Genomic DNA, 59,820 nt, shown 5'->3' on the forward strand with positions numbered 1-59,820 from the left:
AGTGGGTAGAAGCTGAACCTCTGGCCAAGATCACCGAGCAGAGCGTCCAGAACTTTTTCTGGAAATCAGTGGTGTACAGATTCGGGATACCTCGGGTCCTCATAACAGACAATGGCAAGCAGTTCGACTCAAGGAACTTCAGAAAGTTTTGTTCAGATCTGAAGATTGAGCAAAGGTTCACTTCCGTGGCACATCCTCAGACAAATGGACAGACCGAGGTGACGAACAGGACTCTGCTGCAGGGGATAAAGAAAAGACTGGATGATAAGGCCGGACGCTGGGCTGACGAGCTGTACCATGTGCTCTGGGCGTATTGGACTACCCCACGCACTGCAACGGGTGCGTCGCCTTTCAATCACTCCTTCGGAACAGAGGCTGTGATTCCGGTTGACATCGGCATTCCCTCCCCAAGAATTGTTGACTTCAATGAACAGCTCAATGGGGACGGGCTCCGTGTCAACCTCGACTTGCTTGAGGAAGTCCGTGAGGAGTTACAGATCAGAGCCGCAGCGTATAAGCAGAAGGTGTCTAGATACCATGATACGAAGATCCGACCAAGGGAGTTCCGCACTGGCGACCTAGTTTTGAGGAAAGCGGCCGTCTCCCAGCCAAGAAGAGTGGGCAAACTCTCTCCGACTTGGGAAGGGCCGTACCGAGTCAAAGAGGTCATCCGTCCAGGAAGCTACCGGCTAGAGACACTTGACGAGCAGCTGCTGCCGCACGCCTGGAATTCCAGAAATCTCCGAATATATTATCAATAGTCTTTTCTCTTGCCTTTGAAGGCCTGTAAAGAATCTCTGTAATTAAATTTCAAAGAGAAATAAAGTGGAGTTGTCACTAAACAGTGTCCCTCAGTTTTGAGTCACTAATATATGCCAGCTCCTCCACCTCAAAAACTCTAAGTGTTTGCAGACTTAGCTCTCAGCCTAAGTGTTTGCAGACTTAGAGAGCGTCAGTGGTGCACTCCGGCGCGTCCAATTTGGTGTGGAGATCAGTTCCAACCATGGACCCGCCCTAGTGGAAAACCACCTCAAAGACTCTAAGTGTTTGTAGACTTAGCTCTCAGCCTAAGTGTTTGTAGACTTAGAGAGAGGCAGTGGTGCACTCCGGCGCGTCCAATTTGGTGTGGAGATCAGTTCCCACCATGGACCCGCCCTAGTGGAAAACCACCTCAAAGACTCTAAGTGTTTGCAGACTTAGCTCTCAGCCTAAGTGTTTGCAGACTTAGAGAGCGGCAGTGGTGCACTCTGGCGCGTCCAATTTGGTGTGGAGATCAGTTCCCACCATGGACCCACCCTAGTGGAAAACCACCTCAAAGACCTGCCCGGCCTGGCCGTCCACAGCCTAAGCCGTACAGGATATGGCGCAATCGCTAAACGCCAAAAGACCTGCCCGGCCTGGCCGTCCAGCGCCTTAGCCGGACAGGATATGGCGCAATCGCTAGACGCCAAAAGACCTGCCCGGCCTGGCCGTCCAGCGCCTAAGCCGGACAGGATATGGCGCAATCGCTAGACGCCAAAAGACCTGCCCGGCCCGGCCGTCCACAGCCTAAGCCGGACAGGATATGGCGCAATCGCTAGACGCCAAAAGACCTGCCCGGCCTGGACGTCCACAGCCTAAGCCGGACAGGATATGGCGCAATCGCTAGACGCCAAAAGACCTGCCCGGCCTGGACGTCCACAGCCTAAGCCGGACAGGATATGGCGCAATCGCTAGACGCCAAAAGACCTGCTCGGCCTGGCCGTCCACAGCCTAAGCCGGACAGGATATGGCGCAATCGCTAGACGCCAAAAGACCTGCCCGGCCTGGACGTCCACAGCCTAAGCCGGACAGGATATGGCGCAATTGCTAGACGCCAAAAGACCTGTCCGACCTGGACATCCACATCCTAAGCCGGACAGGATATGGCGCAATCGCTAGACGCCAAAAGATCTGCCCGGCCTGGCCGTCCACAGCCTTAGCCGGACAGGATATGGCGCAATCGCTAGACGCCAAAAGACCTGCCCGGCCTGGCCGTCCACAGCCTAAGCCGGACATGATATGGGTGGTGCACTCTGGCGAGTCCAATTTGGTGTGGAGATCAGTTCCAACCGTGGACCCGCCCTAGTGGAAAACCACCTCAAAAACTCTAAGTGTTTGCACACTTAGCTCTCAGCCTAAGTGTTTGCAGACTTAGAGGGCAGAAGTGGTTCACTCCGGCTCGTCCTAATTGGCTTACAGACCAGTTCGGCCAATGACATCCGGACAACCACTACGGCTCGGCAGAAAGACAAGGAAGCAGCACAGGAGTCATAAGTACAAAAAGCAAGGCAGCCGTACAGACAGGTGGACAAAATTGAATTTGTATTCATATTACAAAAGTGCCCTTTTCGCCGAGCTGGCTTACAAAGAATGAGCCTCATGGGCCATTACAAAAAGTACACAACCAAAAAGAAAGATAGGAGCAAGAGGGCTGCCACTCAGGCCTCCTCGTCGACCACCTCGTCGGTGACTGCCTCTGAAGTAGGGACTGCAACCTGGCCGGCCTCAGTGGTTGGGGCGGTGACCTTGGAAGCCAGAATGACTTCCTGTTCCACCTCGATGGGTTGGGAGGAGTCCGGTTCGTCTTCTTCCTCCTCGTCCTCCTCCTCCTCCTCCTCCTCCGGAGGTGCATACGGGACGGCCAGTCCGTCCAGGGAAATGTCGGGGTGAGTCTTCCTCACCTGATCGGAGCAGAGAAGGAACCCCGCCTTATAGGCCTGGAGGCCCAGGTTCAAGAACTGTGTGTCCTTCCTCTTCTCAGTTTCCTTCACGGCCTCCCCCACTGCCGCTTTCACGGCCGCCTTGATAGCCGCCTTCTCCCTCTGACCGGCTCTCTCGTTCGCAACTAGGAGATCCTGCACGGCCTGGTTTTTGACCCTCTGCAGCTCCTCCTTCAAGCTGTTGAATTCGGCCTCTTTGATCTGGACGGCTTCGGTAAGCCTGTCCTTCTCCTTCTGGAGCTGGCTCTTCTCGGACTCTATCTGTGTGAGCGTCTCAGAGAAGAGATAACGCTTCTTGGCCATGTCCCTTGAGTATACCTGGAGTTGATAGAGGGCGGAGGTGATTGCCGCTTCGCAGGTCTCCGGCGCCTCATTCTCGACGTCCCGCCGGTCGCGTGGGAGGACGCCCTGGTACACCACTTCCGTGGCCACCCGGCTATCCCCCAGGCCGGTGTCCGTTTTCTGCACCGCCCAGTTCCGGCGGAAGACGTTGTCGCCTCTCGCCGCCATGGCGGCAGGGATGCCCAGAACCGGCCTGCCGTGTTGGGGCTTTGTCACCCCTGCAGACCCGGAGCTCTGTCAGGCGAGATTTGCCCGGCCCGACTTGACGGAAAGCTTATGCGTCGCCCGGCTGCTTTTAAGAGGCTCGGCCAGTGCGACCATTGCCGGAGTTGACTCCGGCACCTTTCTTTTCTTGCCCTTGGGTTGGGGCTGCTCCTGCGTTGGGGACGCTTGAGAGGTCTGCCTGATCTTGTTCAGCATGGACATCTGCTTCACCATTTCTGAACGTGAGAACAGAACACAGTTAGAACTATATAAAAAAAAGGGACAGTTCAAAAAAATAAAAGCTAGCCTAAAGAGTCTACGTATGTGCCGGCGTCGCACGACTGATCCCGAGCTTTACCAGGTCGGCCTCCTCGAAAAACTCCGAGCAGTTTATTTGACCACGCTTCAGCTCTTCTTTGATCAGAGCGAAGGTCATGTGGTCGTAACCCTCAAGGGCTGGCTTCTGACTAAGGTTCTGGGTGTCCGGCGTTCTCCATTCCAACGAGAACGGCCAGTGGGAGCCCGGCTCGGTGTCCCTAGCGTAGAAAAACCTGTTCTTCCATGTGTGAATGGAAGTAGGTATGCCAGTGATCATTTTCACTTCGGGCCGTTGGCTGATGTAGATCCAGCCGCCGTCCTTGTGCCTCTTCAGGTGCGCACACATCCTGAAGACGGGCATGGTGGGGTTCCTACGGAGACGAACTCCCAAAAGGTAAAGGAAGCCGACCAGCGTCCTCCAAGAGTTCGGCACGACCTGTGTAACCGCCAGCCCGTAGTACCTCAGCACATCGACAAAAAACGGATGCAAGGAAAGCCTGAGCCCGGCCCGCAAGGCTTCTTCGTATAGGCAGAGATCTGCACTATCGTTGCTGGCCCGGTCCCCTTCAACGGCCGCCCTCAAAGTGTACCGATCAGGGATACAGTATTTGTCCCTGACGGCCTGAAGTTTGCCCGGCCCCAGACGGTTCACCTCGCGCAGGGCCCCGATGTTGTACTGCGGATTGGCCTCCATCCGTGCCTCCGCTATCACCTCGACGGGCGCGTGCAGCGAGCGAGGAACTACCGCCTCAGCGTCTTCTTCGTCGCCGGTGGTTTCTACCCGGTGCGGTCCGTCCCCACGGACCGGGATTGTGTCTAAGTCCACAATCACTTCCTCCCCGCTCTCCTCGTCTACAATTATTATCTCTTCGTCCTCAACACCAGCCTCCATAGGAGAGGCCGGCCTCGTCCTCTCCGACGCCCCGGACCCCGTACTACTGGTCGAACCGGGCTCCTCTGAGCCAAAGTCCGACTCCGAACTAGTGCTAGACATTAAAAGCGGAGAAAAGAAAAGCTAAAAGAAATTACTGAACTGAAGTGTTGACCGAAGATCTCCGGGCTCACTGATCCGAAGCGGGCAGAAATCTAAATAGCCGAGCAGAAGAGGAGGAGAGTAAAATGTGAAAAGTGAAAAATGAGGAGTAAAACTCCGGTATATATAGGCTGGGAAGAGCGGGAAAAATCCCGCCCTTTTCCCACCAGCCGGAGTGCGCCACGTCACCTACCGCATTAAATGCGCCGTCCGCATTAAATGCGAGGCACAAGTACCAAAGTGATTAGACCTGCCCGGCCTGGCCGTCCAGCGCCTTAGCCGGACAGGATATAGCGCAATCGCTAGACGCCAAAAGACCTGCCCGGCCTGGCCGTCCAGCGCCTAAGCCGGACAGGATATAGCGCAATCGCTAGATGCCAAAAGACCTGCCCGGCCTGGCCGTCCAGCGCCTTAGCCGGACAGGATATAGCGCAATCGCTAGACGCCAAAAGACCTGCCCGCCCTGGCCGTCCAGCGCCTAAGCCGGACAGGATATAGCGCAATCGCTAGACGCCAAAAGACCTGCCCGGCCTGGCCGTCCAGCGCCTTAGCCGGACAGGATATAGCGCAATCGCTAGATGCCAAAAGACCTGCATGGCCTGGTCGTCCAGCGCCTAAGCCGGACAGGATATAGCGCAATCGCTAGACGCCAAAAGACCTGCCCGGCCTGGCCATCCAGCGCCTAAGCCGGACAGGATATAGCGCAATCGCTAGACGCCAAAAGACCTGCCCGGCCTGGCCGTCCAGCGCCTATGCCGGACAGGATATAGCGTAATCACTAGACGCCAAAAGACCTGCCCGGCCTGGCCGTCCAGCGCCTAAGCCGGACAGGATATAGCGCAATCGCTAGACGCCAAAAGACCTGCCCGGCCTGGCCGTCCAGCGCCTTAGCCGGACAGGATATAGCGCAATCGCTAGACGCCAAAAGACCTGCCCGGCCTGGCCGTCCAGCGCCTAAGCCGGACAGGATACAGCGCAATCGCTAGACGCCAAAAGACCTGCCCGGCCTGGCCGTCCAGCGCCTAAGCCGGACAGGATATAGCGCAATCGCTAGGCGCCAAAAGACCTGCCCGGCCTGGCCGTCCAGCCCCTTAGCCGGACAGAATATGGCGCAATCGCTAGGCGACAAAAGACCTGCCCGGCCTGGCCGTCCAGCGCCTTAGCCGGACAGAATATGGCGCAATCGCTAGGCGACAAAAGACCTGCCCGGCCTGGCCGTCCACAGCCTAAGCCGGACAGGATATGACGCAATCCCTAGGCGACAAAGGATCTGCCCAGCCTAGCCGTGGCGCCCAGGAGATCTGCCCGGCCATGACACCTAGGAGGTTTGGCCGGCCAGACTTCTGGTCCAAATTTTGGCCGGACTGGATAGCCCAGAGGCTCCTGTCCGGCCATGTTCCTTCAGGCCAAGCTTCAAGGCCGGACCAGGCCACCCGGAGGCCCCTGTCCGGCCGCGGTCTCTTCTGGCCCAGTCTGAGGCCGGCCCCAGCTGCCCAGAGGCCTTAAGGCCGGCCGGATGCTGTTTTAACCCTCTTTTTGCTTCTCCTAGCCGCTGTCACGACTCGGTGAACCAGGGGGCAACTGATGGGGTCCAAAATCTGCAACCAATCGGCTGTTGACATGTGGCCCTCACAGGGACCACTGCAAAGCCAACACCTGTCCCTGCTAGGTATGACGCCTGGACCAATCGGGGACTTCCACCTGCCCCTCCTAGGTCTGAAACCTGGTCCATACAGGGGCTACCACCTGTCCTGGACAGGTGGCTCAGAATCACTATAAATAGCTCTCATTTGTGCTAAGGTGAGGGATCTGAGATCAAAACCCTAAGCTTTTTGCTCTGACATTGCTCTGCACTCCTGCTCATACTGACTTGAGTGTCGAAGCGCCCGTCCGGAGCACCACTCCGGGTTGGTCTTCTGACCCTTTGTATCCTTGTCTGTGCCCTTGTGCAGCGCAGGACTCCATTAGTCCTTCAGCCGTGGCTTGCCAGATCAGCCCTTCCGGCCCTACCATAACCTGTTACCAATTTTAGACCTAACAGAGTGAATTGGATCTTTGGTTTTCTTCCTCCATAATATGTTGTTTTTTATTTTTCTTTGTATACTTACGACCAGCTCGGTCGTGGGGCTCGCTCCACTTATTAATTTAGATCTTACCATTTCAAAATATTAAAAACAAAATTTACACAGAAAAACAAGTCCGACGACTGCTTCTATTCTTTGCTGGAAAAGATCTACTTGGATAAAAAATTAGATTAGATAGCGTAGTTGTTAAACCGTGTATTGATTTGGTAGTAACAAGACCATTTCCATGAAATCACATGACCCCTAAGCCATGCATCTCTCTATCTATCTCTCTCTCTCTCTCTGCTATAAATATGCACCCTTTCTAAGCTTCTTCCACACCGTCAAAACACTTGCACCCAATACTCTTCTTTAGATTGATAAAATGGAGAAGGCTACTCCCCTCCTTGTACTTGTACTCCTTTCCTTGGCATCTTCTCTTACCTTTGCCGCTGATCCCAGTCCTCTACAGGACTTTTGTGTTGCTGACAATATATCTCCAGGTACAAATGCTTTTTTTTTATTTCTCAATTTAACTTCCATTAGTATCATGATAATCACGTGTTTGTGCAAACTCAATTCCATTTTTGGTAGGTATTGTGGGGTTTGGCTAGATGACTTGAGAAATATTGTTATTGCATTTACTCTGCGTGTGGACACCGGCCCTACGTGCATGGGTTATGTTTTTTTTTATTGGCTGATCTTTTTTTGATGTTTTTCCTTCTCAGTGTTAGTCAATGGCGTGGTTTGCAAGGACCCAATGCTCGCTCAAGCAAGCGATTTCTTCTTCCCAGGGCTTGACATGCCACGCAACACAAATAACCGAGTTGGGTCCAATGTGACCGCAGTGAACGTGGTCCAAATACCAGGACTCAACACTCTTGGCATCTCCATGGCTCGCATAGACTTTGCACCCTATGGACTAAACCCTCCCCACACACACCCAAGGGGCACTGAGATGATTGTAGTTCAAGAGGGCACCCTCCTCGTTGGTTTCGTCACCTCTAACCTTGCAAATGGCGAAAATCGGCTCATATCAAAGGTCCTCAATAAGGGTGATGTGTTTGTGTTTCCAATAGGTCTCATTCACTTCCAATTCAATGTTGGACAGACCAATGCGGTGGCCATTGCCGCTCTGGCAAGTCAGAACCCAGGTGTGATCACCATAGCTAATGCTGTCTTCGGATCAAACCTGCCCATCTCCGATGATGTTCTCGCCAAGGCCTTCCAACTTGACAAGAAAGTGGTTGATTTTCTTCAGGCACAGTTCGGGCCCAAAAACTAGATAACTACCGACAAGGATCCCATGCATTAACTACAATAGTGTATTTGAATAAGCAAACTTGATGTTTGCATTTCTTAAAATCGTAATAATAATACAGTTTGAGTATGTCAATGGGACAATCAAGCGACTGATTGAATATACAGTCTTGTTTTTCATGAATTCTCTCTCTCTCTCTCTCTCTCTCTCTCTCTCTCTCTCTCTCAAACTAAAACATCGATATCCATCAATACTATTAAAAGATGTATACACGCTCAAGTGCAAATTACTAGTCCTTTGACCAAATAAAACGAGGGTACGCTCCCACTCCAGATCTTTGCACAAGTCCAATTTCAATATCTGAAAATTTTAAACTACGAGTGAGCTAACGCTCAGATAGTAAACAAGCATTACTCTAGCTGGGTCTAGCATGGTAGGGAAACAGAAGGCTGCAACAGAAAGTCAAAGTGAAGCCGAAACTTAGAGTGAGGGATACACTACACATTCTGATGGTTCAACACAAGTAATTTTGAGCCACACAAAATATGCTTAACACAAGGTAAATAATCAGGGATTCATATTACCACAGATGGATAAGAGCCAAAATAGAACATACAAAATTTGCATGTAGAAACCGAAACTGAAATGAGAAGCATGGCCACAATTATAAAAGCCGAAATAGGAGGCAAGGAGCAATGTGAAGTAAAATAGGCATAGAATGAGTAATCAGAGAATCATTTTCCCAAGATACGAACCAAACAAGATCAAATCACATACCTAGACTAAAAATGAAGCTGGAACTGAAATATGCAACAAGAAGCATGGTCGCGTATTTCAAAAGTTCACAGTGGAGAACTCGGTCCTGAGTTCAGATAAACTCCACCCGGGAATTAGTCCACTTGGATCAAAGATGAAGATATACACACCCTCTTGGGATGTGGATCCCAAGCTGCACTACGTACCTCGGAAGAGGATCAAGCCAACGTAGTTCGAAACGAACTCTCCTAATTGCTACCTCTAAAACATTCAACACTTTAGATTTTTGATATTTTTTAATGTTTTTGATGTTTTTAAAGTTTTTCCAATGTTTTTGAGTTTCAAATTTCTAATGTTTTTGGGTTTTAAAGCTTTTCAAATGTTTTTGGATTTCGAATTTCTGATGTTTTTAGATTTTTAATTTCTGATTTCACCCTTTTGGTCAAAGACCTAAGGGAACACACGAAGCAAAACCCTAGGGCTAAACCCTAGGGCAAACAGGGGAAACCCCTAAACCAGGCAAGCTAACTATCAAAGATGACAAAAGGATCTGAGACCCAGAAGGTAAAGCTCCAATGAGACTGGGCAAGTCTCCAACAAACAAGAGTAACGACAACACTAAGGAGAAGCTCCTAAAAACAACTATAGAAAAAAAAGGGGAAATGAATCAAAGACTCTCTAATACTGCTATCTAAAGGACGAGTGAGTCAAAGACTCTCTGAAAGAAAAGGAATATGAGTCAAAGACTCTAACAATACCAACTAAAAGGATAAATGAGTCAAGGACTCTCTAAAAGAAAAGGAAACACGAGTCAAAGACTCCAATAACACCAACTAAAGGATAAATGAGTCAAAGACTCTCTAAAAGAAAAGGAAACACGAGTCAAAGACTTCACTAACACCAACTAAAGAATAGACGAGCCAAAGACTCTCTAAAAGAGAAAGAAACATGAGTCAAAGACTCCACTAATACCAACTAAAGGATAGATGAGTCAAAGACTGTCTAAAAGAAAAGGAAACACGAGTCAAAGACTCCACTAACATCAACTAAAGGATAAATGAGTCAGAGACTCCCTAAAAGAAAAGGAACATGAGTCAAAGACTCCACTAACACCAACTAAAGGATAAATGAGTCAGAGACTCCCTAAAAGAAAAGGAACAAGAATTTGCACATTTGGCAGAGGTAAAACACCCAGCCGGGCCGGACAGCTACTTAGCCCTAGGGTGCAACAAATATGCGCCCAGTACCCCATAAGGGTAGGAGTATGAAGCCAAGCCGAGTAGGGTGTTCTCCCAAAAACCAAACGACGCACAAAGAGGAGAACTAGCGAGAGAATGAGACCGGGCGGGTCTCCCAAACACACACAAAGATGGGCTCCAAGTAACCTTATCATTGCCCTTGCAAGGGGTAAGCAAGGCTAAGACAACTAATTGACCAAATTGGTCTCTAATTAACAGAGGAACAAATTGAGGTGCAACCTCAGAGAGGATTCTACAAATGAGGCCAAGCAGGCCTTCTAAAGGCTAATTACTTACAAAGCCAAGACAGATGACTCCCTAATAACATCAATAAAGATCAAATGAGTCAAAGACTCCCCCGATAACATCACCACACAAACAAATGATTCAAAGGCTCTCTAAATGAGGCAAGGCATGCCTCCTATGGGTACACCATTTATCAAAATCAAAGCAACCTCCTTGAGGTTAAGCTAAAAATGAGGCTAGCCTCCAAAGGAGGATTTCCTAATGAGACAGAATATGCCTCCTAGTACAGGCTCTAGTATCTAAAGAAGTCTAGAAGACTGCGTTAGTCCACCAAGAGAGCAGAAAAGAGCTACTAGGCAATCTCAAATTTCTATTCAATTCTTATATAAACAAATCAAGTACTAAGCAAAGAAAGACTTATAACTAAAGAGTACACAACCTGTAATAATAGCAATCATAGCATGATAAATAACATTAATTAGCCCAGACCAGCCGCTAGGTAGCCTAATGAAGTAAAAATAATATCAAACACTTCAAAGCCAACCACAAACCCCAATACGGGGACTCCGATGAAATCAGATGATGCCAAAGTAATCATCTGATTTCCTACACGTATAATATTTCTACAAACCGCCTTGAAATCAGACGATATTCGTGTCAAGGACATCGAATAGTGTAAATCATCTGATTTCCCTCTTCAATTAAACAATTTATTTAAAATAAAATTAATTAGCCCAGACCAGCCGCTGGGTAGCCTAATGAAATAAAAAAATGATATTAAACACTTCAAAGCCAACCACAAAGCACAAAGAGGCAAAAATCAATTTGTAAACCTACAGCATCAATGAATCGAATTAAAAATACCTTGTATTAAAACCTCTCTGTAACAGAATTATGATCTCCTTTTCAGAAATTCTCATATAGAAAGATAGTATCAAAGTAAAAATTTATGCATATATAGATCGAAAATTTCCAAACATGAGGCAAACAGGCAAACAGATATAGATCCAGATGAATTACTCATACAACGAAACTTACCTAATCAAATGGAATTTGAGCTGAACTACCTTTTCTTTTGAAAGTTGGATTGAAACCTGTGGGTTAAGCTGAGGGCAACCAAAGATTGAGGAGCCCATCCTTTCTCTATGAATAAGTGATTGAGAACGACCTGTTGGGGTTTCGAAGAAACCTCTGCGTTCTCCATTCCAAAAACCATGAGATGCAGCTGAGGTGGAACAGCCAACGGCTCCCTTGCAAAGTCCTCTTCTACTGGGAAAGGTTGACCGTAGCTTGAATCTGGAGAGGGAGGGAGCTCAAATTCGGCAACACTTTCGAGGTTTTCTGGCACATAGTCATGAACATCTAGGAGATTTGTAACACAGCCCATCTCATCAGCTATAAAAGGAAAATCCAGAATGTATCTCCATTCACCATCCACAACGAACTTATACTGGTAGATGCCAGATGGGAGGACCAACAGAATGGAATGATCCTTGCCTAATCTTTGCAAAATTTTCCTTGAGGACCAATTGTCCCATGATCCCTTCACTACAACATCATTACCTCCATAGTTCATTATGATCATTGTAAGGATTCTTTGCTCTGGGGAATGATCCAGAGGATCATGGGTGTCATTCATCCATGGTTGGTTGTAAACTGGGGGAACATCTGCAGCCCTCTGCAAGGGCGCTACAGGAACCTGAGGAGTAAACATATAAGAGGAGATTGAATCCTTCCAAGACTTTCAGGTGGCGCATTCCCCATCAAATCCAATGACAAAACGCGGGCCTTCCGATTCGAGCTCTCTGGAAAATCATTTCTAAAACCTAGATAACGATCGGATCTTCTAGAAGGCTCTTCTCCTCCATTAATACCATCTTCTCTTCCATTCACATTCCCTATATTTTTTTTATTTTTTTATTTTTAAAATCAGAAGATCTGAAGACCAAGGCTTAGAAAATAACACAGAGAGAAGGGTTTTCAGAAAATGCCACCGATCTTTGGGTTATTTATGGAGATTGACACGCCGGAAAGTGGTTCTCCGACAAGCAGTTTTCAGAAAACTGGGTTTTGAAGATACAGAGATCGGAAAAGGGAGCTCTCCCTTTCTCTGCAATCTCTCTCCCTCTGTTATGAAAATGAAAAACCCCCTAGATCTCTCTCTATTTCAGATCTAAAACAAAATCAGATCTGGAAAAATACCTGAAAGGAAATCAAGGTTTCCATGGAGTGGAGCGGCTCTTTATGCCAGATTCCGGCATAAATTGCCGGAGAAAGTGAAGGCCGGCGAGCTCTCTCTCTCTCTCTCTGCTGGAAACAAAATAATGAGGGGAAATCGTCGGATCTGGTTTGGGTTAGGAAATAGAGAAGAACATGGGGAAGGGATTCGGCCAGAGATGGTCGACGATCACGGTGGTGATCGGAGATGGGAATATGACCAGAGCCTTGGGGAAGATGATCGGAAATCTACCGAAGCTCCAAGGTCTGGCCGGAGATACTAATCGGAGAAGAAAATCCCCCAAAACCCCTTTCTCCCTCTCTGTTTGACGAAAATGAATCTCTCCTTCCCGATCTTTTTATTTACCCTTCTTTTGAGCAAAGAGGAGGGGAAGGCGAGCCGGATTCCGGCCGGGTCTTGTCGGAGAAGAAGATGGGAGAAGAATCCGATCTAGGGTTTAGGTTTTCTTTTTCGCACTCTCTCTCCTTCTCTTTTCTACGAAAAAATGAGATCTCTCCCCTCGATTTTCATTTGATTTTTTTTTATATTAAAAACCAGGTTGCTGATATTAGCACTACCCGTTTGATGGGCGCACAAATGTTGATGGGCGCGCGAATCAAGCGCGGCCCGGACGGGATTATGCACTCCCCTTTTTATATGAAAATGATATATTTGTCTCCTTTTTCCCGTGGACAACCCCCTTTTCAGATGAATTCACTCCTCTTTTTAGTCTGCATTGCGCTCACTCTCTTGACCTGTTCACTGAGCAAACGCGCTCGAATCTCGACGAAATTTTACGGAGGTCTATGAGAGACCCTAAACTACCCCAGGGTTTAATTTGGGACCCCAGCTCACTGATTTGACGAGGCTTTGTACAAGCAACTCGAACCCGGGTCCGGTCAAAATGGGGTGTCTACAGCAGCCACCTCGTGAATGAAGACAAACTCTCACATCGCGGATGGTCTGTTGATGGATGCTAGCAAATCCCTACGTACACTCACACACGATATAGTTACTTAACTTTTAAAGAGGCAATTCCTTAATATTCTATTTGTAGATACGATTAATTTAAATTAACCTATTTACACATTATGCCCCTTCATATTTGATGGTTTAAGCATTCATATATTTGGCCCGATTGCGGATGGACTATTGTTTCAAAAATCTACATTGTGAGACAATCTCAGAATCTAAATTTATGGCATATAAATGGATGAAAATGAATGATTGTAATTTAAAAAAAAAAAAAAAAGATTAGCGGCATTCACTTATCTATTTTAGGAATATTTTAAAAGATCAAGAATGGTAGGGATTATTATTTAAAAACAAGAATAAGTCGCACCCTTAGCGAATTCATCAGAATGATAGGGATTCCTCTTCAAAATTTGGGGAGTTTTCTTAAAAAATTGGACCATTTACAAATCCTAATTATAAGATATATAAGACCATATGTAAATACATAAGACATGAGAGATATAACAGCTTATATTGCGAAATTTTATTAGTTTTTTTATAAACACATAAGATATAAGAGATTTACTCTTGGCATTTACACTTATCTGTTCAGATTGTATAATTATCTTCGTCATATGCAAAAGAAAATTTAGGGCAGAATGTGAAATTCTCATCAGTTTTATTTGTACCATGAGCTTTATCTTAAATGCGAATGATTTTTTAAATTAAAAGAAATTTTGTGTAGTTGTTTGATTTTTTAACTTTTAATAATTTATGGACAAAGGAAGATCTATTATGGGTTATGCTAATGGGAATGGTCCTATTAGTTGGATGGCAAAGTTGCAACCAACGGTTGCCTTATCCACTATCGAGGCCGAGTACATGGAGACAGCGGAAGCTTGCTAGAAAGTAGTTTGGCTTCAAGGTTTGATGGGTGAGATTGGCATCGAGTCAAAACCCATGGATTATTTTTTGTGATAACATGTGCATCATTTGTTTGGCCATGAATTCGGTTAATCACAAAAGGACCAAACATATATCGGTACAATATCACTACATTCAGGAAGTCTGATGGAAGGATCTATTTGTTGAAAGTGTGAACCAAGGAGAATGTAGTGGATATGATCGTAACGATGGTTCAAGGAGAAAAGTTAGATCGAAGTTTATCTTCTCTCGGTCTCAAGAAGGAAGACTTGGTATGCCGGTGATTATGCATCAATGTGGAGATTGTTAAAACGGTGACGCATGAGCACCAGTTTTTTCATTTTTTGTTTTTTTTGGAGCGGGTCTCACTTGGTCTTTTAAGTGGGATGTTTTCCATGCCTCTCTCATATGGTTTTGTAAAGGCAAGAGATAAAAAGGTCTTTAAAAAGGAGGAGAAGAGTGAGAGGTTTGAGAGGAGAAAAGGTTACTACAAGAAATGAGGGGTTTTCTCTTTGGGCTCTAGGAGGGCTTCTCTGGTGAGGCAAAAACATGTTTCTTCTTCCTGGTTACTTAGGGTGTGTTCCTCTTCTTTCATTCTTCATTTCCATTAGTTTTTCCTTGCAACCCTAGCATAATGTTGGAGGTTTTTTTAAGGGGATTTCTCCTCATACTTAGTGTATAGATTTGGGGGTTTTTTGTGATTGTATACAAGGTTGGAGAGAAGGGTTTTTCGGTGGTTGTTACAAGTGTGGAGGTAACGTTGTACTATTTGGTTTGAAATAATGGACCTGTGTTACCTTGTCGTTGGATGTAGCCCATTATGGTGAACTGCATATATTGTTTTCTTCTTGTGATTGCTTGTGATTTATTTCTTTTGCTCCTCTTAAAAACTGGGCTGCTGTTGGATCAAATATCAAGGGGGTACCGCCCACATGGGACTTGACCGTCGGGCACCGTATTAAAACTCTTGTTTTATAATATTGTAAAGTAGTAACGGTTTGCTAGAAGAACTCTTAATTTGACAATATATTTTCTGAATTATAGTTTATAATGTAAAAGATATTAACAAGGGAAAAGTGTTTCTACTAGGTCAAAAGTAGATAACGTTGTCTACTACGTCGCATGAAACACAGTGGGCCCACATTGCTTGGATAATCCAGAGCATTCATTTGTTAGGCCCTGAGATAGATAGGGTGTGCCCTAAAAATCAACTTCAAACTATCATCCTAACCCTTCAATTTGTAGAGGTTAAAAATGGGAGGTTCATAGCCGTCCATATTTAACCTCCACAAATAGAAGGTTGGGATGATCTTATGGTGCTGGTTTTTTTTTTTTTTTTTTTTGGCACACCCTAACTATTGCGATCAGGACCCAAACAATGTGGGCCCCACTGTAATTTTGGCCGACGGAGTAGATAACGTATCTACTCGGCCGTGTAGAAACACTTTTCCCTATTAACAATTAGATTGGTATGGAAATTCCATCACAATATTATCCGAAAACATGAAATTGTCAAAACGATTTCCCGAAGGAAATGATATATTAAGACGTTTTTTGATAAATTTGCCATCAGCGGATCAGGATCATCCTATCATAGTTTTAACGTAGATGATGGATGGATTTTTTATGTGAGTGGGGGTCCACCATATCAACAGCTTGAACGACAGAAAATCGACACCAATTATTTCTCAAATCGCATATTTGAAAAACATCCAAATGGTCAAAGGAGTTTAAAATATATTTATTTACCATTTAACCAAGTTTTGGCAACTAATCTTTAATAGCGGAGTAACGAAAATAAAAAAATTTATAGATGCTGTAAGTTTTTTATAATTACAAGTGAAATTTTATTTTCTACCCCATTCCTCAGCATATCCATCCTTTTGTTTGTGCTTTCTTGGAAATGACTATTTTCAGGGAAAGGCAAACAAAAGGTGGAAATATAGCCATTCTTAAGAAAAGATAAACAAGAGGAGGTGGAAATGCTGAAAAGGGGTCGGGAAAAATCAATTTCCTAATTAGAGTGGTATTGGCCAACCTTAAAAAAAGGTCTGCAAATTAGCAATCAAACGGGTAGGTATAAATAGGGTACGCATTGTTCGAGACCACGTGGGAGATCACCCAGTTTGATTTCAGCATGTCCTTCGCTCGGCTAATAGGGTAGCGGACCGTTTCGCGAGAGATGGAGTAAATTGGATCTTTGATTTTCTTCCTCCATAATATGTTGTTTCTTATTTTTCTTTGTATATTTTCTTTGTCTGTACTCATGACCAGTTCGGTGGTGGGGCAAGCCCCACTTATTAATTTAGATCTAAGCATTTAAAAAAAGGGCAGGCATTTTTCAACTCAGATAAGTTACATTATAATTTAGGTAAGAAAAGATTGTTTCAACTTTCACAGAAAAAAGAGTCTGACGACTGCTTCTATTCTTTGCGGGCAAAGATCTACTTGGATGAAAAAAATAGATTAGATAGCGTAGTTGTTAAACCATATATTGATTAAGTTGTAACAAGACCATTTCCATGAAATCACATGACCCTTAAGCCATGCATCTATTTCTCTCTCCCTCTCTGCCTATAAATATGCACCCATTCTAAGCTTCTTCCACACCATCAAAACACTCGCACCCAATACTCCTCTTTAGATTGATAAAATGGAGAAGGCTACTCCCCTCCTTGTACTTGTACTCCTTTCCTTGGCATCTTCTCTTACCTTTGCCGCTGATCCCAGTCCTCTACAGGACTTTTGTGTTGCTGACAATATGTCTCCAGGTACAAATGCTTTTTTTTTATTTCTCAATTTAACTTCCATTAGTATCATGATAATCACGTGTTTGTGCAAACTCAATTCCATTTTTTGGTAGGTAATGTGGGGTTTGGCTAGATGACTTGAGAAATATTGTTATTGCATTTACTCTGCGTGTGGACACCGGCCCTACGTGCATGGGTTATGTTTTTTTTTATTGGCTGATCTTTTTTTGATGTTTTTCCTTCTCAGTGTTGGTCAATGGCGTGGTTTGCAAGGACCCAATGCTCGCTCAAGCAAGCGATTTCTTCTTCCCAGGGCTTGACATGCCACGCAACACAAATAACCGAGTTGGGTCCAATGTGACCGCAGTGAACGTGGTCCAAATACCAGGACTCAACACTCTTGGCATCTCCATGGCTCGCATAGACTTTGCACCCTATGGACTAAACCCTCCCCACACACACCCAAGGGGCACTGAGATGATTGTAGTTCAAGAGGGCACCCTCCTCGTTGGTTTCGTCACCTCTAACCTTGCAAATGGCGAAAATCGGCTCATATCAAAGGTCCTCAATAAGGGTGATGTGTTTGTGTTTCCAATAGGTCTCATTCACTTCCAATTCAATGTTGGACAGACCAATGCGGTGGCCATTGCCGCTCTGGCAAGTCAGAACCCAGGTGTGATCACCATAGCTAATGCCGTCTTCGGATCAAACCTGCCCATCTCCGATGATGTTCTCGCCAAGGCCTTCCAACTTGACAAGAAAGTAGTTGATTTTCTTCAGGGACAGTTCGGGCCCAAAAACTAGATAACTACCGACAAGGATCCCATGCATTAACTACCGTAGTGTCTATTTGAATAAGCAAACTTGATGTTTGCATTTCTTAAAATAGTAATAATAATACAGTCTGAGTATGTCACTGGGGAAATCAAGGGATTGATTTACTATGCAATCTTGTTTTTCATGAATTCGTCTCTCTCTCTCTCTCTCTCTCTCTCTCTCTCTCTCTCACACACACACACACACACACACACACACACACCGATCATGAAGTCTGCAACAGGATGATCCTAACCCACTGATGGGAAACAGAAAGTCAAAGTGAAGCCCAAACTTAAAGCGAGGGATACACTACACATTCTGATGGTTATCTTTTATAGTTCATCGCAAAGAAATTCACATAGGGTTCATCACAAGTGATTTGGAACCACACAAAGTATACTTAAGACAAGGTAAATAATCAAGGATTCATATTACCACAAATCGATAAGAGCCAAAATAGAACATACAAAATTTACATGTAGAAACGGAAACTGAAATCTGAAGCATGGCCACAATAATAAGAACCGAAATAGGAGGCAAGGAGCAATGTGAAGTAAAATAGGCATAGAATGAGTAATCAGAGAATCATTTTGCCAAGATACGAACCAGACAGGATCAAATCACATCCCGAGACTAAAAATGTAGCTGAAACTGAAACATGCAACGAGAAGCATGGTCGCGTATTTCAAAAGTTCACAGTGGAGATTTACAAGCATGATCAAACACAAGTAACTAAGATCAAAATATACGAATGAACAAAGTCGGGATATTCAAAAGGATTCATATATCACGTGACATAAATAATGTCTTCATCATAGTAGACCAAAACTGAAAATTAGCACCTTTAAACAAAGGAACGTTTTGCTGAAAACTTGAAGAATTGGTATTGCCTGCCATATTGCCAACTTACCGAACCCGTGCCGGTCTTCTTTCGAAATTGTCCCCAGCCTTTCTGCTCTGATACCACTTTGTAGAATTTAAAGAACAAGTAATACAGAAACACAGAAGAGAACAGAACACAAAAGAACTTTATTATATTGCTGAATGTATTTAACACACACGAAATAGCCTTTCAATAAGACTTTGACTTTGTATCTCGCGGCCAATCCATAAAGCATGTTTCCTATCTACTTTTTACCGATACAACACTACTCCAATCCGGTGTCTCTCTCTCTCCAACGTGCATGAACTGTTGGTGGGCCCAATAATTAATTTGTTTTAATTTGTGAGGAAGGTAGGTCCCTCCATAGGATGATCCAAACCATCCATTCGATGGCCCACAACGTAAATAGGTTGCACCGTGAAATATTATTTCCAAAGAATGATCCTAGCCCTCTGATCTAAAGAGAAACCTCTATAGATTTGAGGGTTGCGATCATCCTTTGAAAATGATATTTTGAAAATGATATTCTGGAGTGAAACCTATTTAAGTTGTGGGCCATCAAATAGATGGTTTGGATCATCCTATGGTTCAGGTGTTACAGTAACATTAAGGCCCAATTGTAGGTAGGGGTGGTTATTCGGTTTTAACCGAACCGAATAGACCGAAATTTGGTAACCGAAATAATTTCAGTTACCAAATTTCGGTAACCGAAACCGAACCGAAATTCGCCAAAACCGAACCGAATAAAATTCGGTTATTCAGTTATAACCGAATAACCGAATTGTGGGAGAAATAGAGGGGAAAAATTAAAATCTCGGTTTGGATCGGAGGGCTAGGATCATCCGATCAAAATGATTTTTTGAGCACAACCTAATTAAGTTGGGATCAATCAAATGGACGGTTTTAATCATCCTACGGAGTGCACATATAGCACTTTTTTTTGGAAAAAAAATGGTTTTCATCCATAATTTTGGTTATTCGGTTAACCGATTTTTTTTTTTAGAAAACCGAAACTGAAACCGAATTTCCAAAAAAAAAAACCAAAACCAAACCGAACCGACCAATTCGGTTCGGGTATTCGGTTTTAACAGAATAATGCTCACCCCTAATTGTAGGCCCCACTTATATTTTTCAAAATGAACTGTACGGTCCACACAATAGGATGATCCAAGCCATTCATTTGATGGGCCGCAACGTAAATAGGTTGTTCCCCCAAAATCATTTCCACAGGATGATCTCAAACCTCCGATCTATAATATTTTGGGGTGCAACCTATTTATGTTGTGGGCCATCAAATGGATGGTTTGGATCATAGTGGGCTGTCAAGAGGGAAACTAGCCTCCAAGGGGGCGGTCAAGGGCGAAAATATCAGCGCCCTAAAAATAAATTAACATGCAAAAGGAGTTTTGTATGCTTTCTAGATGACTATACGATAGACTTGAATTAGGTGGGCCCCACAAGTTTTTAATTACTTCATCTAACAATCTCGCAAGGGGGTTTTCCACATCACAAGTTCACAACTACCTCGTCATCTAGTTTAGTGAAATGACGTATACTCAGCTCAACAAATCAATAATTAGTGCGAACAGAAACTTTGAAAATGTATAAAACTGGACGTGGCATGGAACTGCATTGTTCTCTGTCGTTGGGGGATAGACATCCTTGGATAAGCAATTCTTTGGATTGGCCTCCTTTCATATATAATTTCAAGACGAAAATGCTAAAATGAATGGTGCCCTTGCAAAAAACCATCTGCATGGGCGCTCCTATTGGGACTTCTGAGCAAGGTGGATTTCTTTTTCCATTAATTTAATATCTGTCCGTGCCATTTTCATATTTTTCTGTGCTCTTTCAAATGATTTTCGTTGGGATGGACCAATGTGGGGCGACCTTTAGCTGGTTTTTGCAAGGCAGCCATTCCCATTATCATTTCTCTAATTTATATATGGAATAAACCCCTTGGATTAGCTACATATAGAGTATGCCTTTCCCGCTCAATAAGTGGAGCCCTTTTTCAGATAAATAGGGCATTAATTAAAGGGACAAATACAGGATACACCTCCTCAACTAGGGCGAAATTCCACTTCTAACCCCGTGGTATCGAAGGTACCAAAGGCAACCCCTTAACTTTCTGACATTTTTAAGTAGATCCCCTATTTTTCACCCTATAGTTCAGAATCCATCAAAGACACCCCTAACAATTTATTCGTTCCTGTACACCCCGTCATATAACAAGCATTATTGAAAACTAAGGGGGTGTCTTTGGTTCCTTTGATACCACGGGGTTAGAAGTGGAATTTGACCATATTTGAGGGGGTGTATCTGTAATTTTCCCTTAATTAAATTATCCAACCTAATGAAAGTCAAGTTGGGAAAAAAGATGTATTAGGTAGTAGTAGATATACTATTGGAGCCATATTGGTACAAATATATAGATAAGGGCGTCTTAGTTGCCCCCAAAATTTATGATATTAAGTTATTGAAAAAATCGTTTTTAAATTCTTTAAGACGTTTTTTGAAAAATTTGCCATCAGTGGGTTAGGATCATCCTACCATAGTTTTAGCGTAGATGATGGATGGCCTTTCGGTGTGAGTGGGGGTCCACCAGATCAACAGCTTCAACGATAGAAAATCGACGCCATTTTTTTTTCTCAAATTGCATATTTGAAAAACAACCAAATGGTAAAAGGAGTTTAAAATATATTTATTATTTTATTTACAATCTAACTAAGATTTCGCAAAGAATCTTTAATAACGAAGTAACTAAAATAAAAATTTTTAGAGATGCCATAAGTTTTTTTTAATAATTACAAGTGATATTTTAATTTCTACCTCATTCCTCAGCATATCCATCCTTTTGTTTGTGCTTTCTTGGAAATGACTATTTTCAGAGAAAGGCAAACAAAAGGTGGAAATGTAGCCATTCTTAAGAAAAGATTAACAAAAGGAGAAGGAAATGCTGAAGAGGGGTCGGGAAAAATCAATTTCCTAATTAGAGTGGTATTGGCCAACCTTAAAAAAAGGTCTGCAAATTAGCAATCAAATGGGTAAGTATTTTGGGAATATATACATGGTATAAATAGGGTAGGCATTGTTTGAGGCCGTGTGGGAGATCACCCAGTTTGATTTCAGCATGTCCATCCCTCGGCTAATAGTGTAGCGGACGGTTTTGCGAGAGATGGAGTGAATTGGATCTTTGGTTTTCTTCCTCCATAATATGTTGTTTTTTATTTTTCTTTGTATACTTACGACCAGCTCGGTCGTGGGGCTCGCTCCACTTATTAATTTAGATCTTACCATTTCAAAATATTAAAAACAAAATTTACACAGAAAAACAAGTCCGACGGCTGCTTCTATTCTTTGCTGGAAAAGATCTACTTGGATAAAAAATTAGATTAGATAGCGTAGTTGTTAAACCGTGTATTGATTTGGTAGTAACAAGACCATTTCCATGAAATCACATGACCCCTAAGCCATGCATCTCTCTATCTATCTCTCTCTCTCTCTCTCTGCTATAAATATGCACCCTTTCTAAGCTTCTTCCACACCGTCAAAACACTTGCACCCAATACTCTTCTTTAGATTGATAAAATGGAGAAGGCTACTCCCCTCCTTGTACTTGTACTCCTTTCCTTGGCATCTTCTCTTACCTTTGCCGCTGATCCCAGTCCTCTACAGGACTTTTGTGTTGCTGACAATATCTCTCCAGGTACAAATTTCTCAATTTAACTTCCATTAGTATCATGATAATCACGTGTTTGTGCAAACTCAATTCCATTTTTGGTAGGCTAGATGACTTGAGAAATATTGTTATTGCATTTACTCTGCGTGTGGACATCGGCCCTACGTGCATGGGTTATGTTTTTTTTTATTGGCTGATCTTTTTTTGATGTTTTTCCTTCTCAGTGTTAGTCAATGGCGTGGTTTGCAAGGACCCAATGCTCGCTCAAGCAAGCGATTTCTTCTTCCCAGGGCTTGACATGCCACGCAACACAAATAACCGAGTTGGGTCCAATGTGACCGCAGTGAACGTGGTCCAAATACCAGGACTCAACACTCTTGGCATCTCCATGGCTCGCATAGACTTTGCACCCTATGGACTAAACCCTCCCCACACACACCCAAGGGGCACTGAGATGATTGTAGTTCAAGAGGGCACCCTCCTCGTTGGTTTCGTCACCTCTAACCTTGCAAATGGCGAAAATCGGCTCATATCAAAGGTCCTCAATAAGGGTGATGTGTTTGTGTTTCCAATAGGTCTCATTCACTTCCAATTCAATGTTGGACAGACCAATGCGGTGGCCATTGCCGCTCTGGCAAGTCAGAACCCAGGTGTGATCACCATAGCTAATGCCGTCTTCGGATCAAACCTGCCCATCTCCGATGATGTTCTCGCCAAGGCCTTCCAACTTGACAAGAAAGTGGTTGATTTTCTTCAGGCACAGTTCGGGCCCAAAAACTAGATAACTACCGACAAGGATCCCATGCATTAACTACAATAGTGTATTTGAATAAGCAAACTTGATGTTTGCATTTCTTAAAATCGTAATAATAATACAGTTTGAGTATGTCAATGGGACAATCAAGCGATTGATTGAATATACAGTCTTGTTTTTCATGAATTCTCTCTCTCTCTCTCTCTCTCTCTCTCTCTCTCTCTCTCACACACACACACACACACACACACACACCGATCATGAAGTCTGCAACAGGATGATCCTAACCCACTGATGGGAAACAGAAAGTCAAAGTGAAGCCCAAACTTAAAGCGAGCGATACACTACACATTCCGATGGTTATCTTTTATAGTTCATCGCAAAGAAATTCACATAGGGTTCATCACAAGTGATTTGGAACCACACAAAGTATACTTAAGACAAGGTAAATAATCAAGGATTCATATTACCACAAATCGATAAGAGCCAAAATAGAACATACAAAATTTACATGTAGAAACCGAAACTGAAATCTGAAGCATGGCCACAATAATAAGAACCGAAATAGGAGGCAAGGAGCAATGTGAAGTAAAATAGGCATAGAATGAGTAATCAGAGAATCATTTTCCCAAGATACGAACCAAACAAGATCAAATCACATACCTAGACTAAAAATGAAGCTGGAACTGAAATATGCAACAAGAAGCATGGTCGCGTATTTCAAAAGTTCACAGTGGAGAACTCGGTCCTGAGTTCACATAAACTCCACCCGGGAATTAGTCCACCTGGATCAAAGATGAAGATATACACACCCTCGTCCCAAGGAATATAACCTCCCACCTTAATTCTCTTATTGAGTTGTATCTTACCATGTGATGTGCGTGGGCTAGTAGAATACCTATAATCTCCAATTCAATGTCTGCTGAATATGACATATGTGTAGTAGTCCGCTGTCTAAACCAAATATGACATGTGTAGCAGTCCACTATGTAAACGTATCATATAGAGAATTGTATAATAGTTGCGGGCAAAACCATATCACTAGCGACAATGGCAGTCATAGTTCCTTTGCGGTGATGGCAAAGCAATATCACTTCCATATAACTTTCCATGCTCTTCTTCTTTGTACTTCTCATATGCTTCTTGTATGTAATCTGGCCTTGTATTCTCTTTGTCATCTTCCATATCATCATCTGCGTATCTAACAGTGGACGCGCACACGCAGGGCATGCGTGCGAAAGTGAACGAGATATTTAAAAGTTTTGAACTCTTACAAGAGACATTTGTTAAAATGGGTGATAAGACCGTTGCATCACGTTAAATCTTCTCAAATAGCTAATTGCTTACCCTTCTCAAAGAAGTAAATCTCATTTACAAATACAGTTGAGGCTCTCGTAATTAATGCTCTATAAATTAATAATCTCTTATATCCTATTTCTAGACCAGGAACCGACATTGTTCCTACGTTGGTAATTTATATTCTCTTATTTCTAATACTTAATAAAGAAAAATAGAAAATACTAAGTGACATAAGATATAAGAGAACCTTTCTAGAAAATGTTGTTCAAAGTACATGTATTCAACTGTATGTTGGTACAAAATAGGAGAAGGAAGAGAAAAGACATAAGTGAAAGAGCATTAACAGTACAATCATATCTCTCAAGTGTAAGAGCATTAAATGCTCGGGCAGTTACAAGTCATCTCTCTTTTAATTGACAACCATTAGCCACATCTCCTTCTCTTTGAAATGACAAGTGTAAGGGCCGTCTCTCTCTCTCTCTCTCTCTCTCTCTCTCTCTCTCTCTCTCAGCATTAAAATCATTAAATGCTAAAAACGAAATAAATGTAAAGTGTAATGATAAAGGGCGGTGAAACTTTGAGAAATTCGGGTGATAGAATTATTTTTTTAATACTTTATAGGTTCTAATAGTTTATATAAAAATAAGCCATGGAAAATATTAATTATAAGGGCCGTGACTACAAGGTTCTAATGCTTCACACGCACATGCACACACACGCACACGCACGCACGCACTAGCACACTGGCGCACACGCACATAGGGATTTGCTAGCATTCATCGCAGAAGCCATTTTACGGCTGCGCTGTTGTATGCGAGGGCAGCCACCTCGTGAATGAAGACAAACTCTCACATCGCGGATGGTCTGTTGATGGATGCTAGCAAATCCCTACGTACACTCACACACGATATAGTTACTTAACTTTTAAAGAGGCAATTCCTTAATATTCTATTTGTAGATACGATTAATTTAAATTAACCTATTTACACATTATGCCCCTTCATATTTGATGGTTTAAGCATTCATATATTTGGCCCGATTGCGGATGGACCATTGTTTCAAAAATCTACATTGTGAGACAATCTCAGAATCTAAATTTATGGCATATAAATGGATGAAAATGAATGATTGTAATTTAAAAAAAAAAAAAAAAGATTAGCGGCATTCACTTATCTATTTTAGGAATGTTTTAAAAGATCAAGAATGGTAGGGATTATTATTTAAAAACAAGAATAAGTCGCACCCTTAGCGAATTCATCAGAATGATAGGGATTCCTCTTCAAAATTTGGGGAGTTTTCTTAAAAAATTGGACCATTTACAAATCCTAATTATAAGATATATAAGACCATATGTAAATACATAAGACATGAGAGATATAATAGCTTATATTGCGAAATTTTATTAGTTTTTTTATAAACACATAAGATATAAGAGATTTACTCTTGGCATTTACACTTATCTGTTCAGATTGTATAATTATCTTCGTCATATGCAAAAGAAAATTTAGGGCAGAATGTGAAATTCTCATCAGTTTTATTTGTACCATGAGCTTTATCTTAAATGCGAATGATTTTTTAAATTAAAAGAAATTTTGTGTAGTTGTTTGATTTTTTAACTTTTAATAGTTTATGGACAAAGGATGATCTATTATGGGTTATGCTAATGGGAATGGTCCTATTAGTTGGATGGCAAAGTTGCAACCAACGGTTGCCTTATCCACTATCGAGGCCGAGTACATGGAGACAGCAGAAGCTTGCTAGAAAGTAGTTTGGCTTCAAGGTTTGATGGGTGAGATTGGCATCGAGTCAAAACCCATGGATTATTTTTTTGTGATAACATGTGCATCATTTGTTTGGCCATGAATTCGGTTAATCACAAAAGGACCAAACATATATCGGTACAATATCACTACATTCAGGAAGTCTGATGGAAGGATCTATTTGTTGAAAGTGTGAACCAAGGAGAATGTAGTGGATATAATCGTAACGATGGTTCAAGGAGAAAAGTTAGATCGAAGTTTATCTTCTCTCGGTCTCAAGAAGGAAGACTTGGTATGCCGGTGATTATGCATCAATGTGGAGATTGTTAAAACGGTGACGCATGAGCACCAGTTTTTTCATTTTTTGTTTTTTTTGGAGCGGGTCTCACTTGGTCTTTTAAGTGGGATGTTTTCCATGCCTCTCTCATATGGTTTTGTAAAGGCAAGAGATAAAAAAGGTCTTTAAAAAGGAGGAGAAGAGTGAGAGGTTTGAGAGGAGAAAAGGTTACTACAAGAAATGAGGGGTTTTCTCTTTGGGCTCTAGGAGGGCTTCTCTGGTGAGGCAAAAACATGTTTCTTCTTCCTGGTTACTTAGGGTGTGTTCCTCTTCTTTCATTCTTCATTCCATTAGTTTTTCCTTGCAACCCTAGCATAATGTTGGAGGTTTTTTTAAGGGGATTTCTCCTCATACTTAGTGTATAGATTTGGGGGTTTTTTGTGATTGTATACAAGGTTGGAGAGAAGGGTTTTTCGGTGGTTTTTACAAGTGTGGAGGTAACGTTGTACTATTTGGTTTGAAATAATGGACCTGTGTTACCTTGTCGTTGGATGTAGCCCATTATGGTGAACTGCATATATTGTTTTCTTCTTGTGATTGCTTGTGATTTATTTCTTTTGCTCATCTTAAAAACTGGGCTGCTGTTGGATCAAATATCAAGGGGGTACCGCCCACATGGGACTTGACCGTCGGGCACCGTATTAAAACTCTTGTTTTATAATATTGTAAAGTAGTAACGGTTTGCTAGAAGAACTCTTAATTTGACAATATATTTTCTGAATTATAGTTTATAATGTAAAAGATATTAACAAGGGAAAAGTGTTTCTACTCGGTCAAAAGTAGATAACGTTGTCTACTACGTCGCATGAAGCACAGTGGGCCCACATTGCTTGGATAATCCAGAGCATTCATTTGTTAGGCCCTGAGATAGATAGGGTGTGCCCTAAAAATCAACTTCAAACTATCATCCTAACCCTTCAATTTGTAGAGGTTAAAAATGGGATGTTCATAGCCGTCCATATTTAACCTCCACAAATAGAAGGGTTGGGATGATCTTATGGTGCTGGGTTTTTTTTTTTTTTTTTGGCACACCCTAACTGTTGCGATCAGGACCCAAACAATGTGGGCCCCACTGTAATTTTGGCCGACGGAGTAGATAACGTATCTACTCGGCCGTGTAGAAACACTTTTCCCTATTAACAATTAGATTGGTATGGAAATTCCATCACAATATTATCCGAAAACATGAAATTGTCAAAACGATTTCCCGAAGGAAATGATATATTAAGACGTCTTTTGATAAATTTGCCATCAGCGGATCAGGATCATCCTATCATAGTTTTAACGTAGATGATGGATGGATTTTTTATGTGAGTGGGGGTCCACCATATCAACAGCTTGAACGACAGAAAATCGACACCAATTATTTCTCAAATCGCATATTTGAAAAACATCCAAATGGTCAAAGGAGTTTAAAATATATTTATTTACCATTTAACCAAGTTTTGGCAACTAATCTTTAATAGCGGAGTAACGAAAATAAAAAAATTTATAAATGCTGTAAGTTTTTTTATAATTACAAGTGAAATTTTATTTTCTACCCCATTCCTCAGCATATCCATCCTTTTGTTTGTGCTTTCTTGGAAATAACTATTTTCAGGGAAAGGCAAACAAAAGGTGGAAATATAGCCATTTTTAAGAAAAGATAAACAAGAGGAGGTGGAAATGCTGAAAAGGGGTCGGGAAAAATCAATTTCCTAATTAGAGTCGTATTGTCCAACCTTAAAAAAAGGTCTGCAAATTAGCAATCAAACGGGTAGGTATAAAGAGGGTAGGCATTGTTCGAGACCATGTGGGAGATCACCCAGTTTGATTTCAGCATGTCCTTCGCTCGGCTAATAGGGTAGCGGACCGTTTCGCGAGAGATGGAGTAAATTGGATCTTTGATTTTCTTCCTCCATAATATGTTGTTTCTTATTTTTCTTTGTATATTTTCTTTGTCTGTACTCATGACCAGTTCGGTGGTGGGGCAAGCCCCACTTATTAATTTAGATCTAAGCATTTAAAAAAAGGGCAGGCATTTTTCAACTCAGATAAGTTACATTATAATTTAGGTAAGAAAAGATTGTTTCAACTTTCACAGAAAAAAGAGTCTGACGACTGCTTCTATTCTTTGCGGGCAAAGATCTACTTGGATGAAAAAAATAGATTAGATAGCGTAGTTGTTAAACCATATATTGATTAAGTTGTAACAAGACCATTTCCATGAAATCACATGACCCTTAAGCCATGCATCTATTTCTCTCTCCCTCTCTGCCTATAAATATGCACCCATTCTAAGCTTCTTCCACACCATCAAAACACTCGCACCCAATACTCCTCTTTAGATTGATAAAATGGAGAAGGCTACTCCCCTCCTTGTACTTGTACTCCTTTCCTTGGCATCTTCTCTTACCTTTGCCGCTGATCCCAGTCCTCTACAGGACTTTTGTGTTGCTGACAATATGTCTCCAGGTACAAATGCTTTTTTTTTATTTCTCAATTTAACTTCCATTAGTATCATGATAATCACGTGTTTGTGCAAACTCAATTCCATTTTTGGTAGGTATTGTGGGGTTTGGCTAGATGACTTGAGAAATATTGTTATTGCATTTACTCTGCGTGTGGACACCGGCCCTACGTGCATGGGTTATGTTTTTTTTTATTGGCTGATCTTTTTTTGATGTTTTTCCTTCTCAGTGTTAGTCAATGGCGTGGTTTGCAAGGACCCAATGCTCGCTCAAGCAAGCGATTTCTTCTTCCCAGGGCTTGACATGCCACGCAACACAAATAACCGAGTTGGGTCCAATGTGACCGCAGTGAACGTGGTCCAAATACCAGGACTCAACACTCTTGGCATCTCCATGGCTCGCATAGACTTTGCACCCTATGGACTAAACCCTCCCCACACACACCCAAGGGGCACTGAGATGATTGTAGTTCAAGAGGGCACCCTCCTCGTTGGTTTCGTCACCTCTAACCTTGCAAATGGCGAAAATCGGCTCATATCAAAGGTCCTAAATAAGGGTGATGTGTTTGTGTTTCCAATAGGTCTCATTCACTTCCAATTCAATGTTGGACAGACCAATGCGGTGGCCATTGCCGCTCTGGCAAGTCAGAACCCAGGTGTGATCACCATAGCTAATGCCGTCTTCGGATCAAACCTGCCCATCTCCGATGATGTTCTCGCCAAGGCCTTCCAACTTGACAAGAAAGTGGTTGATTTTCTTCAGGCACAGTTCGGGCCCAAAAACTAGATAACTACCGACAAGGATCCCATGCATTAACTACAATAGTGTATTTGAATAAGCAAACTTGATGTTTGCATTTCTTAAAATCGTAATAATAATACAGTTTGAGTATGTCAATGGGACAATCAAGCGATTGATTGAATATACAGTCTTGTTTTTCATGAATTCTCTCTCTCTCTCTCTCTCTCTCTCTCTCTCTCTCACACACACACACACACACACCGATCATGAAGTCTGCAACAGGATGATCCTAACCCACTGATGGGAAACAGAAAGTCAAAGTGAAGCCCAAACTTAAAGCGAGCGATACACTACACATTCCGATGGTTATCTTTTATAGTTCATCGCAAAGAAATTCACATAGGGTTCATCACAAGTGATTTGGAACCACACAAAGTATACTTAAGACAAGGTAAATAATCAAGGATTCATATTACCACAAATCGATAAGAGCCAAAATAGAACATACAAAATTTACATGTAGAAACCGAAACTGAAATCTGAAGCATGGCCACAATAATAAGAACCGAAATAGGAGGCAAGGAGCAATGTGAAGTAAAATAGGCATAGAATGAGTAATCAGAGAATCATTTTGCCAAGATACGAACCAGACAGGATCAAATCACATCCCGAGACTAAAAATGTAGCTGAAACTGAAACATGCAACGAGAAGCATGGTCGCGTATTTCAAAAGTTCACAGTGGAGATTTACAAGCATGATCAAACACAAGTAACTAAGATCAAAATATACGAATGAACAAAGTCGGGATATTCAAAAGGATTCATATATCACGTGACATAAACAATGTCTTCATCATAGTAGACCAAAACTGAAAATTAGCACCTTTAAACAACGGAACGTTTTGCTGAAAACTTGAAGAATTGGTATTGCCTGCCATATTGCCAACTTACCGAACCCATGCCGGTCTTCTTTCGAAATTGTCCCCAGCCTTTCTGCTCTGATACCACTTTGTAGAATTTAAAGAACAAGTAATACAGAAACACAGAAGAGAACAGAACACAAAAGAACTTCATTATATTGCTGAATGTATTTAACACACACGAAATAGCCTTTCAATAAGACTTTGACATTGTATCTCGCGGCCAATCCATAAAGCATGTTTCCTATCTACTTTTTACCGATACAACACTACTCCAATCCGGTGTCTCTCTCTCTCAAACGTGCATGAACTGTTGGTGGGCCCAATAATTAATTAGTTTTAATTTGTGAGGAAGGTAGGTCCCTCCATAGAATGATCCAAACCATCCATTCGATGGCCCACAACGTAAATAGGTTGCACCGCGAAATATTATTTCCAAAGAATGATCCTAGCCCTCTGATCTAAAGAGAAACCTCAATAGATTTGAGGGTTGCGATCATCCTTTGAAAATGATATTTTGAAAATGATATTCTGGAGTGAAACCTATTTAAGTTGTGGGCCATCGAATAGATGGTTTGGATCATCCTATGGTTCAGGTGTTATAGTAACATTAAGGCCCAATTGTAGGTAGGGGTGGTTATTCGGTTTTAACCGAACCGAATAGACCGAAATTTGGTAACCGAAATAATTTCAGTTACCAAATTTCGGTAACCGAAACCGAACCGAAATTCGCCAAAACCGAACCGAATAAAAATTCGGTTATTCAGTTATAACCGAATAACCGAATTGTGGGAGAAATAGAGGGGAAAAATTAAAATCTCGGTTTGGATCGGAGGGCTAGGATCATCCGATCAAAATGATTTTTTGAGCACAACCTAATTAAGTTGGGATCAATCAAATGGACGGTTTTAATCATCCTTCGGAGTGCACATATAGCACTTTTTTTTGGAAAAAAAATGGTTTTCATCCATAATTTTGGTTATTCGGTTAACCGATTTTTTTTTCTAGAAAACCGAAACTGAAACCGAATTTCCAAAAAAAAAAACCAAAACCGAACCGAACCGACCAATTCGGTTCGGGTATTCGGTTTTAACAGAATAATGCTCACCCCTAATTGTAGACCCCACTTATATTTTTCAAAATGAACTGTACGGTCCACACAATAGGATGATCCAATCCATTCATTTGATGGGCCGCAACGTAAATAGGTTGTTCCGCCAAAATCATTTCCACAGGATGATCTCAAACCTCCGATCTATAATATTTTGGGGTGCAACCTATTTATGTTGTGGGCCATCAAATGGATGGTTTGGATCATAGTGGGCTGTCAAGAGGGAAACTAGCCTCCAAGGGGGCGGTCAAGGGCGAAAATATCAGCGCCCTAAAAATAAATTAACATGCAAAAGGAGTTTTGTATGCTTTCTAGATGACTATACGATAGACTTGAATTAGGTGGGCCCCACAAGTTTTTAATTACTTCATCTAACAATCTCGCAAGGGGGTTTTCCACATCACAAGTTCACAACTACCTCGTCATCTAGTTTAGTGAAATGACGTATACTCAGCTCAACAAATCAATAATTAGTGCGAACAGAAACTTTGAAAATGTATAAAACTGGACGTGGCATGGAACTGCATTGTTCTCTGTCGTTGGAGGATACACATCCTTGGATAAGCAATTCTTTGGATTGGCCTCCTTTCATATATAATTTCAAGACGAAAATGCTAAAATGAATGGTGCCCTTGCAAAAAACCATCTGCATGGGCGCTCCTATTGGGACTTCTGATCAAGGTGGATTTCTTTTTCCATTAATTTAATATCTGTCCGTGCCATTTTCATATTTTCCTGTGCTCTTTCAAATGATTTTTGTTGGGATGGACCAATGTGGAGCGACCTTTAGCTGGTTTTTGCAAGGCAGCCATTCCCATTATCATTTCTCTAATTTATATATGGAATAAACCCCTTGGATTAGCTACATATCGAGTATGCCTTTCCCGCTCAATAAGTGGTGCCCTTTTTCAGATAAATATGGCATTAATTAAAGGGAAAAATACAGGATACACCCCCTCAACTAGGGCGAAATTCCACTTCTAACCCCGTGGTATCGAAGGTACCAAAGGCAACCCCTCAACTTTCTGACATTTTTAAGTAGATCCCCTACTTTTCACCCTATAGTTCAAAATCCATCAAAGACACCCCCTAACAATTTATTCGTTCCTATACACCCCGTCATATAACAAGCATTATTGAAAACTAAGGGGGTGTCTTTGGTACCTTTGATACCACGGGGTTAGAAGTGGAATTTTACCATATTTGAGTGGGTGTATCTGTAATTTTCCCTTAATTAAATTATCCAACCTAATGAAAGTCAAGTTGGGAAAAAAGATGTATTAGGTAGTAGTAGATATACTATTGGAGCCATATTGGTACAAATATATAGATAAGGGCGTCTTAGTTGCCCCCAAAATTTATGATATTAAGTTATTGAAAAAATCGTTTTTAAATTCTTTAAGACGTTTTTTGAAAATTTTGCCATCAGTGGGTTAGGATCATCCTACCATAGTTTTAGCGTAGATGATGGATGGCCTTTCGGTGTGAGTTGGGGTCCACCAGATCAACAGCTTCAACGATAGAAAATCGACGCCATTTTTTTTTCTCAAATTGCATATTTGAAAAACAACCAAATGGTAAAAGGAGTTTAAAATATATTTATTATTTTATTTACAATCTAACTAAGATTTCGCAAAGAATCTTTAATAACGAAGTAACTAAAATAAAAATTTTTAGAGATGCCATAAGTTTTTTTTAATAATTACAAGTGAAATTTTAATTTCTACCTCATTCCTCAGCATATCCATCCTTTTGTTTGTGCTTTCTTGGAAATGACTATTTTCAGAGAAAGGCAAACAAAAGGTGGAAATGTAGCCATTCTTAAGAAAAGATTAACAAAAGGAGAAGGAAATGCTGAAGAGGGGTCGGGAAAAATCAATTTCCTAATTAGAGTGGTATTGGCCAACCTTAAAAAAAGGTCTGCAAATTAGCAATCAAATGGGTAAGTATTTTGGGAATATATACATGGTATAAATAGGGTAGGCATTGTTTGAGGCCGTGTGGGAGATCACCCAGTTTGATTTCAGCATGTCCATCCCTCGGCTAATAGTGTAGCGGACGGTTTTGCGAGAGATGGAGTGAATTGGATCTTTGGTTTTCTTCCTGCATAATATGTCGTTTTTTATTTTTCTTTGTATACTTACGACCAGCTCGTGGGGCTCGCTCCACTTATTAATTTAGATCTTACCATTTCAAAATATTAAAAACAAAATTTACACAGAAAAACAAGTCCGATGATTGCTTCTATTCTTTGCTGGAAAAGATCTACTTGGATAAAAAATTAGATTAGATAGCGTAGTTGTTAAACCGTGTATTGATTTGGTAGTAACAAGACCATTTCCATGAAATCACATGACCCCTAAGCCATGCATCTCTCTATCTATCTCTCTCTCTCTCTCTGCTATAAATATGCACCCTTTCTAAGCTTCTTCCACACCGTCAAAACACTTGCACCCAATACTCTTCTTTAGATTGATAAAATGGAGAAGGCTACTCCCCTCCTTGTACTTGTACTCCTTTCCTTGGCATCTTCTCTTACCTTTGCCGCTGATCCCAGTCCTCTACAGGACTTTTGTGTTGCTGACAATATGTCTCCAGGTACAAATGCTTTTTTTTTATTTCTCAATTTAACTTCCATTAGTATCATGATAATCACATGTTTGTGCAAACTCAATTCCATTTTTGGTAGGTATTGTGGGGTTTGGCTAGATGACTTGAGAAATATTGTTATTGCATTTACTCTGCGTGTGGACACCGGCCCTACGTGCATGGGTTATGTTTTTTTTTATTGGCTGATCTTTTTTGATGTTTTTCCTTCTCAGTGTTAGTCAATGGCGTGGTTTGCAAGGACCCAATGCTCGCTCAAGCAAGCGATTTCTTCTTCCCAGGGCTTGACATGCCACGCAACACAAATAACCGAGTTGGGTCCAATGTGACCGCAGTGAACGTGGTCCAAATACCAGGACTCAACACTCTTGGCATCTCCATGGCTCGCATAGACTTTGCACCCTATGGACTAAACCCTCCCCACACACACCCAAGGGGCACTGAGATGATTGTAGTTCAAGAGGGCACCCTCCTCGTTGGTTTCGTCACCTCTAACCTTGCAAATGGCGAAAATCGGCTCATATCAAAGGTCCTCAATAAGGGTGATGTGTTTGTGTTTCCAATAGGTCTCATTCACTTCCAATTCAATGTTGGACAGACCAATGCGGTGGCCATTGCCGCTCTGGCAAGTCAGAACCCAGGTGTGATCACCATAGCTAATGCCGTCTTCGGATCAAACCTGCCCATCTCCGATGATGTTCTCGCCAAGGCCTTCCAACTTGACAAGAAAGTAGTTGATTTTCTTCAGGCACAGTTCCGGCCCAAAAACTAGATAACTACCGACAAGGATCCCATGCATTAACTACAATAGTGTATTTGAATAAGCAAACTTGGTGTTTGCATTTCTTAAAATCGTAATAATAATACAGTTTGAGAATGCCAATGGGACAATCAAGCGATTGATTGAATATACAGTCTTGTTTTTCATGAATTCTCTCTCTCTCTCTCTCTCTCTCTCTCTCTCTCTCTCTCTCAAACTAAAACATCGATATCCATCAATACTATTAAAAGATGCATACACGCTCAAGTGCAAATTACTAGTCCTTTGACCAAATAAAACGAGGGTACGCTCCCACTCCAGATCTTTGCACAAGTCCAATTTCAATATCTGAAAATTTTAAACTACGAGTGAGCTAACGCTCAGATAGTAAACAAGCATTACTCTAGCTGGGTCTAGCATGGTAGGGAAACAGAAGGCTGCAACAGAAAGTCAAAGTGAAGCCGAAACTTAGAGTGAGGGATACACTACACATTCTGATGGTTCAACACAAGTAATTTTGAGCCACACAAAATATGCTTAACACAAGGTAAATAATCAGGGATTCATATTACCACAAATGGATAAGAGCCAAAATAGAACATACAAAATTTGCATGTAGAAACCGAAACTGAAATGAGAAGCATGGCCACAATTATAAAAGCCGAAATAGGAGGCAAGGAGCAATGTGAAGTAAAATAGGCATAGATTGAGTAATCAGAGAATCATTTTCCCAAGATACGAACCAAACAAGATCAAATCACATACCTAGACTAAAAATGAAGCTGGAACTGAAATATGCAACAAGAAGCATGGTCGCGTATTTCAAAAGTTCACAGTGGAGATTTTACAAGCAGCATGATCAAACACAAGTAACTGAGATCAAAATATACCAATAGACATAGTCAGGATATTCAAAAGGATTCACTTATCACAAGACATAAACAAGGTCTTCATCATAATATTTTGAAGAAGATCAAAAGTTTGAACCTTCTTCCAAAAATGATTTTAGTAAAGAACTTGAATATTTGAAGAAAGAAAATGAAACCCTCAAGGAAGAAAATGAGGGATTAATGCTTGAATTTTCTTATCAAATTGTTGAATTAAAAAGTGATCATGAAAATTAATAAATACTCAAACAGGGAAAATCAAGAAGAAATTAATGATTTTTTAAACCAAATTCAAGATCTTAAAAGAGAAAATGAAAAGTTGAGAATATGTCTAAATAGGTTTATTAATGGGGATAGAATTGTAGACATTATTCTTAAAAGATCTAGATGCACAACTTACTATAGAACATATTTTGCATCTAGAAGGCATGCTAACCCATCCATAAGATGTCACTATTGTGGATCTTATGGACATTATAAATTTCAATGTGAGCATAGAAATCGATATTCTAAATGGGTTAGAAGGAATGGACCCAATAAAACTTGGGTTCTAAAAGCTCCAACATGAATCATTGTTTGAGTTTTTACTCAGATTTAGGGGCTGGAGCTAAAAATTGAAAAATCTTTACAATTTGAAAATGAATGTTGAAAATCATTTTGAGATGATGAGTTAAGCCGAAGGTTGAACTTAAAATGAAAATTCTAGAGTCCTTGGCAATTTCTTTTTGAAAACCCCCTCTTATATTGAATTTCTAAATAAAAAAAGAGGGAGTTGTAGTTTTAAATTCTATTTGACTAAGGCGAACCTAAAACTTATGTATTAATATTTCAAAACCCCTTGATATTTTGATATGCTCTCATCTCTTCTTTATGTGGATGACAAAGGAGGAAAGAAATTTGGTGTTATGTTTTAAAGTTCTAAGTTGGCATATCATTTACTTCAAAACATATTTTATTGGAAAATCCCTTGTATGATGTCATCAAAAAAGGGGGGAGATGTAAGCCTAATTGTTCAACCCTTGGCTATCTTCTATTTTATGATGATTCAAAACACAAATGATTATATGTACTAATTGTGTTTGTTATTTAAGTTGAAGGTTCGTCAAGGTTCAAAGTCAAAGCAAGAGGAGATCCACGAAGTTGAAAGGGACTAGAAGACACAATTTGAAGAAGATCAAAAGTCAAGTCTTGTGTCAAATAGAATGTAAAATCCAATCCCACACTTAGGATCCAAACAAGGCATCAAAAGAGGGTTAAAATACCCCAAGTAAGCTAATGGAATGAAGAAAATCAAGCGGACCAAGTTCCCAAGGCAAAACAATAGGAAAATATGAAATGGCCAAAATTCAGGGGGGGACGGTCGATCGAGACATGGTCGGTCGACCGGTGCCATTCTGATATAAAAAAAAGGAAAAAAATACATTTACACCCCCTCTTGTTTCTGACAACTCTAACCCTGACTTTCAAAACGTGACAAGTACACCCCCTGAGGTTTCAATTTGTGACAAGTACACCCCCTCCTTCAACTGTCCGTCGGTTTAACCTGATAGAAAGACTAAAACTAACCATGGTTAATATTTTGACGCCAGAAATACCCTCATTTGCAGAGGGATTAGGGTTACGCCATTTTCCACTGCTGCCGTCGCCACCTTCGGCCACCGCCGACACCTCCGGCCACCGCCGTCACCTCCACCACAAACAATGAAACCCCACCCATGGCTACATCAAAGCCACATTTCAAGAAAAAAAATAAAACAAAAAAAGCCCTAAAATATTAGGGTTTATGTGCAATTCATGATAATGGTGCGAATGAAGATAAATAAAACTCCTAAATCGAGGGTTTATGTTGATAAATAAACAAGGGTTTGAATCAAACCCTAATTTCAGTTTTTAAGTAACCCTAATTTCAGTTTTGAAGTCTGAAAACCTTAATTTTCAGTTGGGGAAGACGAGGGCATTTTGGTCATTTCTACCTCGCCATCTACTCCGTCATGTTAAAACAACTTCAGGGGGTGTACTTGTCACGTTTTGAAAGTCAGGGTTAGAATTGAATGTGTTAGAAACTAAAGGGGGTGTGTCTGTATTTTTCCCTTAAAAAACATGAGAGAGCCTCTGGCGGTCCACCGTGAGTGACTTTGCAAGTATTTTAAATAGCCTAATGGCTAGTTTAAACTATCCATTACAGAGCCGTTGGGGGTGTCCCAAATGGCTAGTTTTTGGGTTTTTGGCTATAAAAGGGTTCTCAAACCACTTAGACAAAATCAACAAGCTCTAATATACACTTAAAGCATCTCTTGAGTGAAAAGTCACTCCTTGTGCCTCTCTTCGAGAAATCTTATGAGGGATTGGATTCAAGGCTTAAAATTGTATATCTTTATGAGAGCATCTTGTGTAATTGCCTTTGAACAATGCATTCCTTCATTCTTTTAATCTTATATTTGGCAAGTAATCAGAGATGCAGAGCCTTCTCCGAAGGTGAGTGTTGGGAGACATAGATCCGTCTCCGTCGACAAGTGTTGAGGCGCAGAGCAACCTCGTTGTATTGGTTTGATCTTCACCGTTAAGAACAGATTTTAGTGACCATCAACAGTTGTGGTGGAGATGTAGGTCTGGGGTTTTAAACCGAACCCCTATTAAATCTCATTGTACTCCTTCCCTTATCTCCTTTACTTTACTTGTGCATTGATTTTAAGTTCTTTGTGTTTATTGTTAAAATTTTCTTTGATTTAATTTCTTAATCAATCCTTTAAAAGGGCACAATTTTATAAATCTAATTCGCTTCCCCTTTGGGTTGCAATCACCTAGGCCTACACATATTTATTTTCAGATTCCTTGCAAGATTCCATTGCCGCCATGTATTCGGGCTCGGTACAGGATAATGCAACCGTTGGTAGCAAGTTTGACATCAAACTAATAAGACCATTCCTAAACTCGAATACATTACCCATAATAGATCTTCCTTTGTCCATAACATTAGCATAACTTGCATAAAAAAAACCATGCAACGACTTCGAATCCTTCTCATATGTGATAGCATAATCACTAGTACCTCTCACATAGAAAAGCGCTCATTTGACTGAAACTCGGCAGTGGAATCAATATGCACGGCAGAAACAAGATTGAGCTAAAAACAAAAACTTTTCGATCCACCAACTGAACCAAGATCTTAGTTGCTAGATTAATCAATGTTTATGAATTGAAATTCGGATGGTTAAGGACATTTACCAATTGGTTGACCGATACTGCCAATCTCTGCTTGATCTACTCCCCATTAGGTACCCGACGTTTCTGAAACCCAAGCTGGTCCGGAAGTCGAAGTAGTGGCTTCTCAAACCGTGCGGTTGAAGGAGAAATAGGAGAGAACTTGGAATCCTCTCCCAAACTAAAACCAATAAGGCTTTCAAGTTCTTCTAAAGAACTAGAAACAAAACTAGAAGCGGGAAAAAGAAAGGAGAAAAATGAAATTGGGAGGGGAGATGGGCTGGACGAATTTTGCATATGGCTTTCCAAATTGTGCAAGTAATCCAAATTGTCCACCCATAATATGGTGTATCTCATCTTTAATACATGTGTGTGCACCCTATGTATGGTGCTCTTCCTCCCTGTATCACATATAGTGGATCCAATCCATATCACACATACGATCAAATCTGAAACCCATATTGTCCAACAATCCATAAGGGTCTAGCGAGTTGTGAGTGTGATCGGCCCAGGGATCCAATGATCATTCTCACAGGGTCCACAATGGGCCCTACAGTGATCTCACGCAATGTAGTCCAACTACGATAGCATTAGGCAAGTGAACCCCACCATGACGTTACCCTGAAGAAGACCATTAGATCAAATTACCCAAATCACATCCAATGTGTAGTCCTTCCTCCAATCCTTCATTTACCGAGTTGGGTCTTGTGGAGGGTGGACATCAATTACCCCATGGGCTCACTCAATGGTATACCTTTCTATCTATCAAGCTTGGGCCCGCAAATGCATTTGCAACTCCCTTTTGAAACAATCAATGTTTTTGAAAAACTTTGATAAACAATTTATCAAACGGATTGGCCAGTCATTATTTAATGGCCTAGCTGAGATCGAAATTGCAAATGATTTTCCTCTATGGGAGGGGTGGAGGATTCCATGATGGGCATCACTATTGACCCCACGGGTTTACCCCATGACCCAGCACTACCCGCTGGTAACCCCGGACCGGGGACTACTGTTAGATAGACCAAAGCCATAAGGTGTGCCCACAGACTAAAAATATCCCTCAGGTCTAAGGACATATCCAAGGGTCCTGTCTGACAGAATAACCTTATCCAATTCCTTGTCCACAGGTTATTCTACAAAGCCATCCATTCAGTGTGTGATCCAATCATTTCGCCCATTCCACCTACTTAGAATCAACTACCCCAGTGACCTAGATAGGCCACCCCAATGCGTGTATGGAGGCAGGTTCGATTCTAGTTGTGTACAGGTACGAGATGTCCAATCTCAACCCCAACCAAGAACATTCTAGGTCTGCAAAGAGCCTGAAGATCATATCTCCCCACCACATAATCTCAATGTGCATGACCTATCCTACGATGCTACCTAAGGATAAAGGTGTGCCTAGAAGCACATTAGGTTAATGATTTATCTATCTTTTAAGGGTTTCTAACATCTAAAACCTAAGGCTCCATGGGTTGACCAGTCTCATGCTTGGGTTGCATTCATGGAAGAGAATTGTGTCTCCACCCTTAAACAATTGGGCATATAAGTTAATAATATATTGTTGCCAGGCATATTCTCACGATTCACTCCAACAAATACCCAATAGATGTCATGTAACAATAAATAATAGTTGCAACATTACAACAACTGGATTTTGATTAGGGCACACACCCTAACAATGACGGCTTCTGAATGCGCTTTACCCAGATTCCCCATAAACCGGCTTAAAACTCCAACCGCGTAAGTAATTTTTGGCCTAGTATATACCATGGAAAACATCAAGCTCCCGACAAGGGTAGCATATGGGATTCAATCCATTTTCTTCACATCCTCTTCCGATTTTGGGCACTGATTGGAACATAACTTAAAGTAAGCTGCTAATGTGTCTTTATCAGCTTAGACTTGCTCATCCCAAACCATTCAAGCACCTTTTTTATAAACATCTTTTGTGAAAGCAACAAAGTTCCAAGGATAAAAAGAATGGAACTTTGTTGCTTTCACAAAATATGTTTGTAAAAAAGGGGCTTGAAAGGTTTGGGATAAGCAAATCTAAGCCGATAAAGCCATCATCAGCGGCTCACTTTAAGATATGTTCCGATCAATTCCCAAAATCGGAAGAGGAGAAGAAGAAAATGGATCGAGTCCCATATGCTAGCATTGTTGGGAGCTTGATGTTTATCGTGATATGAACTAGGCCGAACATTGCTTATGCGGTTGGAGTTTTAATCCGGTTTATGGCGAATCCAGGTAAAGCACATTCGGAGGCCGCCAAATTGGTGCTTCGCTACCTAAGAAGTACTACTGATTATGTTATGATATATGGAAAGGATTCGAATCCGTTGCATGATTTTGTTGATACAAGTTATGCTAATGATATGGACAAAGAAAGATCTACTACGGGTTATATATTTTGGTTTGGGAATGGTCCTATTAATTAGATGTCAAAGCTGCAACCAACGGTTGCATTATCCACTATCGAGGCATTAAGTTAAAACCTATGGATTTATTTTGTGATAACATGAGTATCATTTATTTGGCCAAGAATTCAATTTTTCACAAAGGACCACATATATATCGGTTCAATATCACTACATTTAGGAAGTCATTAAAGATGGAAGGATCTATTTGTTGAAGGTGTGAACCAAAGAGAATGTGGTGGATATGCTCATAAAGATGGTTCAAGGAGAGAAGTTATATTGAAGTTTATCTTCTCCCAGTCTCAAGAAGGAAGGGTTGGCACGCTGGTGATTGTGCATCAAGGTGGAGATTGTTAAAATGGTGACGCATGAGCACCATTTTTTTATTTCTTTTTTCGAAGTCGGTATCTCTTGGTCTTTTAAATGGGATGTTTTCCTTGCCTCTCTCATATGGTTTTTTAAAGACAAAAGATAAATAGGGTTTAAAAAAGGAGAAGAGTGAGAGATTTGAGAGGAGAAAAGGTTTAGACAAGAAAAGAGGGGTTTCCTCTTGGGGCTTTAGGAGGGCTTTGTGGTAAAGCGAAAACAAGTTTCTTCTTCTTGGTTTTCCAAGGTGTGTTCCTCTTCTTATGGTGTGCCCATCAAATGGATGGTTTGGATCTTCCTATGGTGTGGCACGTACAGTACTTTTTGGCAAGTGGGATTGGAAATTAGGGATCTGCTAGGGACTATCGATCAATTAAATGAATCTGAGAGCAACCACCTTTGTCCCCAGGTTAATAAAATGAATAAGACAAAATCTTAGCCTGTGTGGGTTGTGTGGCTACTCTCACATGCAACAGCCAAGCCGCAACATGCCTGAAGTGATTGTCCCTAGCAAATCTTTAGTTTTAAACCTAACATTTAACAAAGTAAAGTGATTGTCCCCAAAGGATGCGGGGCGGGGATGGGGATTAGATATTCCCCATGGGGAGGGGAGGGGGATTCCCCATGATCCCCGCAGTGGGGAGGGGAAGGGGAGGGGGAAAATTCCCCGCATAGGGCAAGGGGTAGGGGACCCCAACATCCAGCCCCGACCCGCCCCGTTGCCAGCCTTAAGAAAGATCTCTCAAGGAAGAAGATGCTAGTGTGTTTAAATTTGTCAGTGATAACAAACTGATCTTGATCAGTTCTTCTTCATGCATTCAACAAGAAAATAATGGAATGAAGAGAAAAAGGACTATAACACTAGTCTACAATTCCAATTCATTAACAAGGAAAGAAAGAATAAAGGAGAAGAGCCTCTCTCTCTCTCTCTCTCTCTCTCTCTCTCTCTCTCAAATCAATGTCATTCTCAGAAATGAAATGAGATTGGCTTCATATAGACAGCCCTTACAACTAACATCAACCAACATAACCCCCAATGGTAAAGAGACTTAAAAAGGACATGTATAATAATCAAATGATTAATAATGACGACTACTAAATATAACAAAATATGGAAGGACAAAAGTATAATAACAATACTATTGCAAGTAATGGTCAAGCAGATGCACCAAAGGATGTAGTGCATCACACTTGCCTTCTTAGAAAGAACTCGGCCCTGAGTTCACATAAACTCCACCCGGGAATTAGTCCACCTGGATCAAAGATGAAGATATACACACCCTCGTCCCAAGGAATATAACCTCCCACCTTAATTCTCTTATTGAGTTGTATCTTACCATGTGATGTGCGTGGGCTAGTAGAATACCTATAATCCCCAATTCAATGTCTGCTGAATATGACATATGTGTAGTAGTCCGCTGTTTAAACCAAATATGACATATATATGTGTAGCAGTCCACTATGTAAACGTATCATATATAGAATTATATAATAGTTGCGGGCAAAACCATATCACTAGCAACAATGGCAGTCATAGGTTCCTTTGCGGTGATGGCAAAGCAATATCACTTCCATATAACTTTCCATGCTCTTCTTCTTTGTACTTCTCATATGCTTCTTGTATGTAATCTGGCCTTGTATTCTCTTTGTCATCTTCCATATCATCATCAGCGTATCTAACAGTGGACGCGCACACGCAGGGCATGCGTGCGAAAGTGAACGAGATATTTAAAAGTTTTGAACTCTTACAAGAGACATTTGTTAAAATGGGTGATAAGACCGTTGCATCACGTTAAATCTTCTCAAATAGCTAATTGCTTACCCTTCTCAAAGAAGTAAATCTCATTTACAAATACAGTTGAGGCTCTCGTAATTAATGCTCTATAAATTAATAATCTCTTATATCCTATTTCTAGACCAGGAACCGACATTGTTCCTACGTTGGTAATTTATATTCTCTTATCTCTAATACTTAATAAAGAAAAATAGAAAACACTAAGTGACATAAGATATAAGAGAACCTTCCTAGAAAATGTTGTTCAAAGTACATGTATTTAACTGTATGTTGGTACAAAATAGGAGAAGGAAGAGAAAAGACATAAGTGAAAGAGCATTAACAGTACAATCATATCTCTCAAGTGTAAGAGCATTAAATGCTCGGGCAGTTACAAGTCATCTCTCTTTTAATTGACAACCAGTAGCCCCATCTCCTTCTCTTTGAAATGACAAGTGTAAGGCCCATCTCTCTCCTCTCTCTCTCTCTCTCTCTCTCTCTCTCTCTCTCTCTCTCTCTCTCTCTCTCTCTCTCTCTCTCAGCATTAAAATCATTAAATGTTAAAAACGAAATAAATGTAAAGTGTAATGATAAAGGGCGGTGAAACTTTGAGAAATTCGGGTGATAGAATTTTTTTTAATACTTTATAGGTTCTAATAGTTTATATAAAAATAAGCCATGGAAAATATTAATTATAAGGGCCGTGACTACAAGGTTCTAATGCTTCACACGCACACACACGCACACGCACGCACGCACTAGCACACTGGCGCACACGCACATAGGGATTTGCTAGCATTCATCGCAGAAGCCATTTTACGGCTGCGCTGTTGTATGTGAGGGCAGTCACCTCGTGAATGAAGACAAACTCTCACATCGCGGATGGTCTGTTGATGGATGCTAGCAAATCCCTACGTACACTCACACACGATATAGTTACTTAACTTTTAAAGAGGCAATTCCTTAATATTCTATGTGTAGATACGATTAATTTAAAATTAACCTATTTACACATTATGCCCCTTCGTATTTGATTGTTTAAGGCGTTCATATATTTGGCCCAATTGCGGATGGACCATTGTTTCAAAAATCTCCATTGTGAGACAATCTTAGAATCTAAATTTATGGCATATAAATGGATGAAAATGAATGATTGTAATTTAAAAAAAAAAAAAGATTAGCGGCATTAACTTATCTATTTTAGGAATGTTTTAAAAGATCAAGAATGGTAGGGATTATTATTTTTTTTTTAAAAGAATAAGTCGCACCCTTAGCGAATTCATCAGAATGATATGGATTCCTCTTCAAAATTTGGGGAGTTTTCTTAAAAAAATTGGACCATTTACAAATCCTAATTGTAAGATATATAAGACCATATGTAAATACATAAGACATGAGAGATATAATAGCTTATATTACGAAATTTTATTAGTTTTTTTATAAACACATAAGATATAAGAGATTTACTCTTGGCATTTACACTTATCTGTTCAGATTGTATAATTATCTTCGTCATATGCAAAAGAAAATTTAGGGCAGAATGTGAAATTCTCATCAGTTTTATTTGTACCATGAGCTTTATCTTAAATGCGAATGATTTTTTAAATTAAAAGAAATTTTGTGTAGTTGTTTGATTTTTTAACTTTTAATAATTTATGGACAAAGGAAGATCTATTATGGGTTATGCTAATGGGAATGGTCCTATTAGTTGGATGGCAAAGTTGCAACCAACGGTTGCCTTATCCACTATCGAGGCCGAGTACATGGAGACAGCGGAAGCTTGCTAGAAAGTAGTTTGGCTTCAAGGTTTGATGGGTGAGATTGGCATCGAGTCAAAACCCATGGATTATTTTTTTGTGATAACATGTGCATCATTTGTTTGGCCATGAATTCAGTTAATCACAAAAGGACCAAACATATATCGGTACAATATCACTACATTCAGGAAGTCTGATGGAAGGATCTATTTGTTGAAAGTCTGAACCAAGGAGAATGTAGTGGATATGATCGTAACGATGGTTCAAGGAGAAAAGTTTGATCGAAGTTTATCTTCTCTCGGTCTCAAGAAGGAAGACTTGGTATGCCGATGATTATGCATCAATGTGGAGATTGTTAAAATGGTGACGCATGAGCACCAGTTTTTTCATTTTTTGTTTTTTTTGGAGCGGGTCTCACTTGGTCTTTAAAGTGGGATGTTTTCCATGCCTCTCTCATATGGTTTTGTAAAGGCAAGAGATAAAAAGGTCTTTAAAAAGGAGGAGAAGAGTGAGAGGTTTGAGAGGAGAAAAGGTTACTACAAGAAATGAGGGGTTTTCTCTTTGGGCTCTAGGAGGGCTTCTCTGGTGAGGCAAAAACATGTTTCTTCTTCCTGGTTACTTAGGGTGTGTTCCTCTTCTTTCATTCTTCATTTCCATTAGTTTTTCCTTGCAACCCTAGCATAATGTTGGAGGTTTTTTAAGGGGATTTCTCCTCATACTTAGTGTATAGATTTGGGGGTTTTTTGTGATTGTATAGAAGGTTGGAGAGAAGGGTTTTTCGGTAGTTTTTACAAGTGTGGAGGTAACGTTGTACTATTTGGTTTGAAATAATGGACCTGTGTTACCTTGTCGTTGGATGTAGCCCATTATGGTGAACTGCATATATTGTTTTCTACTTGTGATTGCTTGTGATTTATTTCTTTTGCTCCTCTTAAAAACTGGGCTGCTGTTGGATCAAATATCAAGGGGGTACCGCCCACATGGGACTTGACCGTCGGGCACCGTATTAAAACTCTTGTTTTATAATATTGTAAAGTAGTAACGGTTTGCTAGAAGAACTCTTAATTTGACAATATATTTTCTGAATTATAGTTTATAATGTAAAAGATATTAACAAGGGAAAAGTGTTTCTACTAGGTCAAAAGTAGATAACGTTATCTACTACGTCGCATGAAACACAGTGGGCCCACATTGCTTGGATAATCCAGAGCATTCATTTGTTAGGCCCTGAGATAGATAGGGTGTGCCCTAAAAATCAACTTCAAACTATCATCCTAACCCTTCAATTTGTAGAGGTTAAAAATGGGAGGTTCATAGCCGTCCATATTTAACCTCCACAAATAGAAGGTTGGGATGATCTTATGGTGCTGGTTTTTTTTTTTTTTTTTTTTGGCACACCCTAACTATTGCGATCAGGACCCAAACAATGTGGGCCCCACTGTAATTTTGGCCGACGGAGTAGATAACGTATCTACTCGGCCGTGTAGAAACACTTTTCCCTATTAACAATTAGATTGGTATGGAAATTCCATCACAATATTATCCGAAAACATGAAATTGTCAAAACGATTTCCCGAAGGAAATGATATATTAAGACGTTTTTTGATAAATTTGCCATCAGCGGATCAGGATCATCCTATCATAGTTTTAACGTAGATGATGGATGGATTTTTTATGTGAGTGGGGGTCCACCATATCAACAGCTTGAACGACAGAAAATCGACACCAATTATTTCTCAAATCGCATATTTGAAAAACATCCAAATGGTCAAAGGAGTTTAAAATATATTTATTTACCATTTAACCAAGTTTTGGCAACTAATCTTTAATAGCGGAGTAACGAAAATAAAAAAATTTATAGATGCTGTAAGTTTTTTTATAATTACAAGTGAAATTTTATTTTCTACCCCATTCCTCAGCATATCCATCCTTTTGTTTGTGCTTTCTTGGAAATGACTATTTTCAGGGAAAGGCAAACAAAAGGTGGAAATATAGCCATTCTTAAGAAAAGATAAACAAGAGGAGGTGGAAATGCTGAAAAGGGGTCGGGAAAAATCAATTTCCTAATTAGAGTGGTATTGGCCAACCTTAAAAAAAGGTCTGCAAATTAGCAATCAAACGGGTAGGTATAAATAGGGTAGGCATTGTTCGAGACCACGTGGGAGATCACCCAGTTTGATTTTAGCATGTCCTTCGCTCGGCTAATAGGGTAGCGGACCGTTTCGCGAGAGATGGAGTAAATTGGATCTTTGATTTTCTTCCTCCATAATATGTTGTTTCTTATTTTTCTTTGTATATTTTCTTTGTCTGTACTCATGACCAGTTCGGTGGTGGGGCAAGCCCCACTTATTAATTTAGATTTAAGCATTTAAAAAAAGGGCAGGCATTTTTCAACTCAGATAAGTTACATTATAATTTAGGTAAGAAAAGATTGTTTCAACTTTCACAGAAAAAAGAGTCTGACGACTGCTTCTATTCTTTGCGGGCAAAGATCTACTTGGATGAAAAAAATAGATTAGATAGCGTAGTTGTTAAACCATATATTGATTAAGTTGTAACAAGACCATTTCCATGAAATCACATGACCCTTAAGCCATGCATCTATTTCTCTCTCCCTCTCTGCCTATAAATATGCACCCATTCTAAGCTTCTTCCACACCATCAAAACACTCGCACCCAATACTCCTCTTTAGATTGATAAAATGGAGAAGGCTACTCCCCTCCTTGTATTTGTACTCCTTTCCTTGGCATCTTCTCTTACCTTTGCCGCTGATCCCAGTCCTCTACAGGACTTTTGTGTTGCTGACAATATGTCTCCAGGTACAAATGCTTTTTTTTTATTTCTCAATTTAACTTCCATTAGTATCATGATAATCACGTGTTTGTGCAAACTCAATTCCATTTTTTGGTAGGTAATGTGGGGTTTGGCTAGATGACTTGAGAAATATTGTTATTGCATTTACTCTGCGTGTGGACACCGGCCCTACATGCATGGGTTATGTTTTTTTTTATTGGCTGATCTTTTTTTGATGTTTTTCCTTCTCAGTGTTAGTGAATGGCGTGGTTTGCAAGGACCCAATGCTCGCTCAAGCAAGCGATTTCTTCTTCCCAGGGCTTGACATGCCACGCAACACAAATAACCGAGTTGGGTCCAATGTGACCGCAGTGAACGTGGTCCAAATACCAGGACTCAACACTCTTGGCATCTCCATGGCTCGCATAGACTTTGCACCCTATGGACTAAACCCTCCCCACACACACCCAAGGGGCACTGAGATGATTGTAGTTCAAGAGGGCACCCTCCTCGTTGGTTTCGTCACCTCTAACCTTGCAAATGGCGAAAATCGGCTCATATCAAAGGTCCTCAATAAGGGTGATGTGTTTGTGTTTCCAATAGGTCTCATTCACTTCCAATTCAATGTTGGACAGACCAATGCGGTGGCCATTGCCGCTCTGGCAAGTCAGAACCCAGGTGTGATCACCATAGCTAATGCCGTCTTCGGATCAAACCTGCCCATCTCCGATGATGTTCTCGCCAAGGCCTTCCAACTTGACAAGAAAGTAGTTGATTTTCTTCAGGCACAGTTCGGGCCCAAAAACTAGATAACTACCGACAAGGATCCCATGCATTAACTACCGTAGTGTCTATTTGAATAAGCAAACTTGATGTTTGCATTTCTTAAAATAGTAATAATAATACAGTCTGAGTATGTCACTGGGGAAATCAAGGGATTGATTTACTATGCAATCTTGTTTTTCATGAATTCGTCTCTCTCTCTCTCTCTCTCTCTCTCTCTCTCTCTCTCTCTCTCTCTCTCTCTCTCTCTCTCTCTCTCTCTCTCTCACACACACACACACACACACACACCGATCATGAAGTCTGCAACAGGATGATCCTAACCCACTGATGGGAAACAGAAAGTCAAAGTGAAGCCCAAACTTAAAGCGAGCGATACACTACACATTCTGATGGTTATCTTTTATAGTTCATCGCAAAGAAATTCACATAGGGTTCATCACAAGTGATTTGGAACCACACAAAGTATACTTAGGACAAGGTAAATAATCAAGGATTCATATTACCACAAATCGATAAGAGCCAAAATAGAACATACAAAATTTACATGTAGAAACCGAAACTGAAATCTGAAGCATGGCCACAATAATAAGAACCGAAATAGGAGGCAAGGAGCAATGTGAAGTAAAATAGGCATAGAATGAGTAATCAGAGAATCATTTTGCCAAGATACGAACCAGACAGGATCAAATCACATCCCGAGACTAAAAATGTAGCTGAAACTGAAACATGCAACGAGAAGCATGGTCGCGTATTTCAAAAGTTCACAGTGGAGATTTACAAGCATGATCAAACACAAGTAACTAAGATCAAAATATACGAATGAACAAAGTCGGGATATTCAAAAGGATTCATATATCACGTGACATAAACAATGTCTTCATCATAGTAGACCAAAACTGAAAATTAGCACCTTTAAACAAAGGAACGTTTTGCTGAAAACTTGAAGAATTGGTATTGCCTGCCATATTGCCAACTTACCGAACCCATGCCGGTCTTCTTTCGAAATTGTCCCCAGCCTTTCTGCTCTGATACCACTTTGTAGAATTTAAAGAACAAGTAATACAGAAACACAGAAGAGAACAGAACACAAAAGAACTTTATTATATTGCTGAATGTATTTAACACACACCAAATAGCCTTTCAATAAGACTTTGACTTTGTATCTCGCGGCCAATCCATAAAGCATGTTTCCTATCTACTTTTTACCGATACAACACTACTCCAATCCGGTGTCTCTCTCTCTCCAACGTGCATGAACTGTTGGTGGGCCCAATAATTAATTTGTTTTAATTTGTGAGGAAGGTAGGTCCCTCCATAGGATGATCCAAACCATCCATTCGAAGGTTGCACCGCGAAATATTATTTCCAAAGAATGATCCTAGCCCTCTGATCTAAAGAGAAACCTCTATAGATTTGAGGGTTGCGATCATCCTTTGAAAATGATATTTTGAAAATGATATTCTGGAGTGAAACCTATTTAAGTTGTGGGCCATCGAATAGATGGTTTGGATCATCCTATGGTTCAGCTGTTACAGTAACATTAAGGCCCAATTGTAGGTAGGGGTGGTTATTCGGTTTTAACCGAACCGAATAGACCGAAATTTGGTAACCGAAATAATTTCAGTTACCAAATTTCGGTAACCGAAACCGAACCGAAATTCGCCAAAACCAAACCGAATAAAAATTCGGTTATTCAGTTATAACCGAATAACCGAATTGTGGGAGAAATAGAGGGGAAAAATTAAAATCTCGGTTTGGATCGGAGGGCTAGGATCATCCGATCAAAATGATTTTTTGAGCACAACCTAATTAAGTTGGGATCAATCAAATGGACGGTTTTAATCATCCTACGGAGTGCACATATAGCACTTTTTTTGGGAAAAAAAATGGTTTTCATCCATAATTTTGGTTATTCGGTTAACCGATTTTTTTTTTTAGAAAACCGAAACTGAAACCGAATTTCCAAAAAAAAAAACCAAAACCGAACCGAACCGACCAATTCGGTTCAGGTATTCGGTTTTAACAGAATAATGCTCACCCCTAATTGTAGGCCCCACTTATATTTTTCAAAATGAACTGTACGGTCCACACAATAGGATGATCCAAGCCATTCATTTGATGGGCCGCAACGTAAATAGGTTGTTCCCCCAAAATCATTTCCACAGGATGATCTCAAACCTCCGATCTATAATATTTTGGGGTGCAACCTATTTATGTTGTGGGCCATCAAATGGATGGTTTGGATTATAGTGGGCTGTCAAGAGGGAAACTAGCGTCCAAGGGGGCGGTCAAGGGCGAAAATATCAGCGCCCTAAAAATAAATTAACATGCAAAAGGAGTTTTGTATGCTTTCTAGATGACTATACGATAGACTTGAATTAGGTGGGCCCCACAAGTTTTTAATTACTTCATCTAACAATCTCGCAAGGGGGTTTTCCACATCACAAGTTCACAACTACCTCGTCATCTAGTTTAGTGAAATGACGTATACTCAGCTCAACAAATCAATAATTAGTGCGAACAGAAACTTTGAAAATGTATAAAACTGGACGTGGCATGGAACTGCATTGTTCTCTGTCGTTGGGGGATACACATCCTTGGATAAGCAATTCTTTGGATTGGCCTCCTTTCATATATAATTTCAAGACGAAAATGCTAAAATGAATGGTGCCCTTGCAAAAAACCATCTGCATGGGCGCTCCTATTGGGACTTCTGACCAAGGTGGATTTCTTTTTCCATTAATTTAATATCTGTCCGTGCCATTTTCATATTTTTCTGTGCTCTTTCAAATGATTTTCGTTGGGATGGACCAATGTGGGGCGACCTTTAGCTGGTTTTTGCAAGGCAGCCATTCCCATTATCATTTCTCTAATTTATATATGGAATAAACCCCTTGGATTAGCTACATATAGAGTATGCCTTTCCCGCTCAATAAGTGGAGCCCTTTTTCAGATAAATAGGGCATTAATTAAAGGGACAAATACAGGATACACCTCCTCAACTAGGGCAAAATTCCACTTCTAACCCCGTGGTATCGAAGGTACCAAAGGCAACCCCTCAACTTTCTGACATTTTTAAGTAGATCCCCTATTTTTCACCCTATAGTTCAGAATCCATCAAAGACACCCCCTAACAATTTATTCGTTCCTGTACACCCCGTCATATAACAAGCATTATTGAAAACTAAGGGGGTGTCTTTGGTTCCTTTGATACCACGGGGTTAGAAGTGGAATTTGACCATATTTGAGGGGGTGTATCTGTAATTTTCCCTTAATTAAATTATCCAACCTAATGAAAGTCAAGTTGGGAAAAAAGATGTATTAGGTAGTAGTAGATATACTATTGGAGCCATATTGGTACAAATATATAGATAAGGGCGTCTTAGTTGCCCCCAAAATTTATGATATTAAGTTATTGAAAAAATCGTTTTTAAATTCTTTAAGACGTTTTTTGAAAATTTTGCCATCAGTGGGTTAGGATCATCCTACCATAGTTTTAGAGTAGATGATGGATGGCCTTTCGGTGTAAGTGGGGGTCCACCAGATCAACAGCTTCAACGATAGAAAATCGACGCCATTTTTTTTTCTCAAATTGCATATTTGAAAAACAACCAAATGGTAAAAGGAGTTTAAAATATATTTATTATTTTATTTACAATCTAACTAAGATTTCGCAAAGAATCTTTAATAACGAAGTAACTAAAATAAAAAAATTTAGAGATGCCATAAGTTTTTTTTAATAATTACAAGTGATATTTTAATTTCTACCTCATTCCTCAGCATATCCATCCTTTTGTTTGTGCTTTCTTGGAAATGACTATTTTCAGAGAAAGGCAAACAAAAGTTGGAAATGTAGCCATTCTTAAGAAAAGATTAACAAAAGGAGAAGGAAATGCTGAAGAGGGGTCGGGAAAAATCAATTTCCTAATTAGAGTGGTATTGGCCAACCTTAAAAAAAGGTCTGCAAATTAGCAATCAAATGGGTAAGTATTTTGGGAATATATACATGGTATAAATAGGGTAGGCATTGTTTGAGGCCGTGTGGGAGATCACCCAGTTTGATTTCAGCATGTCCATCCCTCGGCTAATAGTGTAGCGGACGGTTTTGCGAGAGATGGAGTGAATTGGATCTTTGGTTTTCTTCCTCCATAATATGTTGTTTTTTATTTTTCTTTGTATACTTACGACCAGCTCGGTCGTGGGGCTCGCTCCACTTATTAATTTAGATCTTACCATTTCAAAATATTAAAAACAAAATTTACACAGAAAAACAAGTCCGACGGCTGCTTCTATTCTTTGCTGGAAAAGATCTACTTGGATAAAAAATTAGATTAGATAGCGTAGTTGTTAAACCGTGTATTGATTTGGTAGTAACAAGACCATTTCCATGAAATCACATGACCCCTAAGCCATGCATCTCTCTATCTATCTCTCTCTCTCTCTCTGTGCTATAAATATGCACCCTTTCTAAGCTTCTTCCACACCGTCAAAACACTTGCACCCAATACTTTCTTTAGATTGATAAAATGGAGAAGGCTACTCCCCTCCTTGTACTTGTACTCCTTTCCTTGGCATCTTCTCTTACCTTTGCCGCTGATCCCAGTCCTCTACAGGACTTTTGTGTTGCTGACAATATCTCTCCAGGTACAAATTTCTCAATTTAACTTCCATTAGTATCATGATAATCACGTGTTTGTGCAAACTCAATTCCATTTTTGGTAGGCTAGATGACTTGAGAAATATTGTTATTGCATTTACTCTGCGTGTGGACACCGGCCCTACGTGCATGGGTTATGTTTTTTTTATTGGCTGATCTTTTTTTGATGTTTTTCCTTCTCAGTGTTAGTCAATGGCGTGGTTTGCAAGGACCCAATGCTCGCTCAAGCAAGCGATTTCTTCTTCCCAGGGCTTGACATGCCACGCAACACAAATAACCGAGTTGGGTCCAATGTGACCGCAGTGAACGTGGTCCAAATACCAGGACTCAACACTCTTGGCATCTCCATGGCTCGCATAGACTTTGCACCCTATGGACTAAACCCTCCCCACACACACCCAAGGGGCACTGAGATGATTGTAGTTCAAGAGGGCACCCTCCTCGTTGGTTTCGTCACCTCTAACCTTGCAAATGGCGAAAATCGGCTCATATCAAAGGTCCTCAATAAGGGTGATGTGTTTGTGTTTCCAATAGGTCTCATTCACTTCCAATTCAATGTTGGACAGACCAATGCGGTGGCCATTGCCGCTCTGGCAAGTCAGAACCCAGGTGTGATCACCATAGCTAATGCCGTCTTCGGATCAAACCTGCCCATCTCCGATGATGTTCTCGCCAAGGCCTTCCAACTTGACAAGAAAGTGGTTGATTTTCTTCAGGCACAGTTCGGGCCCAAAAACTAGATAACTACCGACAAGGATCCCATGCATTAACTACAATAGTGTATTTGAATAAGCAAACTTGATGTTTGCATTTCTTAAAATCGTAATAATAATACAGTTTGAGTATGTCAATGGGACAATCAAGCGATTGATTGAATATAGAGTCTTGTTTTTCATGAATTCTCTCTCTCTCTCTCTCTCTCTCTCTCTCTCTCTCTCTCTCTCTCTCTCTCTCTCTCTCTCTCACTAAAACATCGATATCCATCAATACTATTTAAAGATGTATACACGCTCAAGTGCAAATTACTAGTCCTTTGACCAAATAAAACGAGGGTACGCTCCCACTCCAGATCTTTGCACAAGTCCAATTTCAATATCTGAAAATTTTAAACTACGAGTGAGCTAACGCTCAGATAGTAAACAAGCATTACTCTAGCTGGGTCTAGCATGGTAGGGAAACAGAAGGCTGCAACAGAAAGTCAAAGTGAAGCCGAAACTTAGAGTGAGGGATACACTACACATTCTGATGGTTCAACACAAGTAATTTTGAGCCACACAAAATATGCTTAACACAAGGTAAATAATCAGGGATTCATATTACCACAGATGGATAAGAGCCAAAATAGAACATACAAAATTTGCATGTAGAAACCGAAACTGAAATGAGAAGCATGGCCACAATTATAAAAGCCGAAATAGGAGGCAAGGAGCAATGTGAAGTAAAATAGGCATAGAATGAGTAATCAGAGAATCATTTTCCCAAGATACGAACCAAACAAGATCAAATCACATACCTAGACTAAAAATGAAGCTGGAACTGAAATATGCAACAAGAAGCATGGTCGCGTATTTCAAAAGTTCACAGTGGAGAACTCGGTCCTGAGTTCACATAAACTCCACCCGGGAATTAGTCCACCTGAATCAAAGATGAAGATATACACACCCTCGTCCCAAGGAATATAACCTCCCACCTTAATTCTCTTATTGAGTTGTATCTTACCATGTGATGTGCGCGGGCTAGTAGAATACCTATAATCTCCAATTCAATGTCTGCTGAATATGACATATGTGTAGTAGTCCGCTGTCTAAACCAAATATGACATATGTGTAGCAGTCCACTATGTAAACGTATCATATAGAGAATTGTATAATAGTTGCGGGCAAAACCATATCACTAGCAACAATGGCAGTCATAGGTTCCTTTGCGGTGATGGCAAAGCAATATCACTTCCATATAACTTTCCATGCTCTTCTTCTTTGTACTTCTCATATGCTTCTTGTATGTAATCTGGCCTTGTATTCTCTTTGTCATCTTCCATATCATCATCTGCGTATCTAACAGTGGACGCGCACACGCAGGGCATGCGTGCGAAAGTGAACGAGATATTTAAAAGTTTTGAACTCTTACAAGAGACATTTGTTAAAATGGGTGATAAGACCGTTGCATCACGTTAAATCTTCTCAAATAGCTAATTGCTTACCCTTCTCAAAGAAGTAAATCTCATTTACAAATACAGTTGAGGCTCTCGTAATTAATGCTCTATAAATTAATAATCTCTTATACCCTATTTCTAGACCAGGAACCGACACTGTTCCTACGTTGGTAATTTATATTCTCTTATTTCTAATACTTAATAAAGAAAAATAGAAAATACTAAGTGACATAAGATATAAGAGAACCTTCCTAGAAAATGTTGTTCAAAGTACATGTATTCAACTGTATTTTGGTACAAAATAGGAGAAGGAAGAGAAAAGACATAAGTGAAAGAGCATTAACAGTACAATCATATCTCTCAAGTGTAAGAGCATTAAATGCTCGGGCAGTTACAAGTCATCTCTCTTTTAATTGACAACCATTAGCCCCATCTCCTTCTCTTTGAAATGACAAGTGTAAGGGCCGTCTCTCTCTCTCTCTCTCTCTCTCTCTCTCTCTCTCTCTCTCTCTCTCTCTCTCTCTATCAGCATTAAAATCATTAAATGCTAAAAACGAAATAAATGTAAAGTGTAATGATAAAGGGCGGTGAAACTTTGAGAAATTCGGGTGATAGAATTATTTTTTTAATACTTTATAGGTTCTAATAGTTTATATAAAAATAAGCCATGGAAAATATTAATTATAAGGGCCGTGACTACAAGGTTCTAATGCTTCACACGCACACGCACACACACGCACACGCACGCACGCACTAGCACACTGGCGCACACGCACATAGGGATTTGCTAGCATTCATCGCAGAAGCCATTTTACGGCTGCGCTGTTGTATGCGAGGGCAGCCACCTCGTGAATGAAGACAAACTCTCACATCGCGGATGGTCTGTTGATGGATGCTAGCAAATCCCTACGTACACTCACACACGATATAGTTACTTAACTTTTAAAGAGGCAATTCCTTAATATTCTATTTGTAGATACGATTAATTTAAATTAACCTATTTACACATTATGCCCCTTCATATTTGATGGTTTAAGCATTCATATATTTGGCCCGATTGCGGATGGACCATTGTTTCAAAAATCTACATTGTGAGACAATCTCAGAATCTAAATTTATGGCATATAAATGGATGAAAATGAATGATTGTAATTTAAAAAAAAAAAAAAAAAAGATTAGCGGCATTCACTTATCTATTTTAGGAATGTTTTAAAAGATCAAGAATGGTATGGATTATTATTTAAAAACAAGAATAAGTCGCACCCTTAGCGAATTCATCCGAATGATAGGGATTCCTCTTCAAAATTTGGGGAGTTTTCTTAAAAAATTGGACCATTTACAAATCCTAATTATAAGATATATAGGACCATATGTAAATACATAAGACATGAGAGATATAATAGCTTATATTGCGAAATTTTATTAGTTTTTTTATAAACACATAAGATATAAGAGATTTACTCTTGGCATTTACACTTATCTGTTCAGATTGTATAATTATCTTCGTCATATGCAAAAGAAAATTTAGGGCAGAATGTGAAATTCTCATCAGTTTTATTTGTACCATGAGCTTTATCTTAAATGCGAATGATTTTTTAAATTAAAAGAAATTTTGTGTAGTTGTTTGATTTTTTAACTTTTAATAATTTATGGACAAAGGATGATCTATTATGGGTTATGCTAATGGGAATGGTCCTATTAGTTGGATGGCAAAGTTGCAACCAACGGTTGCCTTATCCACTATCGAGGCCGAGTACATGGAGACAGCGGAAGCTTGCTAGAAAGTAGTTTGGCTTCAAGGTTTGATGGGTGAGATTGGCATCGAGTCAAAACCCATGGATTATTTTTTTGTGATAACATGTGCATCATTTGTTTGGCCATGAATTCGGTTAATCACAAAAGGACCAAACATATATCCGTACAATATCACTACATTCAGGAAGTCTGATGGAAGGATCTATTTGTTGAAAGTGTGAACCAAGGAGAATGTAGTGGATATAATCGTAACGAAGTATGCCGGTGATTATGCATCAATGTGGAGATTGTTAAAACGGTGACGCATGAGCACCAGTTTTTTCATTTTTTGTTTTTTTTGGAGCGGGTCTCACTTGGTCTTTTAAGTGGGATGTTTTCCATGCCTCTCTCATATGGTTTTGTAAAGGCAAGAGATAAAAAAGGTCTTTAAAAAGGAGGAGAAGAGTGAGAGGTTTGAGAGGAGAAAAGGTTACTACAAGAAATGAGGGGTTTTCTCTTTGGGCTCTAGGAGGGCTTCTCTGGTGAGGCAAAAACATGTTTCTTCTTCCTGGTTACTTAGGGTGTGTTCCTCTTCTTTCATTCTTCATTTCCATTAGTTTTTCCTTGCAACCCTAGCATAATGTTGGAGGTTTTTTTAAGGGGATTTCTCCTCATACTTAGTGTATAGATTTGGGGGTTTTTTGTGATTGTATACAAGGTTGGAGAGAAGGGTTTTTCGGTGGTTTTTACAAGTGTGGAGGTAATGTTGTACTATTTGGTTTGAAATAATGGACCTGTGTTACCTTGTCGTTGGATGTAGCCCATTATGGTGAACTGCATATATTGTTTTCTTCTTGTGATTGCTTGTGATTTATTTCTTTTGCTCATCTTAAAAACTGGGCTGCTGTTGGATCAAATATCAAGGGGGTACCGCCCACATGGGACTTGACCGTCGGGCACCGTATTAAAACTCTTGTTTTATAATATTGTAAAGTAGTAACGGTTTGCTAGAAGAACTCTTAATTTGACAAAATATTTTCTGAATTATAGTTTATAATGTAAAAGATATTAACAAGGGAAAAGTGTACAATGTGGGCCCCACTATAATTTTGGCCGACGGAGTAGATAACGTATCTACTCGGCCGTGTAGAAACACTTTTCCCTATTAACAATTAGATTGGTATGGAAATTCCATCACAATATTATCCGAAAACATGAAATTGTCAAAACGATTTCCCGAAGGAAATGATATATTAAGACGTTTTTTAATAAATTTGCCATCAGCGGATCAGGATCATCCTATCATAGTTTTAACGTAGATGATGGATGGATTTTTTATGTGAGTGGGGGTCCACCATATCAACAGCTTGAACGACAGAAAATCGACACCAATTATTTCTCAAATCGCATATTTGAAAAACATCCAAATGGTCAAAGGAGTTTAAAATATATTTATTTACCATTTAACCAAGTTTTGGCAACTAATCTTTAATAGCGGAGTAACGAAAATAAAAAAATTTATAGATGCTGTAAGTTTTTTTATAATTACAAGTGAAATTTTATTTTCTACCCCATTCCTCAGCATATCCATCCTTTTGTTTGTGCTTTCTTGGAAATGACTATTTTCAGGGAAAGGCAAACAAAAGGTGGAAATATAGCCATTCTTAAGAAAAGATAAACAAGAGGAGGTGGAAATGCTGAAAAGGGGTCGGGAAAAATCAATTTCCTAATTAGAGTGGTATTGGCCAACCTTAAAAAAAGGTCTGCAAATTAGCAATCAAATGGGTAGGTATAAATAGGGTAGGCATTGTTCGAGACCATGTGGGAGATCACCCAGTTTGATTTCAGCATGTCCTTCGCTCGGCTAATAGGGTAGCGGACCGTTTCGCGAGAGATGGAGTAAATTGGATCTTTGATTTTCTTCCTCCATAATATGTTGTTTCTTATTTTTCTTTGTATATTTTCTTTGTCTGTACTCATGACCAGTTCGGTGGTGGGGCAAGCCCCACTTATTAATTTAGATCTAAGCATTTAAAAAAAGGGCAGGCATTTTTCAACTCAGATAAGTTACATTATAATGTAGGTAAGAAAAGATTGTTTCAACTTTCACAGAAAAAA

At 40.5% G+C, this 59,820-nt stretch overlaps 7 protein-coding genes and 1 pseudogene across 7 annotated transcripts; 7 read left to right on the forward strand and 1 right to left on the reverse strand.

Annotated features, from left to right (window-relative positions):
- The first annotated feature begins 7,086 nt into the window (after nucleotides 1-7,086).
- On the forward strand, nucleotides 7,087-7,986 carry LOC143883188 (germin-like protein 8-2). The gene is made up of 2 exons (XM_077386537.1): nucleotides 7,087-7,204; nucleotides 7,430-7,986. Exons 1-2 carry the CDS (start codon nucleotides 7,087-7,089, stop codon nucleotides 7,984-7,986), a joined length of 675 nt encoding a protein of 224 aa, XP_077242652.1.
- Nucleotides 7,987-11,265: 3,279 nt separating this feature from the next.
- Nucleotides 11,266-15,117, reverse strand: LOC143883189 (SNF1-related protein kinase regulatory subunit beta-1 pseudogene; annotated as a pseudogene).
- Nucleotides 15,118-16,951: 1,834 nt separating this feature from the next.
- Nucleotides 16,952-17,852, forward strand: LOC143883190 (germin-like protein 8-2). Its single transcript, XM_077386539.1, has 2 exons — nucleotides 16,952-17,069; nucleotides 17,296-17,852. The coding sequence occupies exons 1-2, from the start codon at nucleotides 16,952-16,954 to the stop codon at nucleotides 17,850-17,852; spliced, it is 675 nt and encodes a 224-aa protein (XP_077242654.1).
- A 4,489-nt stretch (nucleotides 17,853-22,341) lies between these two features.
- On the forward strand, nucleotides 22,342-23,213 carry LOC143883191 (germin-like protein 8-2). Its single transcript, XM_077386540.1, has 2 exons — nucleotides 22,342-22,459; nucleotides 22,657-23,213. The coding sequence occupies exons 1-2, from the start codon at nucleotides 22,342-22,344 to the stop codon at nucleotides 23,211-23,213; spliced, it is 675 nt and encodes a 224-aa protein (XP_077242655.1).
- A 5,705-nt stretch (nucleotides 23,214-28,918) lies between these two features.
- On the forward strand, nucleotides 28,919-29,818 carry LOC143883192 (germin-like protein 8-2). The gene is made up of 2 exons (XM_077386541.1): nucleotides 28,919-29,036; nucleotides 29,262-29,818. The coding sequence occupies exons 1-2, from the start codon at nucleotides 28,919-28,921 to the stop codon at nucleotides 29,816-29,818; spliced, it is 675 nt and encodes a 224-aa protein (XP_077242656.1).
- Nucleotides 29,819-34,284: 4,466 nt separating this feature from the next.
- LOC143883193 (germin-like protein 8-2) lies at nucleotides 34,285-35,183 on the forward strand. Its single transcript, XM_077386542.1, has 2 exons — nucleotides 34,285-34,402; nucleotides 34,627-35,183. Exons 1-2 carry the CDS (start codon nucleotides 34,285-34,287, stop codon nucleotides 35,181-35,183), a joined length of 675 nt encoding a protein of 224 aa, XP_077242657.1.
- A 13,098-nt stretch (nucleotides 35,184-48,281) lies between these two features.
- Nucleotides 48,282-49,198, forward strand: LOC143883747 (germin-like protein 8-2). The gene is made up of 2 exons (XM_077387066.1): nucleotides 48,282-48,399; nucleotides 48,626-49,198. The coding sequence occupies exons 1-2, from the start codon at nucleotides 48,282-48,284 to the stop codon at nucleotides 49,180-49,182; spliced, it is 675 nt and encodes a 224-aa protein (XP_077243181.1). The 3' UTR covers nucleotides 49,183-49,198.
- Nucleotides 49,199-53,685: 4,487 nt separating this feature from the next.
- LOC143883194 (germin-like protein 8-2) lies at nucleotides 53,686-54,556 on the forward strand. The gene is made up of 3 exons (XM_077386543.1): nucleotides 53,686-53,803; nucleotides 54,000-54,263; nucleotides 54,351-54,556. The coding sequence occupies exons 1-3, from the start codon at nucleotides 53,686-53,688 to the stop codon at nucleotides 54,554-54,556; spliced, it is 588 nt and encodes a 195-aa protein (XP_077242658.1).
- Nucleotides 54,557-59,820: the final 5,264 nt, after the last annotated feature.

Source organism: Tasmannia lanceolata, unplaced genomic scaffold (genome assembly GCF_043159265.1).
Source record: "Tasmannia lanceolata isolate RefF3 unplaced genomic scaffold, GAP_Taslan_0.1 ptg000008l, whole genome shotgun sequence".
NCBI classification, from domain to species: Eukaryota; Viridiplantae; Streptophyta; class Magnoliopsida; order Canellales; family Winteraceae; genus Tasmannia; species Tasmannia lanceolata.

Excerpts from the sequence above, each read along its gene's own strand:
- LOC143883194 (XM_077386543.1), top strand. The coding sequence starts at position 53,686 with ATGGAGAAGGCTACTCCCCTCCTTGTACTTGTACTCCTTTCCTTGGCA. Across the intron at positions 53,804-53,999 it reads TGCTGACAATATCTCTCCAG|TGTTAGTCAATGGCGTGGTT; the intron begins GTACAAATTTCT and ends TTTCCTTCTCAG. Across the intron at positions 54,264-54,350 it reads AGAGGGCACCCTCCTCGTTG|GTCTCATTCACTTCCAATTC; the intron begins GTTTCGTCACCT and ends TGTTTCCAATAG.
- LOC143883188 (XM_077386537.1), top strand. The coding sequence starts at position 7,087 with ATGGAGAAGGCTACTCCCCTCCTTGTACTTGTACTCCTTTCCTTGGCA. Across the intron at positions 7,205-7,429 it reads TGCTGACAATATATCTCCAG|TGTTAGTCAATGGCGTGGTT; the intron begins GTACAAATGCTT and ends TTTCCTTCTCAG.
- LOC143883747 (XM_077387066.1), top strand. The coding sequence starts at position 48,282 with ATGGAGAAGGCTACTCCCCTCCTTGTATTTGTACTCCTTTCCTTGGCA. Across the intron at positions 48,400-48,625 it reads TGCTGACAATATGTCTCCAG|TGTTAGTGAATGGCGTGGTT; the intron begins GTACAAATGCTT and ends TTTCCTTCTCAG.
- LOC143883191 (XM_077386540.1), top strand. The coding sequence starts at position 22,342 with ATGGAGAAGGCTACTCCCCTCCTTGTACTTGTACTCCTTTCCTTGGCA. Across the intron at positions 22,460-22,656 it reads TGCTGACAATATCTCTCCAG|TGTTAGTCAATGGCGTGGTT; the intron begins GTACAAATTTCT and ends TTTCCTTCTCAG.
- LOC143883193 (XM_077386542.1), top strand. The coding sequence starts at position 34,285 with ATGGAGAAGGCTACTCCCCTCCTTGTACTTGTACTCCTTTCCTTGGCA. Across the intron at positions 34,403-34,626 it reads TGCTGACAATATGTCTCCAG|TGTTAGTCAATGGCGTGGTT; the intron begins GTACAAATGCTT and ends TTTCCTTCTCAG.
- LOC143883192 (XM_077386541.1), top strand. The coding sequence starts at position 28,919 with ATGGAGAAGGCTACTCCCCTCCTTGTACTTGTACTCCTTTCCTTGGCA. Across the intron at positions 29,037-29,261 it reads TGCTGACAATATGTCTCCAG|TGTTAGTCAATGGCGTGGTT; the intron begins GTACAAATGCTT and ends TTTCCTTCTCAG.
- LOC143883190 (XM_077386539.1), top strand. The coding sequence starts at position 16,952 with ATGGAGAAGGCTACTCCCCTCCTTGTACTTGTACTCCTTTCCTTGGCA. Across the intron at positions 17,070-17,295 it reads TGCTGACAATATGTCTCCAG|TGTTGGTCAATGGCGTGGTT; the intron begins GTACAAATGCTT and ends TTTCCTTCTCAG.